The sequence below is a fragment of the Ranitomeya variabilis genome, chromosome 2 (genome assembly GCF_051348905.1).
Source record: "Ranitomeya variabilis isolate aRanVar5 chromosome 2, aRanVar5.hap1, whole genome shotgun sequence".
In the NCBI taxonomy this organism is placed as follows: domain Eukaryota; kingdom Metazoa; phylum Chordata; class Amphibia; order Anura; family Dendrobatidae; genus Ranitomeya; species Ranitomeya variabilis.
Window position 1 is genome coordinate 468978915 of NC_135233.1, and position 72089 is coordinate 469051003.

The following is a 72089-nucleotide window of genomic DNA, read 5'->3' on the forward strand; positions in this document are numbered from 1 at the left end:
TGTGTCCAGCATTCAGCCCCCAGTGTGTCCAGCATTCAGCCCCCAGTGTGTCCAGCATTCAGCCCCCAGTGTGTCCAGCATTCAGCCCCCAGTGTGTCCAGCATTCAGCCCCCAGTGTGTCCAGCATTCAGCCCCCAGTGTGTCCAGCATTCAGCCCCCAGTGTGTCCAGCATTCAGCCCCCAGTGTGTCCAGCATTCAGCCCCCAGTGTGTCCAGCATTCAGCCCCCAGTGTTTCCAGCATTCAGCCCCCAGTGTCTCCAGCATTCAGCCCCCAGTGTTTCCAGCATTCAGCCCCCAGTGTCTCCAGCATTCAGTCCCCAGTGTGTCCAGCATCTCTGCCCCCAATGTGTCCAGCATCTCTGCCCCCAGTGTGTCCAGCATCTCTGCCCCCAGTGTGTCCAGCATCTCTGCCCCCAGTGTGTCCAGCATCTCTGCCCCCAGTGTGTCCAGCATTCAGCCCCCAGTGTGTCCAGCATTCAGCCCCCAGTGTGTCCAGCATTCAGCCCCCAGTGTGTCCAGCATTCAGCCCCCAGTGTGTCCAGCATTCAGCCCCCAGTGTGTCCAGCATTCAGCCCCCAGTGTGTCCAGCATTCAGCCCCCAGTGTGTCCAGCATTCAGCCCCCAGTGTGTCCAGCATTCAGCCCCCAGTGTGTCCAGCATTCAGCCCCCAGTGTGTCCAGCATTCAGCCCCCAGTGTGTCCAGCATTCAGCCCCCAGTGTGTCCAGCATTCAGCCCCCAGTGTGTCCAGCATTCAGCCCCCAGTGTGTCCAGCATTCAGCCCCCAGTGTGTCCAGCATTCAGCCCCCAGTGTGTCCAGCATTCAGCCCCCAGTGTGTCCAGCATTCAGCCCCCAGTGTGTCCAGCATTCAGCCCCCAGTGTGTCCAGCATATTGCCCCCAGTGTGTCCAGCATATTGCCCCCAGTGTGTCCAGCATATTGCCCCCAGTGTGTCCAGCATTCAGCCCCCAGTGTGTCCAGCATTCAGCCCCCAGTGTGTCCAGCATTCAGCCCCCAGTGTGTCCAGCATTCAGCCCCCAGTGTGTCCAGCATTCAGCCCCCAGTGTTTCCAGCATTCAGCCCCCAGTGTCTCCAGCATTCAGTCCCCAGTGTTTCCAGCATTCAGCCCCCAGTGTTTCCAGCATTCAGCCCCCAGTGTCTCCAGCATTCAGCCCCCAGTGTATCCAGCATATTGCCCCCAGTGTGTCCAGCATATTGCCCCCTAGAGTGTCCAGCATATTGCCCCCAGTGTGTCCAGCATCTCTGCCCCCAATGTGTCCAGCATCTCTGCCCCCAGTGTGTCCAGCATCTCTGCCCCCAGTGTGTCCAGCATCTCTGCCCCCAGTGTGTCCAGCATTCAGCCCCCAGTGTGTCCAGCATTCAGCCCCCAGTGTGTCCAGCATTCAGCCCCCAGTGTGTCCAGCATTCAGCCCCCAGTGTGTCCAGCATTCAGCCCCCAGTGTGTCCAGCATTCAGCCCCCAGTGTGTCCAGCATTCAGCCCCCAGTGTGTCCAGCATTCAGCCCCCAGTGTGTCCAGCATTCAGCCCCCAGTATGTCCAGCATTCAGCCCCCAGTGTCTCCAGCATTCAGCCCCCAGTGTGTCCAGCATATTGCCCCCAGTGTGTCCAGCATATAGCAACCAGTGTGTCCAGCATTCAGCCCCCAGTGTGTCCAGCATTCAGCCCCCAGTGTGTCCAGCATTCAGCCCCCAGTGTGTCCAGCATTCAGCCCCCAGTGTGTCCAGCATTCAGCCCCCAGTGTTTCCAGCATTCAGCCCCCAGTGTTTCCAGCATTCAGCCCCCAGTGTCTCCAGCATTCAGTCCCCAGTGTTTCCAGCATTCAGCCCCCAGTGTTTCCAGCATTCAGCCCCCAGTGTCTCCAGCATTCAGCCCCCAGTGTGTCCAGCATATTGCCCCCAGTGTGTCCAGCATATTGCCCCCTAGAGTGTCCAGCATATTGCCCCCAGTGTGTCCAGCATCTCTGCCCCCAATGTGTCCAGCATCTCTGCCCCCAGTGTGTCCAGCATCTCTGCCCCCAGTGTGTCCAGCATTCAGCAACCAGTGTGTCCAGCATTCAGCCTCCAGTGTGTCCAGCATTCAGCCCCCAGTGTGTCCAGCATTCAGCCCCCAGTGTGTCCAGCATTCAGCCCCCAGTGTGTCCAGCATTCAGCCCCCAGTGTGTCCAGCATTCAGCCCCCAGTGTGTCCAGCATTCAGCCCCCAGTGTGTCCAGCATTCAGCCCCCAGTGTGTCCAGCATTCAGCCCCCAGTGTGTCCAGCATATTGCCCCCTGTGTCTCCAGCATTCAGCCCCCAGTGTCTCCAGCATTCAGCCCCCAGTGTCTCCAGCATTCAGCCCCCAGTGTCTCCAGCATTCAGCCCCCAGTGTGTCCAGCATATTACCCCCAGTGTGTCCAGCATCTCTGCCCCAGTGTGTCCAGCATTCAGGCCCGGGCCCCCCGGATTGCCGTTCGCAATTTTAAAAAAAAACAAAAAAAACCCTAGTTCTCCTTGCCTGTCCGCGCTCCTTCGGCGATGCTCCCTCCAGCAGTGCGCACTCGCCGGCGACTGACAATGACATCAGATGCCGGCGACGTGCGTGCTCCGGCTGACTTCAGCTGCCAGCCTCCAATTGGCTGGCAGCTGTTAACTATTGACGTGCAGGCACGCGCCCGTACATCAATAGCGTTAAACTACCGCAGCGCCGGTAGGGGACCGGTGAACAGATGAGACGGGGCCTGATGCGGGCCCCCTCTGCCCACCGGGCCCATACGCCAGTCAGGGTAGTAATGCCCTTATGGCGACACCACTGGGCCCTGGGCTACCGCCCAGATTGACCTCATTATAATCCGCCACTGGATGGAGGCGGGGAAGGTCTACTACATTTTTGACGCTGAAACATGAGGCGACAAAGTCTGATAGACAGGGATGTGGTGATAGTGCACTATGTCCCGGAAGTATTTCGCTGTGTTTCGGGACATAGTGCGCAGTAATGCTTTTCGGCTTTGCTGGCAGTTGGGCAAAGCATACTGCGCGTGCGCGAGTGAAGATTGCATTGTGCACGTGCGAACTATGGAGGACAAGTACTCTAATTCTTGAACATATTGTGGACAACAGGGACGGATGGGGTGGAGAAATGAAGATGAAACGCCGCCTATCGGGCCGGAAAAAAAGACATTTACATATCCCGCCATTTGAGGTGACAGGTTCCCTTTAAAGTGGAATAGTGTGTCTGTTCCTGAGTGTGTGATATATACTGTGTGTGTGTGTATGTGTGTGTGTAATATATATATATATATATATATTAGATAGAATAAAAGCTGGCAATTCAGCAGCCACGTAGTGTAAAATCACAGAAGCAGCTGACAGCATAGAATAGATGGACTACATACAGTAAATACACATAGAATAGCTAGATACCCAGATGTATTAAAGGAGTTGGTGTTATTCTTTCAATTAAAGGACTTTTTCTGGGTGTCTATGTTTTTATACAATGTAACAGTGGGGTTAGTAATGGGGGCGTCTTATTGACGCCTCTCCATTACTAACCTCGGGGCTTGATGTCACCTGACAATACAAAGGTGGCATCAACTCCCCCAACTATTACCCCACTTGCCACCGCCACAGGGCAAGTAGGAAGAGTGAGGCTAAGTTCGAGAATTTAATTCATAATCGGATTGCATTCGTCCGATTTCATAGCAAGTGGGAATGAGCCCTAATTCTGAGCTACTCCAACCCTTTCCACAGGACACTGACTCACTTTCCTATTTGTGATGCTCCGTTCGTACACCTATCCAGTATTAGGCAGTTTTTTTTGTTCATTTTGCAATGCCACCAGTTTTCTCCAGATAAACCAAAACTCTAATAAAAGTAAGTTTCTCTTGTTTTGATTCAATTATTATCCAAGCACTTAACAAACAAATGCTGAACTTATAGAAACAACTCACAGCCGACAATTGTCCTGGGGATGATCAATGCTTCCTTTCATTGGTTGCCAAAATGTGGTGGGAAGAGACATGAGTGAATAGGCCCATCTGTTAACCCAGCAATGAACAAGAGCACAACCCGTGCCCAGTATTATTAACGATCGAAATAGTCATTGTCTGCAATCCTAATCAAGTCTTGTAAAGCGGTTTTATCTGGTCAGGCACTATATCATGGACCCTTCATCACTGCCTTTTTCATAGACTTAAGCAGCACAAGGTTCTGTGTGTCCAAATAAAAGGGTTTTCTCTTTTCTAGTACATAAGCTACAGTTATAGCAGAGGTGAATTCATTCATTTAAATAGGTTGTCTGGGATTTTAACTTTGGCTTATCCTTAGGATAGGTCATCAATGTCTAATCGATGGAGGTGCGACACTCACACCCATGTATCAGTTGTTCCCGATGTCGGCACAATTGCAGAGTGGCCAAGTCCGAGTACTGCACATCCGTGCCCTATTCAAATCAATAGAGGGTGGATGTGTAGTATTCGGCTGCAGCCACTATTCTGTAGATGTTGCTGTGCTGCTCAACAACTGATCAGTTGTGGGCCGATACCAGGAGCAGCTGATCAATCGGGTGCTAGGTGTCACACCCAAATGGGTCATACATTTATGTCCTATTCTAGAAATCGGCCATCAATGTTAAAATCCTTAACAATCACTTTAATAGGAAATGCTTTTTTTTAGAGGAGTTTTTCTTTTCCTTAGGGTTCATTCATATGTCCATTTTTTTTCATGTACAAGAAAAATGTAGTCTTTATACAGCTTCTCCGATCAGTCCATGAAAATGGATGGCATCTCGATGCTAAAAAAAAAATCCCTAAAAAAAAGATGCTTCAGGGAAAAAACGGCGTTTTTGGAAGCGTCTTACTTTTCAAAAGATTCAACGGGGTCGTCCTCCTGGAAAAGATGTCGTATGCAAATAACCTAACTCAACACTGACCTTGAACTCCGTACAATTTATTAACGTCACAGCATTTATTTGTTCAATTAATTAATTTACAATATATGTAGGAGTTGTGGAGCTGATGGTCTGCTCCCTGACACTCTAAAGGGTAAAATGAATTTGATATTCATCTATGTTATAAAAAGATAACATTCACTGGGGCTCAGTTAGCTTAGGCAGGGCTAGCTGTAATGGCTGGCCTAGTTTGGGAGGGGGAACTGAGAGTGTCAGGATCACGAAGAGTGAGGCAGCTGAGGGACAGTAGTGTGAAGTGGCAGCAGAAATCTCATGAATTGGGCTGCTAGGGACAACGTAGGCTGCTAGTGACACCATGGGCCTAATACTCTGGATTGCCAAGAATGCCCTTCCGTGTGATTCAGTCTACCGGCTTGGGGAACCTCGAGATGGACGTCTGGGCCTTTAGGCGCATTCAGCTTGTGAAGCTACAGGGAAAGATGGACTCCGACTACATGGGGTGGAAGGTATTGCAATCTGGGTGCACTGCTAATGATGGAAAAGACTTCCTAGTGCTAGTGAAGATAGAAAGAGGGAAACTCTACCCATACCGAAAACTAGGGCGAAATTTGCTTCCGGTATCTGTGGGAAAGATGACAATCCATTGGGCCTTATCCTGTAAGCTTGTTTGTAAAGTCTGCCATTCATTAAGTAAAAGTTGGTCTGTTTATACAAATCTGGTGTCCCCTGAATTGATTGCTGCTGAAGTTCCAGAAGAGGAAAACTTGAAGCCAATGGACGCCTGTAGGCCCAAAGTAAGTGTGATGCACCCCCCACATAGCAGCCCACCGGGACAAAGACAAGTGTTATTTGTAGAGTGCCTGAGCGAGTGGAAGCAGCAACTCGCCCACAACTACCTTGCATGGGCACTTTACATATTCACACAGTGATTCCCTGTGCAACTTAATTCTATACTCGTTGGCAATGAGTAAAACACTATATAAACCCTTTTAATTAACCCTTTCAATGGCTGATAATCGGCACAATCTGACTACTTCATACAGTGTTTAGAGGTAATGTTGATGACAAGGTGACTAGTACTATGTACACTTTTGAAACAAAATAAAGGGAACACATACAAAACTCAGTTGTCACCCGTTCTGTCTGTATCTGGTTTTCGGCATGACAATACATGTCTTCGCTTTAACCCTTTGCTCCTTTCCTCCTAATTTGAGCTGGGATACTGTTGGCTGTTACCTGTATGGAGCCTTCTCAGTTCCCTGCTCTGCTGCGTAGCTGTACATGGGTGGTTAGGTCTTTGCCCTGCTGCATGACCATCCGCATGTGCGGTCAACGGTTGCCGCTGTGGAAGCTGTCCGCCGGTTGCGAGGTCATTTGCAGCTGGTGCATGACTTTCCACATGTGTCAGTGCGAGCAGTCACAGCCTGGTGCCCTGAGCCTCAGTTCCTGCACTGATTGTGCTGTAATGGTTTCTGTTTGTGCTAAGGGCATGCGCGGCCACACCTCCCCTGCTTTTATCAGGGTTACGGTGTGTACTTGAAATGCTGTTCCAAGCCAATTGCTGAGGGGCAGCTCCTATATAAAGTTCCCCTGTCCTATGGGCGGGGCCTGAGCTACTCACAAAGCTCCTGAACTTTGCTATGTGTGTTTGTGTTCCTGCACCTCTCCTGTCTATTTTTTGGTACCAAAGTCCTTGCCTTGATTCCTGTTTTGTCCTGTTCTGGCGCCTGTCCTGGAGGCGGTATATCCAGGCCCGAATCCTTGATCCTGTACCTGTCCTGTACCTGAACCTGTCTGAACTGTGTCTGCTATGATTATGTTCCTGGCATCCCTCTGCATCTGGAGCCTCACGCCCAGTGACTTTGATTCTCTTGTAACCAGTGTTTCTGCTGAGCATCTACTACTCTGTGCTCTGACTACCTTGCAGTGTTAACCCCGTCTGGCCCACATACAGAACGGCGGTGCTTGCACCATCATGCTTGAGTTCCTTTCTAGGTTCGATGCCCGGAGCCTAACGACCGTAGTCTGGAACCTGATGACTGCTGTCTGGAGGGTGGAGCCTGATGACTACTGCAGTGGTGCTTGTAGGTCGTGTCGGATGTCCGGAACCGAACGACTCCTGTCTGATGTCTGCCCGTGACCCTGGGTCCAGATGTCCTGATGTCCTGTCTGTACCCTGATGTCCTGCCTGTGTCCTGATGACCTCATGGACCCTGAAGTCCTGACGTCCTCGTGTGTCCTGATATCTTACCTGCATCCTGATGACCTCATGTTCCCTGATGTCCTTCCTGTGTCCGATGTCCTGATGTAACTGATGACCTGGGATGCCATGCCAGTGTCCCAGCTGATGACCTGGGCTGCCACGCCAGTGTCCCAGATGTCTATCCGGTATTCCTGTGTCCTGATGCCCTGCTTGTGTCCTGATGTCCTGAGGTCCTTCCTGTGTCCAGATGTACTGTCTGTATCCTGATGTCTTGCCTGTGTCCTAATGTCCTCGTGTACCCTGATGTCCTGCCTGTGTCCTGATGTCCCGCCTATGTGCCTCGGTGATCCGTTGGTGCCTTGGGGTCCACTGGGTGGTACCCTTCTGGAGGTTTGGAATCGGGAGCCTGACATCGTCATGTTTTGTTTATGTACTGTGTGACTTTACTTTAGTAAACTTTACTTTCTCTATACTTGAAGTTGGGCGGTGTAATCAAGTCCAACGTGTCTCATTGTCCACATGCTCAGCTGCCACAGAACCCCGGTTTCTGCCCTCCCCTAGTTCGGGTAGGCCTGGATCCCCCTCTGCGGTATAAAGGGTCCGTATTGCGTCCCCGGGGGACACGCGCCCCACGCCTTCCGAGGTCGGTCGGCTTGGGGGCGTTTATGGGCTGGGCCGCATCAGCGGCTGCAGCTGACCATGACATCAGTGTAACTCCAAGTCCATCCCACTTCTCTGAAATCAACCTGTCCAGTTATGAAGCAACACCGATTGTGAATCAATTTCTCCTGCTGTTGTGCAAATGGAACAGACAACAGGTAGAAATGGTAGGCAAATAGCAAGACAACCCCTTTAAATGAGTGGTTCTGCAGGGGATGACCACAGATCATTTATCTGTTCTCATCCTTTTAGACTGTTTTAGTCACTTTTAGATTTTGCCATTGCTCTCACCCCTATAGGTACAGTACAGTAGCATGAGGCGGTGTCTACAACCCACAGAAATTGTTTAAGGTAGGGCAACTCTTCCAGGATGCCACATCAAAGCGAGCTGTGGCAAGAAGGGTATCTGTCAGCACAGTGTACAGAGCATGGAGCATATACCAGGAGACAAGCCAGTACACTTGGAGACATGGAGGGGACTTAGGAGGGCAACAACACAGCAGCAGGAACCGCTACCTCCTCCTTTGTGCAAGGAGGAGCAGGAGGAGAAGTGCCAGAGCCCTGCAAAATGACCTCCAGCAGGCCACTAGCATCCATGTGTCTACTCAAACTGTCAGAAACAGACTCCATGACAGTGGCACGAGGACCCATATCCACAAGTGGTTGTTGTGTTTATAGCCCAACACCATGCAGGGCAATTAGCATTTGCAGAGAACACCAAGATTGAGAGATTCGACTTTGGCACCTTGTGCTCTTCATGGATGAGAGCAGGTTCACACTGAGCATATGTGACAGAATCTGGAGATGTCATGGAGAATGTTCTGCTGCAAACCTTCAGCATGACCGGTTTGGCAGTGGTTCAGTAATGGTATGGGAAGGCATTTATTTGGAGGACCAAACAGCCCTCCATATGCTAGCCAGAGGTAGCCTTACTGCTGTTAGGTACCGAAATGAGATCCTCAGAATTATTGTGAGACCATATGCAGGTGCAGTGGGCCCTGGGTTTCTTCTGAGCATGACAATGCTATGCCTCATGTGGCTGAAGTGTGTCAGCAGTTCCTGCAAGATGAGGGGATTGATGCTATGGACTGGCCCGCCCATTCCCCAGACCTGAATAAAATCGAGCACATCTGGGACTTTATGTGTTGTTCCATCCACCAACACCTCATTGCGCCACAGACTGTCCTGGAGTTGACTGATGCTTTAATCAAGGTCTGGAAGGAGATCCCTCTTGAGAACATTTGCAACCTCATCAGGAGAATGCCCAGCTGTTGTAGGAAGGTCATACATGCACGTGGAGGCAACACACACTACTGAGCATCATTTCCTTGTGTTGAGGCATTTCCACTGAAATAGGATCAACCTATAATATGATTTTTCACTTTTATTTTGAGTATGATTCCAAATTCAAACCTCCATGGGTTAATAATTTTGATTTACATTAATAATTTTTATGTTTTATTGTTCTCAACACATTTCACTATGTAAGGAATAAACATCTGCAACTGGAAGATTTCATTCAGTGATATCTAGGATGTGGTATTTTAGTGTTCCCTTTATTTTTTGAGCAGTGTATATTCCAGAGTTGCAGATGACATGAGGTGAGTATGAAGGATTTATTCAATTCTGAGTATAATAATTTCTGCACATGATGAAACGTTAACCCTCACAAACCATAAAACTGGATACCTCCTACACGCGCACATTTGGCACTAATGTCTTTCTAATGACATACAGATGCTTCCTTTTTGTCAACAGGCCAATGAGGTCTCTGACTTAACTCTTTGTTCATTGGGTCTAAAATTTGCCATTTCATAGTGTTCTGGGACATTTTGTTACAATAAGAGGAGGAAAGATATTCTTTGAATGATACAATGAATGGAACAAAGGACATTATTGCAACTAGTTTAAACTGCATGAAGATAATTCATGGTGATGTAGATCAATGATGAGGAGACAGGGAGGGGTTAATCAAAAGGAACAAAAGGTATAAATACTTATAAATGTTAATAGAGACACAACATAAACATCTACAACGTGCAAGGAAAAGAAAGACCAGAAAGACTGAAAGATCTCCAAGGCTAGAAGTCAAAGTAGATCTCGTTGGAGTCCTCTTGCCCGTAGAGGAGTCGTCGAAGGAAGGACCAACCATTCACCATATAAGTGTGACAAGATCTGCATGGCATCCACATGGCTTTCAATGATGTCCTTGAGTCCTTAGGTGGAGTTGGCTGTTTTCAGATACTGCACACCATCCTGTTATTAATACCAGTGGCTATGTTATCATGCCACAATCTTCTTCAGAACTTCACGGGTGCAGTGCCTGAACATTACTGCAAGCTTCCATCTACGAACGTCCTAAATAATAAAAATAAAACACATTTAATTAAACAATTTACTTCTTTGGATCAAGATCAACAACCCTGGAGATGTGTCCAGTTCCAAAAGGCCAAAGATCTGTTATTGACTTCAACTAGCAAAGCAATGGAAGGAAAGAATATAGAATATTGCAAAGAAGGGTGGACATATGACCAAAGTATCTTCTCCTCAACCATTGTAACCGAGGTATGTCTCCTAAATACTCATGGTTACACTTTAACATTATTTATAGTCACAACTCGAGTTTGCCTAATTTAATCCATTTTATTCAAGGCATATGTTTTCTCCAGTAGGTTTATGCAGGGCATCCAATACAATCCTTTTTATTCCATGCTCGGTCTTTTAATGACAAATCAGCTGGTTATAAAAATGACTACACCAGTCATAGATAACAAAATATATGTATTTATAAGTTTAATAAAAATTATAGATATATTATTTATTAGATTTTTTTACCTGTTCTTCACAGCGGTTGGAAGGACACATATACAGTAATTACCAACATAAAAATATCATTATTATATTTACGGTATTTTAATTTTACATTAGACATATTTAGCACAGGTTAAGTGTTATAGAAGGGAAGATTAACTACATTCATAAGATTCATGAGCAAAGAAGCAGAAGCCGCGACTGTCCAAGAACTTGATCCTAGAACTTTAAGTAGTTGAAATTGGCATGACGTTGGTAGAGCTGATACATTTGTCCATCATGAGTTAATCCTTGGGTATAAAAAACCCTATCCTTGGGATAAGCTTTGGATCACTTATTAAAAATGTCCAGAATGTGACCTATATAATAAAAGAAAGTCAGTGCTAGACAAGAACTGGATACCGCAGCTCATTGTGGTTTTAGGACATGTTCCTGTAGCTGTGTAATTCTATGCTCTGCTCCCATATCCTAAAAAAATGGCCAGAACTGAATCTATCATTAGCGTTAAAGACCATATTAACAATAATAAAAATGTTGTAAATTTTAACCTCTAGAACTGCATAGTAATGATTTATTCCCTTTACTTTGCAGTGGAATTTAGTTTGTAACCAAATTCCTTTGAGACAAGTAGCCCGTTCCATCTACATGACCGGTGTACTTTTAGGAGCACTCGTCTTCGGTACTCTTGCCGATAAGTAAGTTCATATTCTCTTCTTCAGACTATGGTCTGTTCATCTAGTTTCTGGTTACCCAATTACAGTGGTGTGGTTTTTTAAGTATCTTTGTAGAACACATTAGCCCTATGTTAATGGACAGTAACATGTGAAGACATCTGAGGCTGTGCAATGCAGCGGAATTTGATTGCTCTTCAAAGTAATATTACTGTTACAAAACTGTGAATCCATAGAACGCTTATGGTCAATTACAGATACATGTGAAGAAAGGGCAGCTGCGACCAATAGGGGGTGATATTCTTTTTTCCATACTTTATTAATACCATATCTCATGAACACATTGGTTATACATACGCATAGATTTTTACATAACTATTGAAGCAGGACGGGTGCGCGTCCATTTTTATCCCATCATATTCTGTTTTTATCATTGCATACATGTTACAAACACACACGTTAGAAACAAATTAGGCTGCTTTCACACTAGCATCGGTATGGGCCCGTCGCAGTGCGTCGGCACGACGTACCGACGCATACTGTGCAAAAAATGCCCGACGTGAGCAGCGGAAGCAGTCGTACGATGCATCCGCTGCCCCATTGTAAGGTCCGGGGAGGAGGGGGCGGAGAAAATGGCGGTCTCGACGCACTAAAAAAGTTACATGTAACTTTTTTTGTGGCGGCGGTCCGCCAAAACACGACGCAACCGTCGCACGACGGTTGCGACGTGTGGCACTGCGTCGCAATGCGTCGCTAATAAAAGTCTATGGAAAAAAAACGCATCCTGCGGGCAACTTTGCAGGATGCTTTTTTCTCCACAATGACGCATTGCGACGTGCAGTGCCTGACGCTAGTGTGAAAGTAGCCTTACACATACTTTACGCACACATTAAATGCATACATTACACACACATTACAAACACACACACATATGTCATGATCTCAATGGCAAGAGAACATAGCATCAGCATATATAGGAACTAGCTCTTGGAAGATGGGAACTGAGCTGACCATGAACTAAACCTAACACACAACTAGCAGTGGCCGGGTAGCATGCCTACGTTGATTCTAGATGCCCAGCACCAGCCGGAGGACTAAATAATGCTAGCAGAGGAAAATATTAGTCCTAGCTCACCTCTAGAGAAATACCCCGAAAGGAGACAGAGGCCCCCCACATGTATTGGCGGTGAATTAAGATGAAATAACAAAACGTAGTATGAAAATAGGTTTAGCAAATTTGAGGTCCACTTACTACATAGCAGAAGACAGAAAGAACACTTTCATGGTCAGCTAAAAACCCTATCAAAACACCATCCAGAAATTACTTTAAAACTCTGGCATTAACTCATAACACCAGAGTGGCAATTCCTGTTCACAAGAGCTTTCCAGACACAGTAACGAAACTACAGCTGTGAACTGGAACAAAAATGCAAAAACAAACATGGACAAGAGTCCAACTTATCTAGTAGTTGTCTAGGAGCAGGAACAAGCACAGAGAGGCTTCTGATAACATTGTTGACCGGCAAGCAACTAACAAAGCAGCAAGGTTATATAGCGACTCCCACATCTTGATGGGAACAGGTGAACAGAGAAGATGAAGACACCAGTTCAATTCCACCAGTAGCCACCGGGGGAGCCCAGAATCCAAATTCACAACAGTACCCCCCCTCAAGGAGGGGGCACCGAACCCTCACCAGAACCACCAGGGCGATCAGGATGGGCCCTATGAAAGGCACGAACCAGATCAGAGGCATGAACATCAGATGCATTCACCCAAGAATTATCCTCCTGGCCGTATCCCTTCCACTTGACCAGATACTGGAGTGTCCGTCTGGAAACACGAGAGTCTAAGATTTTCTCCACAACGTACTCCAACTCACCCTCAACCAACACCGGAGCAGGAGGCTCAACGGAAGGCACAACCGGTACCTCATACCTGCGCAATAATGACCGATGAAAAACGTTATGAATAGAAAAGGATGCAGGGAGGTCCAAACGGAAGGAAACAGGGTTAAGAATCTCCAATATCTTATACGGGCCGATGAACCGAGGCTTAAACTTAGGAGAAGAGACCCTCATAGGGACAAAACGAGAAGACAACCACACCAAATCCCCAACACAAAGCCGAGGACCAACACGACGGTGGCGGTTGGCAAAAAGCTGAGTCTTCTCCTGGGACAACCTCAAATTGTCCACCACCTGCCCCCAGATCTGATGCAATCTCTCCACCACAGCATCCACTCCAGGACAATCCGAAGATTCCACCTGACCAGAGGAAAATCGAGGATGAAACCCCGAATTACAGAAAAACGGGGACACCAAAGTGGCAGAGCTGGCCCGATTATTGAGAGCGAACTCCGCCAATGGCAAAAAAGCAACCCAATCATCCTGGTCAGCAGACACAAAACACCTCAGATATGTCTCCAGGGTCTGATTAATCCGCTCGGTCTGGCCATTCGTCTGAGGATGGAAAGCGGACGAAAAAGATAAATCTATGCCCATCCTAGCACAGAATGCCCGCCAAAATCTAGACACGAATTGAGTCCCTCTGTCAGAAACGATATTCTCAGGAATACCATGCAAACGAACAACATTTTGAAAAAACAGAGGAACCAACTCGGAAGAAGAAGGCAACTTGGGCAGAGGAACCAAATGGACCATCTTAGAGAAACGGTCACACACCACCCAGATGACAGACATCTTCTGAGAAACAGGCAGATCTGAAATAAAATCCATCGAGATGTGCGTCCAAGGCCTCTTAGGAATAGGCAAGGGCAACAATAATCCACTAGCCCGAGAACAACAAGGCTTGGCCCGAGCACAAACGTCACAAGACTGCACAAAGCCTCGCACATCTCGTGACAGGGAAGGCCACCAGAAGGACCTTGCCACCAAATCCCTGGTACCAAAAATGCCAGGATGACCTGCCAACGCAGAAGAATGAACCTCAGAGATTACTCTACTGGTCCAATCATCAGGAACAAACAGTTTATCAGGTGGGCAACGATCAGGTCTATCCGCCTGAAACTCCTGCAAGGCCCGCCGCAGGTCTGGAGAAACGGCTGACAATACCACTCCATCCTTAAGGATACCTGTGGGCTCAGAGTTACCAGGCGAGTCAGGCTCAAAACTCCTAGAAAGGGCATCCGCCTTAACATTCTTAGAACCCGGTAGGTATGACACCACAAAATTAAACCGAGAGAAAAATAATGACCAGCGCGCCTGTCTAGGATTCAGGCGCCTGGCGGTCTCAAGATAAATCAAATTTTTGTGGTCCGTCAATACCACCACCTGATGTCTGGCCCCCTCAAGCCAATGGCGCCACTCCTCAAAAGCCCACTTCATGGCCAAAAGCTCCCGATTCCCAACATCATAATTCCGCTCAGCGGGCGAAAATTTACGGGAAAAGAAGGCACAAGGCCTCATCACGGAGCAGTCAGAACTTTTCTGCGACAACACTGCCCCAGCTCCGATCTCAGAAGCGTCGACCTCAACCTGAAAAGGTAGAGCAACATCAGGCTGACGCAACACAGGGGCAGAGGAAAAACGGCGCTTAAGCTCCCGAAAGGCCTCCACAGCATCAGGGGACCAATCAGCAACATCAGCACCCTTCTTAGTCAAATCGGTCAATGGCTTAGCAATATCCGAAAAACCAGCAACAAATCGACGATAAAAGTTAGCAAAGCCCAAAAATTTCTGAAGACTCTTAAGAGAAGAGGGCTGCGTCCAATCACAAATAGCTTGAACCTTGACAGGATCCATTTCAATGGAAGAGGGGGAAAAAATATATCCCAAAAAGGAAATCCTCTGTACCCCAAAAACACACTTAGAACCCTTCACACACAAAGAATTAGACCGCAAAACCTGAAAAACCCTCCTGACTTGCTGGACATGAGAGTCCCAGTCATCCGAAAAAATCAGAATATCATCCAGATACACAATCATAAATTTATCCAAATAATCGCGAAAAATATCATGCATAAAGGACTGGAAAACTGACGGAGCATTTGAAAGACCAAAAGGCATCACTAAATACTCAAAGTGGCCCTCGGGCGTATTAAATGCGGTTTTCCACTCATCCCCCTGCCTGATTCGCACCAAATTATACGCCCCACGAAGGTCAATCTTAGAGAACCACTTGGCCCCCTTTATGCGAGCAAACAAATCAGTCAGCAACGGCAATGGGTATTGATATTTAACAGTGATTTTATTCAAAAGCCGATAATCAATACATGGTCTCAAAGAGCCGTCTTTTTTTGACACAAAGAAAAAACCGGCTCCTAAGGGAGATGACGATGGACGAATATGTCCCTTTTCCAAGGACTCCTTTATATATTCTCGCATAGCAGCATGTTCAGGCACAGACAGATTAAATAAACGACCCTTTGGGTATTTACTACCCGGGATTAAATCTATGGCACAATCGCACTCTCGGTGCGGAGGTAACGAACCAAGCTTGGATTCTTCAAAGACGTCACGATAGTCAGACAGGAACTCAGGAATTTCAGAGGGAATAGATGATGAAATGGAAACCACAGGTACATCCCCATGAGCCCCCTGACATCCCCAGCTCAACACAGACATAGCTCTCCAGTCGAGGACTGGGTTGTGAGATTGCAGCCAAGGCAATCCTAGCACCAAATCATCATGTAGATTATACAGCACCAGAAAGCGAATAATCTCCTGGTGATCCGGATTAATACGCATAGTTACTTGTGTCCAGTATTGTGGTTTATTATTAGCCAATGGGGTGGAGTCAATCCCCTTCAGAGGAATAGGAGTCTCCAAAGGCTCTAAATCATACCCACAGCGTTTGGCAAAGGACCAATCCATAAGACTCAAAGCGGCGCCAGAGTCGACATAGGCGTCCGTGGTAATAGATGACAAAGAGCAAATCAGGGTCACAGATAGAATAAACTTAGACGGTGAGGTGCAAATGGAAACAGATTTACCAAGCTTTTTAGTGCGTTTAGAGCATGCTGATATAACATGAGTAGAATCACCACAATAGAAACACAACCCATTTTTCCGTCTAAAATTCTGCCGCTCGTTTCGGGACAGAATTCTATCACACTGCATACTCTCTGGCGACTTCTCAGTGGACACCGCCAGATGGTGCACTGGTTTGCGCTCCCGCAAACGCCTATCGATCTGAATAGCCATTGTCATGGACTCATTCAGACCCGCAGGCACAGGGAACCCCACCATAACATCCTTAATGGCATCAGAGAGACCCTCTCTGAAAGTCGCCGCCAGGGCGCACTCATTCCACTGAGTAAGCACAGACCATTTACGGAATCTTTGGCAGTAACTTTCCGCTTCATCTTGCCCCTGAGATAGGGACATCAAAGTTTTTTCTGCCTGAAGCTCCAAATGAGGTTCGTCATAAAGCAACCCCAAGGCCAGAAAAAACGCATCCACATTGAGCAACGCAGGATCCCCTGGTGTCAATGAAAAAGCCCAGTCTTGAGGGTCGCCCCGGAGCAAGGAAATCACAATCCTGACCTGCTGTGCAGGGTCTCCGGCAGAGCGAGATTTCAGGGACAAAAATAATTTGCAATTATTTCGAAAATTCTGAAACCCAGATCTATTCCCCGAGAAAAATTCCGGCAAAGGAATTCTCGGCTCAGATACAGGTGCATGACAAACAAAATCTTGCAAATTTTGTACCTTCGTGGCGAGATTATTCAAACCTGCAGTTACACTCTGAAGATCCATTACAAACAGGTGGACACAGAGCCATTCAAGGGTTAAGAGGAGGTAAGAAGCAGCTAGACAGCAATCAAGGGCTAGACAGCAAAACTCTGAAGGGAAAAAAAAAAAAAAAAAATTTCCCTTAAACACTTCTCTATCTCCTGCTTCAGCCCAAACAATTAACACTTTGTGGGCCGGTCAAACTGTCATGATCTCAATGGCAAGAGAACATAGCATCAGCATATATAAGAACTAGCTCTTGGAAGATGGGAACTGAGCTGACCATGAACTAAACCTAACACACAACTAGCAGTGGCCGGGTAGCATGCCTACGTTGATTCTAGATGCCCAGCACCAGCCGGAGGACTAAATAATGCTAGCAGAGGAAAATAAGTCCTAGCTCACCTCTAGAGAAATACCCCGAAAGGAGACAGAGGCCCCCCACATGTATTGGCGGTGAATTAAGATGAAATAACAAAACGTAGTATGAAAATAGGTTTAGCAAATTTGAGGTCCACTTACTACATAGCAGAAGACAGAAAGAACACTTTCATGGTCAGCTAAAAACCCTATCAAAACACCATCCAGAAATTACTTTAAAACTCTGGCATTAACTCATAACACCAGAGTGGCAATTCCTGTTCACAAGAGCTTTCCAGACACAGTAACGAAACTACAGCTGTGAACTGGAACAAAAATGCAAAAACAAACATGGACAAGAGTCCAACTTATCTAGTAGTTGTCTAGGAGCAGGAACAAGCACAGAGAGGCTTCTGATAACATTGTTGACCGGCAAGCAACTAACAAAGCAGCAAGGTTATATAGCGACTCCCACATCTTGATGGGAACAGGTGAACAGAGAAGATGAAGACACCAGTTCAATTCCACCAGTAGCCACCGGGGGAGCCCAGAATCCAAATTCACAACACACATACCACACATTACACACTAATTACATATTAATCCTCAAATGGAAGGTGGAGGAGCACAAGGTCTCTAACATCCACCAGCTCTGTGATGTCGTCATGGAGGAGTGGACGAGGATTCCAGTGGCCACCTGTGAAGCTCTAGTGACCTCCATGCCCAAGAGAGTTATTTTTATTATTATACATTTTTACAGCGCCATTTATTCCATGGCGATTACATGAGAAAGGGGCAAATATAGACAAGTACAATAAACATGAGCAAAACAAGGCACACACAAGTACAGAAGAAGAGAAAACCCTTCCTGCGAGGGCTCACAGTATACAGGGGATGGGTAAGGATACACAAGGAGAGAGTAGAGCTGGTCGTGCGTTGGTTCAGTAGACTGAGGATCACTGCAGGTTGTAGGCTTGTCGGAAGAGGTGGGTCTTCAGGTTCTTGTTAAAGGCATCCATGGTAGGCAAGAGTCTAATTTGTTGGGGTAGAGAGTTCCAGAGTATGGGGGAAGCACGGGAGAAGTCTTGTACGCAGTTATGGGAAGAAGAAATAAGAGGGGAGTAGAGAAGGAGATCTTGAGATGATCGAAGGTTGCGTGTAGGTACGGTAAGTACCGGGAGACCATGTCACAGATGTATGGAGGAGGCAGGTTGTCGATGGCTTTGTATGTCATAATTTGGATTTTGAACTGGAGTCTCTGGATGACAGGAAGCCATTGAAGGGCTTGGCATAGAGGAGAGGCTGGGGAATAACGGGGAGACAGGCGGATAAGTCGGGCAACAGAGTGTAGGATGGATTGGAGTGGTGCCAGAGTGCTAGAGGGGAGGCCAGAGAGTAGGAGATTGCAGTAGTTGAGGTGGGAGATGATGAGGGCGTGCACTAGTGTTTTTGTGGTTTCATGGTCAAGGAATGTACGGATCCGGGAAATATTTTTGAGTTTGAGTCGGCACGAGGAGGCAAAGGCTTGAATATGTGGCTTGAAAGAGAGGGCAGAGTCGAGGATCACTCCGAGGCACCGAGCATGCAGGACTGGGGAAAGTGAGCAGCCATTGACATTGATGGATAGGTCTGGTGGAGGGGTAGAGTGAGATGGGGGAAAGATGATGAATTCTATTTTGTCCATGTTCAGTTTTAGAAAGCGAGTAGAAAAGAAAGCTGATTGTTGGATTTTGGTCAGTAGGGAGGTGAGGTCAGGTCCAGATAGGTAGATCTGCATGTCATCGGTATAGAGATGATACTGCAAACCATCGGATTCTATGAGCTGTCCCAGGTCGAAGGTGTAGATGGAGAAGAGTAGAGGTCTGAGAACTGAGCCTTGGGGGACACTGACAGACAGGGAGCAAGGTGAGGAGGTGGTGTGGGTGAGGGAGACACTGAATGTTCGGTCTGTTAGATATGATGAGATCCAGGATAGGGCCAAGTCTGTGATGCCAAGAGATGAGAAAATCTGTAGAAGGAGGGAGTGGTCCACAATGTCGAAGGCAGAAGACAGGTCTAGGAGAAGGAGGACAGAGTGCTCTTGGCAGTTAGTAGGTCGTTGGTGACTTTAGTTAGGGCAGTTTCAGGTGAGTGATGCGGTTGGAAGTCAGATTGTAACTGGTCAAAGTGGGAGCAGGAGGAGAGGTGGGCAGACAGTTCAAGATGAACATGCTGTTCCAGTAGTTTTGAGGCACAAGGAAGAAGAGATATCAGCTGACAGCTAGACACAGAGTATGGGTCAAGGGAGAGCTTTTTGAGGATGGGTGTGATTGAGGCATGTTTGAAGGATGAGGGGAAGACACCATTTGTAAGTGAAAGGTTGAAGAGGTGTGTTAGGGTTGGGATGAAGACTGTGGCGAGGTTAGGGATGAGGTGGGATGGAAGCGGGTCAAGTGTGCAAGTGGTGAGATGTGATCTTGACAGGAGGGTGGAGAGCTGATCTTCTGTGATGGTGAAGAAGCTGGTTGTGGAGGGACAGGGCTGAGCAGCTAAGAGGGGAATTGGGTGCTGCGGGCCGCAGCTTTCTCTGATCGTATCGATCTTTTGCTTAAAGAAAGTGGCAAAGTCTTCAGCAGAAATGAGAGGAGAGGGAGGAGGTGCTGGGGAACAGAGTAGAGAATTTAAAGTGTTGAAAAGCTGTTTAGGGTTGTGAGGCAGGGAGGATATGAGAGATGAGAAGTAAGTTTGTTTTGTGGCAGTGAGTGTGGACTTGAAGCTGGTGAGGGACTGTTTGTATGCGATAAAGTGCTCAGCAGAGCGGGATCTCTTCCAACTCCGCTCAGCAACCCTAGAAGCCCATCTCAGTTCTTTGGTCAGGCTGGTCAGCCAGGGCTGCCTGTTGATTGTACGAGTTTTGCTATGCATGAGCTGGGCGGCCGAATCAAGTGTTGCTGTTATTGTGGGGTTATAAAAAGTGTCAGCAGCATCTGTGTCATGAAGGGAGGCTATGTCTGTAAGAGGGAGAAGGGACTCAGAGAGAGATTGTAAATTGAGGTGTTTGAGATTTCTGTGAGAGTGGGTGAGTTTGTGGAGAGGGGGTTGCACACTAAAAGAGAAGAGGGAAGAGAATGTCAGTAGGCTGTGGTCAGACAGGTGGAGGGGTGAGTTAGTGAGATTAGTAAGGGAACAGAGGCGAGTGAAGATAAGGTCCAGTGTCTGACCATCTTTGTGAGTGGCCACGAAGGACCATTGAGTGAGGCCAACGGAGGCAGTGAGCGTTAAAAGTTTAGAGGCAGCTGGGGTGGAAGCATCAATGGGGATGTTGAAGTCACCGATGATGATAGTGGGGATGTCAGCAGAGAGGAAATGAAGTAGCCAGGTGGTGAAGTGGTTGAGAAAGGTGGAGATGGCTGGTTCTGGAGGGCGGTAGATGACAGCCAGCTGGAGGTTGGAGGGGGAATAGATGCAGTCAGAGTGCACCTCAAACGAGGGAAGAGTGGCAGAGGGTGGTAGTGGAATTGGGGTAAAGGAGCAGGTATCGGACAGGAGCAAGCCAACTCCTCCACCACGTTTGTTGCTGGGGCGAGGGGTGTGAGAGAGATGTAATCCGCTATAAGAAAGTGCAACTGGAGAGGCTGAGTCAGAGGGGGTGAGCCAGGTTTCAGTGATGCCAAGGCAGGAGAGTTTGTTGGTGATAAAGAGGTCATGGATAAACGACTGGGCTGGATGAATATGGGTTGAGGTTATCATCATTGCGAAAATGTGTAGAGGATCGTGGCAGGGGGTTAGAAATGAGTGTGGGGATGTGTTGAGGAGGGCCAGAATTTGGGGATTAAGGCAGTGCTTGAAAATAATGGAGGCCACACAAAATATCCACACTTTGGGCACAATTTGTCCATTTTCACTAAGGAATGTACTCACTTTTGTTGCCAGCGGTTTAGACATTAATGTCTCTGTGTTGAGTTATTTAAAGGACACACCGAATTTACACTGTTATACAAGCTGTATACTGACTACTTTACATTGTATCCAAGTGTCAGATCTTCAGTGTTGTTCCATGAAAAGATAAAATATTTACAAAAATGTGAGGGGTGTACAAACGTTTGTGACATACTGTACACACAAGATGTTATAGCTTTCATTTATGAATCAATCCAAAAATGATTTCCTAGTAGTAAGTGATTGGTTCTGAAGTCTGCTCCGATCAGGATTGTCTTTCTTTGGAGCGTCGTATAGTTTTGGAGCCTAGGCACATTGGAGGAAATTCTGGTGGGCTAACAAGCCACAATATTTATTCTATCTTAAATGAGGCCCTGGGGTGAACCACAGCAGGTGAATCTACAGAGTAACCGACGCCTTGGTTTTCATAGCACGTTTCATCATGGTGATTTGTCTTGGTGTCATAGACTGGGCAGAATGGAGATCCTCACATGGTCTTACCTTCAGATGGGAATAGCTGGAAGCTGTGCTGCCTTCTTACCTACATATGATGGCTATTGTGCTTTCCGCTTCCTTTGTGGTGTGGCATCATCGGCTATCTCTGTGAACAGCATCTCCTTAAGCAAGTATCCTATGATGACAGTTAAGGAGTTAATAATTAGCTATAGCATTTATATACACTTCTTTTTACTCATTTCACTTATTTTGCAGTCTTAGAGTGGATGCCCAAGCGTGGACGGACACTGGCTGGAAATTTTTTCGGCTTTTCCTACTCAGTGGGACAAATAGTTTTAGCTTCTATGGCGTACCTGATCCGAGACTGGCGATGGCTTCAGTTTGCAGTTTCTGCCCCTTTCTTAATCTTCTTCATTTATTCTTGGTAAGCTCTCAGTTAAAACTAGTCCCCATGAGAGGGTGGGAGATTAGGAAGTTGAAATAGTTAACTAATAATGATAAACGAACGTGCTCAGAGAACGTCTTATCCGACCATGCTAGGGTGTCCTCCGAGTATCTCGGACGTGCTCGTATGTTATGTTCCAGTCCCTGCTGCTGCATGATTTGTGGCTGTTAGACAGACACAACACATGTGGGGATTCCCTAACAAACAGGCAACAGCCACAAATCATGCAGCCGCAAGGACTCAAACATAATATCCGAGCACGCCCAAGATATTCGGGGAACACCCAAGCATGGTCAGATAAGACGTTCTCTGAGCACGTTCGCTCATCACTATTGACTAACTCATTTTTACACTTATTCATCTCTTCTATCTCTTGGTTCAGGTGGCTACCTGAATCTGCTCGATGGCTAATTCTTCGAGATGACCCTCATAAGGCTCTGAAGCATTTAAGACAGGCTGCTCGAATCAATGGAAAATGGATAGAAGGAGAGAAATTGACAGCAGAGGTAAAATATGCAATGTTTTGGCAGGGTATAGAATATAACTAGGACAGTCACACAATCTTTTATGCAAAATTGTATTGTAATGTTTCATGGGAAATAAGCATGAATAAGTTCAAGGACAATATCTTGTATATATTGTGGATATGATGTGGATTTTTTGCTGATTATCCCCAGCTACCTGCAGTAGTTCCACTGTAGTTCTTCATCAGAATCCTTGCGTGTTACATGTAGATTTTGTTGCGAATTGTGTTGGGAATTTCACATTATTCGATGCAAGATTAAAAACTGTAAAGCATTCTGCACAAATAATTGAAATGCGACACATCTTAAAATCCGTACGGCAGGTCAATCTATGAGCGGAAATTTTTTAAAATCTCATGAAATTAGCTGGTACTGTATGATGCTGCAGCTTTTCCGCACGCCAATGTGCATCCATCCTTTGTTTTTTTGGCCTTTTGGCTAAGATCAAGTGTGGTATCTTTCGAATAGACGGCTTTTAGCTCAGGCCACCCTAGTGGATTGATACGGTGTGGTTGTTAGTATGCCGATTGGCTTTTATAGTCATCCGGTAGAAACCATGGCCCCCCATGATCGACACCATTAGGCCGGGTATGTTTGAAAGCCCCAGGAGTGGTGACCTTGCGGTGCCATAATTCAGTGAGATTGGGAGCCCTACTTGAATTTTGGCACATTTGCACAGTACTTCAAATTTTTACACTTAGTTAAGCACACACCCTTGCTTTTTGGCAAGGATGGGAGAATTTTTTAATTCCTGGTTGGGGGTTCGTTCAGCTTTACACTGAAAACACTTTCCACTGTTTATTAAATTTATTTTTTTTTCATGGGTGTCCTGCATCAAGGACTTCTCGGGATATGGTTCCCTTATGGGTTCCCTCGTGAATGATGTAGAAGGGAGTGTGTGACCATCAGGTTCCACTTCTCCCTGCACAACCCCCAGCTGCCTTCCCTTGGGAGATTAGCCAGTCTAGATTGGCTCCTGGTTTCACTTGGGTGGCAACCGGGAACATTTTGGCTTTCCCTGAACTTCGGCAGAAGAGAACCATTTGTCCAGGTCCCTCGCCGTGACCTTCTGGCTCAGAGGGATAGGAAACGATTTATTGGGGGTCCTCCACCTTTCGCATTCAGCTGCGATAGACCACATCCTTGTAAATTGTTTTTTTATGTGGCACATTTTTCAGAGCACCTAGGTGAAAAAAGCACAATCTTGGGATTTTAATTAAAAAAAAAAATTGGGTACTGATATTTGCATAGGAACATGTAGTCTGGTGCTCTTTCCTATATTGATGAATAAGCAATATGCAGATGGACATTGGCCAGACTGAGCCCGAAAGGACATTCTTTTGGCATTTGTGTAGTGATTAGGATCTATGAAAATGGTAACAAGCTTATTACTGGTGTCGTCGCCACATAATGTGGGACGTTCTGAGATGTTGTATTTGCCTCAAATTAAATTTTAAAATTCAAATATGTGCACGGAGGAGCCACGCTGATACACTGAGCATCAAAGCAGATCTCTGCTTATTACATCATATATACATATAGACATTCCTTGGACTTTTATTGTAGCAATATAATTGGCTCAGCTTATCTCTAAATATCTGCTGGCATTAGCATACATACGTCTCATTGGCTGAAGGTAATACTGTGTACAGCCAGCTGAAGAGGTAGGTGTGTTTCTACTCTTTAGGTTTTGTTTCTCCTATTCTCCTATGTCTTCTCTGTCTGTTAAACAAAGACCTTCCTGAGGGACCTATTATCACAAAACTCACATACTGGCTCAAACTGCAACTTGGAAAGCAGGAGAGAATATAAATGTATAATATGCACAATAAAGATAAATATAAATCCTGCTCTCACCAATGCACAAACATTGATTGTAGTGCAGAAATACAATGTGCATTTAAATTTGCACACATTTTAGATCAGTTTTCTGAATTTCTTCAATATACAGTATTTTTGATCATTTCTTTAACCATCTTCCCTATTCTTCATGCTCCGTCCACAGATGCTTTGCTCTGAGATGCAGAAAGATATTTTTATCATCAGAACCTCACACTCGGTGTTTGACCTTGTCCGCACTCCGGCTATAAGGCGAATGTCCTTCTGTCTAGTTCTAGTTTGGTAAGTTGATGCTGATCGGGGGTAATTCATTTCTACAATCCAATGTGTTATGTGATCTTTGATGATGTTATTGGAAAGTATATCGTTCCGTTCTATGTACTGTATGGCAAAAGAGCAAGTGGAAAAATAATGTAGCCGATAGATAGAGCCACTACCATTACGTATGTGCTAAATATCCAAACTAAATTTATTACTATAGATAAATCCTTTTTTTTTAACAATAGGTTTTCAAGTAATTTTGCTTATTATGGGCTCAGCATGGACCTTAAGAATTTTGGACTGAACGTTTTTCTGGCCCAGGCGCTCTTTGGCGGTGTAGAAATGACGGCAAAAGTGATTGTGATGTTGGTGATGACGTTTGTGGGAAGACGAGTCATGCAGTTTGCGTCCTTGTTTCTAGCTGGAGTAATGGTGCTATCTTACAGCTTCACTCCTCAAGGTAGGGCTCGGTGCAGACCGCCGTGTATTCTCTCATCCGAGAGATTCCGGTCTATTGTGCAAATCACACACTGGTCAGAGATTGATCAGAGCATGATCCGATTCTCTTGGATGAGGAGAAGATGGAGAAAAAAAGTCACCATCTCCCCCATTCTGTTAATGAGCGGAAATCGGACTGCACTCAGATGTCATCCGATTGCAGTCTAATGTTTTCCACACAGTCATTAACTTGTGTGATTGACATGTGCACGGCCCTATAGAATAACATTGTTCTGCGTATGATCCGATGTTTTGTCGGATCGCACAAGGACCAAAAATATGGCCCTAAAAAAGATTGCTTGCCTGTTATTCCCCTCCAACAATAGTTAAAGGATTGTTGTCTTTTATATGTTACACTCTATTATTGGGTTGAATCCAAAAAGTTTGATATATTTTGCATCCCGTTGACTTAGGCTAGGTTCACATTTGCGTTGTTGGGCGCAGCGTCGGCGACGCGACGCAACCAACAACGCATGTACACAACGCAGCGTTTTGCGACGCATGCGTTGTCATAAGATCCTACAGATCGGGACTTTCGGCGCAGGGAAAACGCTACAAGTAGCGTCCTCTGCGCCCTGTCTTGTGCGTCTATATGACGCATGCGTCGTAAAACGCAGTACAACGCATACCGGCGCATGTCCATGCGCCCCCCATGCGTCGGTATGCGTCGACGATGCTGCGCCCAACAACGCAAATGTAAATGTAGCCTAAAAGTTACATTATATCTCCGCTGCCAAGTGTCTTGTTTCTACAACTACATAGACTACATGGTATACATAGCATTATATACAGTATACATACACTGTACATAGTATATACTGTTCTCTTGCAGAAATGCTGATGGTGTGCACAGTCCTGGCTGTGACTGGGAAGGCTTTTCTGGCTTGCTCTATCACGTGCATGTATCTGTACACCGGAGAACTCTACCCTACAGAGATCAGGTGGGTTTGCATTAAATTTTTCATTATTAATTATTCATTTTGATTTATAGCTTTGATTGCAGCACTGGTTGAACAAATCAGATATTATCTACTAAAGCTGTCATGGCTTATCTTGCATTTGTGCTTTTACATATCGGCCTACTACTGTCATCCATTCCTTTGATATTGATGACTTATCCTTAGGAAAGGTTATCAATATTAGGCCGGGGTCACACTAGGCATATGAAAATACGGTCCGTTTTTTACGGCCATAATACGCAGAAATGTCCCCAAAATAGTGATCCATATGTCATCCGTAGGCAGGGTGTGGCAGCGTATTTTGCGCATGGCATCCTCCGTATGTAATCCGTATGGCATCCGTACAGGGCATCCGTACAGCGAGATTTTCTCGCCGGCTTGCAAAACGGACAAACAATGGATCCATGGGCTAAAATATCATGAAAACATATATACAGTATATATATATATATATATATATATATATATATATATATATATATATATATATATATATGTATATATATGTCAGTGAGACACACATATATATATATATATATATATATATATATATATATATATATATATATATATTTATTTATATTTAATACAGCGCTAGATAGCTTAAAAGTCTGTAATTCAATTGCCGGCTTTTGCTTTCTCCTTCCCAAACCCGACAGGATATGAGACATGGTTTACATACAGTAAACCATCTCATATCCCTTATTTTTTTACATATTCCTCATTAATAAGACTAAAAACATCTGCCCCCAGCCACCCCAGAAAAGGCACATCTGGAAGATGCGCCTATTCTGGCACTTGGCCACTCTCTTCCCACTCCCGTGTAGCGGTGGGATATGGGGTAATGAAGGGTTAATGTCACCTTGCTATTGTAAGGTGACATTAAGCCAGGTTAATAATGGAGAGGCGTCAATTATGACACTTATCCATTATTAATCCAATATCCGGATGTGCCTTTTCTGGGGTGGCTGGGGGCAGATGTTTTTAGCCGGGGGGGGGGGGGCAATAACCATGGACCCTCTCTAGGCTATTAATATCTGCCCTCAGTCACTGGCTTTACCACTCTGGCGGAGAAAATTTTGCACACAGACACTTGGAACATTACTAATGAGAAATATATAAAACAAAAAGGGATATGAGATGGTTTTTCTGTATGTAAACCATGTCTCATATCCTGTCGGGTTTGGGAAGGAGAAATGAAAAGCTGGCAATTGAATTACCGGCTTTCCTGCTATCTAGCGCTGTATGAAATATAAATATATATATATATGTGTCTCACTGACATATATATATATATATATATATATATATATATATATATATATATATACCCCTATACTATGTGTAGACATTTATTCTACCTATTCTATTCTATTCTGTCAGTGTGGTTTTACTGTACACCGCACTGAATTACCGGCTTTTCTATAGAACACCGCTGCGTATTTCTTGCAGGTCACACTGATGGTCCGTGTGTAATCCGTATTTTTGTCGCCCCCATAGACTTTCATTGGCGGATTTTTTGCGCAATACGGTGACAAACGCAGCATGCTGCGATTTTCTACGGCCGTACAAGACCGTAAAATACTGATCCGTAAAATACGGCACATAGGAGCTGGGCCATAGAGAATCATTGTATCGTGTGCAATCCGTATTTTCTGCGCCTCTCATACGTCCGTAAAACTCGCTAGTGTGACGCCGGCCTTAGATGGATGTGGATCTGACACCCGGCGGCCCCATATGTCAGCTGTTACCAGCTCTGTATCACATCACAGCTCTGTACACCATCTAGTGGCTGCTCTTGGGTACTGCAGATTAGCTCCTATTCAGGTGAATAGCAGCTGATCTGCAGCCACTGTACAGAGTACGGAGTGGTGGTGTTTAGGCACTGTAAACAGTTTGTATCACAATCAAAATGGGGTAATGATAAATGATGTGGAACACACTTTGCATTCAAATAAACAAGAGCTCTGACAATATCACAAATGTGTAATTGTGTGTATGAAAATAATTGAGAAATCTAAACTACATTTTTTGAGAATTAAACAAAATATTAGGTTGACTCTCAAAGTGTTAGTTAAATAATATATATATTATATTTTATTTATCTATTATATATATTACATATTATATATTATTATAAGTATTATATATATATACTTATTACTATTATTATTATTTATTTATTTATTCTTTAGTTTATCACTTTTTCCACTGCAGCTGGTAACTGCTCACACTATTCTACATATTTTCCACAGCTGTCAGGTTCTGACATCAGCCGTTTCTTATTGATTTTTCACCTCCCGAATTTAAATCTGACAATGAAAATGTTCAGTTGTGTTTTGTTTCTATGATATCAAGGAGTTTTCATTTTGCTGCTATATATAATTAATACATAAAAGTTTCAGTACTTTGAAACATTATTATTTTTGCAGATATAAAGATGCAGAACATGTTGTATAATTATAATTGATAGATGCGTTGGGTGTCAGCTCACATATACAGGTGACCTAAGGATAGGCCATCAATGTCATAGTAGTGGATAACCCTTTAAAGCGGGGATTTCCGGATGTAGCATCTTGTAGGGAACCTATAGACGTGTTAATTAGAGCTACGATGGATTTTGTCCGGTTGGGCACATAGAGAGCTGAGTCACTAGAATTCGGATTCACCCGATGAGGTCACCTTGCCGCTGGTGGATGGCTTATACGCTTTTTGATCAAAATTGTTAACTAAGTTACTCAGGTTTTTATGTTTAGACCAAAAGTGCAATTCATTAATCACAGTAGAGTATATGTATATATGTATGTGTTTATAGAGAAAATGCCTTGTTGTACATGTTGTCCCACCTGTAGATATTAGTTTTTAGAGCAGGAGGAGCTCTGCAGATTCAATAGAACTTTGGTTGTATTTTTTACTTAAATTTCAGCTCTTTTTATGCTTAGGAGTCCAGTGGGCGGTGCTATTTAGTGATGGACAGTGATGTCAGTATGCACAACCATATATGGAAAACTGACAATCATTGAATAGGACCGCCCTCTGGACTTCTAAGCCTGAAAAAAAATGCAGATAAAATACTGAAGCTCTGTATTTGCTCAGCTCCTCCTGCAGATCAGACACAATGGTTATTGTGGTCCCTTTAAGTACTAATGAATGTATTATTCCTCCTTGTCCCATGCAGGCAGACTGGGATGGGCTTCAGCGCTATGAATGCCCGCCTGGGCTCTGCAGTGGCATCTGTTTTGCACTTGACAGGGGATTTTTCAGCGACGATCCTTCCCATGCTTTTTGGCATCACTCCCATAATTGCGGGCTTCTTCTCCTGCTTTCTGCTGGAGACCAAGGACTCTTCATTACCAGATACCATTAATGAGGTTGAATACAGGTAACATCTTCTGCTTTTATTTCCTTAATCTGCAGATTGCGTCATCCTTTCTTTTTCTAATTAGTCTAAAGGTTGAGTACGATATTAGGAAAATGGGTCTGTTGTGTAATGGCTGCATCTGGTATTGCTGCCCCGATTCAATGAGACCATCGTTTTGCAGGACTGTTATGATGAAAAGTGCATTAGGTTAAGAGGCACCAAATTCGTGGTTGGACTAAAAGGCACGTGTGAGCTAGTCTGGCAGTGATAATCTCCTGCTGATAAAACACTCATTGTATTGAAACAACAGCCCACAGCCTAATAAATGACACATCATTGGGATCAGTGTCCCTATCCCTACCTCATATTACATAGCAAAAAACTGCTGGCAGATTCTCTTTAAGAGGACTATGGCTCCTCATGACTTTGTCGCTTCTTCCAGCTGGCCAGAAATGTCACTCCAATACATTTCTGCCATAATTCATGTCACTATTGTGGAGTAAATTATGGTGAATCTGCTGGCAGGGCTCGCCTGTGTCCTTGCTTCACTTTTTAAAAAAGTTTGTGCATCAGGAAGTCGCAACATTTTTGCTTAAAAAATTTGCAAAATTTGAAATCGCTTTGGTGAAAATTGTTTGATGGATTTGATCCTTTTTTGATGATATAATATGGCTTCCAAGTTGATTACAGCGGCCCTCTTAGAGGCATCCCCAGCCCCCTCATGTCATAATTTAGACAGCATTAGCCCTTTTTCATGCATAAATCCACAGGACAATACAGACAATTTGAGAACATTCCTCCTTCCTACCAGGATATGGCAATGAGATCCTACAAATAAAATATTAGCGTACGTTCAAGCAGCCGTGCACTTAGAATATGAAATCCAGCTACATGTAAAAAAAGATAAAAAAAACAATCAGTGGGAAAAAATCTGCAGCAAAAAACGAGTTAAAAATATGCATTTTTCACGCTGCGTTTTTCCTACCAAGATTTGCAGAAATTGTACAGAAATTTTCGCACGAAACACTCAATGTCTGCATATACCCTAAAAGTCAGGAGCAACTCAGAATTATGAGGGATCGCTCCTATTTCTTGAAAACTGTTCTGCTTGTCTGTAATTAGACATGGATTAGTCTTGACAACAGTCAGTAAGCTCAGAAAGGAGATACCTAGTCTCCATAACGTTATAGCAAATTTTCACACACACAAAAAAATCCAAACATTTTTGGTAATGAAAGAACATTGGCATTGGCAATCAAATAAAACTTTTTTTTTTTTTAAATGACAGGGACCATTTACCTTCGATTATAGAGTATCTTATGTTGATGGAAAAGCTATTTTTAATTTTTATTCCATAAATCAATAGCACACGTGAAAATATTCAACTTTGTAATATATCTTATCAGAGAAATGTGCTTCTTTCTCCACATTGATTTATCTTTCACTTTCAATTCATGGTAAAATCTGTCTTCAGTGAAGACAGATTTTCCAATTACTGAGATAGGAGATGACAGTTGGTGCCTTTACAATGTAATGGAGAAAGGAGCAAGTTCTCCTGAAACAACACTTAAGGTACCTTCACACGAAACGACGCTGCAGCGATAGCGACAACGATGCCGATCGCTGCAGCGTCGCTGTTTGGTCGCTGGAGAGCTGTCACACAGACCGCTCTCCAGCGACCAACGATGCCGAGGTCCCCGGGTAACCAGGGTAAACATCGGGTTGCTAAGCGCAGGGCCGCGCTTAGTAACCCGATGTTTACCCTGGTTACCAGCGTAAAATGTAAAAAAAACAAACAGTACATACTTACATTCGCGTCCCCCGGCGTCCGCTTCCTGCACTGACTGACTGACTGAGCGCCGGCAGTAGCAGGGTACAGCGGTGACGTCACCGCTGTGCTGTGCTTTCACTTTCACTTTGCGGCGCTCAGTCAGTGTGGGAAGCAGACGGCGGGGGATGCGAATGTAAGTATGTACTGTTTTTTTTACATTTTACACTGGTAACCAGGGTAAACATCGGGTTACTAAGCGCGGCCCTGCGCTTAGTAACCCGATATTTACCCTGGTTACCAGTGTAAAATATCGCTGGTATCGTTGCTTTTGCTGTCAAACACAACGATACACGGCGATCGGACGACCAAATAAAGTTCTGGACTTTCAGCAACGACCAGCGATATCACAGCAGGATCCTGATCGCTGCTGCGTGTCAAACACAACGATATCGCTATCCAGGACGCTGCAACGTCACGGATCGCTAGCGATATCGTTACAAAGTCGTTTCGTGTGAAGGTACCTTTAGAATTCCTTATAAAACTTTATGATCAACAACTCCCATCTCTTATCTCAGTAATGGGAAAATCTGTCTACACTCGAGACAGATTTTATCCATTGGTAATTTTGAGAATGAATGGTCAGTCCAGGAGGAAAAAGAAGCAGAATTCTCTGATAAGATCTATTACAAAGTTGCTTATTTTCATGTCTACTCTTGATTCATGAAATAAAAAATAAATAAAATTAAATAAAAAAATAAAATAAAAAAATAAATAGAAAATAAAATGACGCTTATGGAGCGCCCCCACACCGCCGCAGGGCCGAGGGGTACCCGGAGCCGGGCCTCTGGGATCTCAGTCCTGGGGTTGTCACGGTGGCTAGACCCGGTCCGTGGCCCTGTCTGTCAGTGGGGGACGTCCGGTGCAATAAGTGGTGTTGTAACGGTGCAGCTGTGAAGTGCAGGTCGCGATAAATAATGAGGACACCAGGTTGCAGTCTCTTTACCTCTTTACTGAAGATCTCTGGGTCCTCAATCCAGAATACGGCTCACCAGGCTGTGCAAGTCCGGCCGGTCCAATGACACTTCCAGAGTTCTCTTCACAGGAGGAAATCTGTGCCTTCCCCCTAGCGCTATGTGTTGTAGTCCTTCCCTGCTGTGCTTACGGAAAGTACCCCACAACTGTTGTGTCTGTTTCTGATGTTCCCTCACAACTCGACTAGATGATGTTCTGCTAATCCTCCGTCCCTCCCTGAGGTTCGGGTAGGAACGGCACCCGTTTGACGGGTAGGCCTGGAGTTCTTCCGGGACCCTAGAGACGCCCCTCTCCCACAATTGCCTCCCAAGACTTCATAGGTGATTTTGAGTTAGACAGCCCGCCTGAGACTGACTGTCCTGCCGCTGTTTGGAGTATTGCTTGAAGCTGAATGTTGTTCTACTCCCTCGGCGTTCCGGCCACCGGTATTGCGCCTCAGTAGGATGTTGCTTCGGTCTTACAGCACGACTCCTACTGGTATTTCTCCTTTGCGTGATCCCGTTTCTCACTCAGCACAATCTATCTCTCTTCTAATCCTTTCTTGGGCACCGCCGCTACCCGGAGCAGGCACGGTCCCGTTACGTTCGTTCTCGTTGCCAAGCCTCTGTCAGGATCCCACCCCTGACAGAGACCCTACTGTATCTTCCCCTACAACACCCTCTGCCACAAGGTGTTGCCTGGTTCCAACCCAGTCAGCTTTCTGATCTAACTTCCTGCCTGACCCCCAGTTTACCCACTATGGTGGGGAGTGGCCTAATGAATAGCACCCTTAGCTCCCCCCGGAGGCCCGGCTGTGAAATGTATTGGTGTCTGTGATACCTGATCAGATGAACTCCTTCAGTGCCATCGGACGCACCATAGCTCCCCATAGTGGCGGAGCCACAGTACTGCAACGACCAGGACTCTGGGGCGCTGCACTCCCCCCTGGTTAAACACAGTACTCCGGGACTGAGAAGAAAACAACAATACAAGTTTAGCAAAAAGACATACAATTTTTGTTGAGTGCAAATAACAATACGTATACTTGAACAAGCTTCCCTTTATGGGAGGTGAGAATACTTGAACGTTACAAAACATGGTTAAACATTAAACATTATAAATTACAGGCTATAAATAACTCCTGTTACCCAACCGGGTATTCTACTAAGTGCAAAAATTGCTGAACAATACTTTAACATTGCCTTTAAGGACATACACTCTGTATCCACCAAAGACCTTCCTATAATCACATTATAAGGTAAATTAACTTTTTTCATTCTCCTTCTTTGAATCTGCAGGACCGCCTGTCCTATCGGCACCAGACCTACTGCCTCTCCTTTCTGTTACAGGACCGCCCCGTTCAGCCAGGGCCTACTGCCTTTTCAACTACTATACACAGTATAGAACATAACATTACTTTCAGTTTAAGAGCACTGAGCCATCTCTACATGACTCCTATGAGGACTCAGGGTTTACCTTCTATCCTAACTATCTATCAACATTATCAAGCATTTTCTTCTGAACATTAAGCCTTCTCATTATCTTTCTTTCTATCATGCATGCTGGACTCCACGTCTATCCCTACGGGTCCACTGCATCCTTCTTCTACCTTTCACCTTTTTACTTCTCAGAGCACATCATCAGTATTTCTTCACATTTAACTAATTAAACACATATAACTTTCTCGTACAACATTATCATCACTTTTCTCTCATCAACATTATTGCTACTTGTCTTAAGCAATATTTCTATCGAAATGCGGCAAATGAACATCCCCTTTAAGAGAGGACCAAGTCTCTGTGAGGTAGCGTATTTTCTCAAGCTACCAGTCCATACTCAGCAAAGGTTCCAGTGCGGTATCTTCGCAAAGAGTCATTCTTTAAGTAAAACCAGTAGGGAGCGCCTTTAAGAAGGTGCAAACTATATACAGGAAAAAGTTTGTATCATGCACGGTCCATGATTACTGCAGTTCTTTCAATCTTTGTGCAAACTTGAAGAAAAGTAAACAAATAACAGGGATCCCGGGTCAACAAAGGGATCCATAAGGAATTAACCCTGGACGGGTTTAGCAAACAGTAAACAAACAGTTAAACAAAGAGAGAACTATTTACATTTTTAAAGCAATCATGCTTACTCTTTCTGCGCAGCAGGTGGTTTCCTTCCGGGCCTCACCAGGCCAACGGGCCGCGCTGCCTCACCAGGAAGTGGCTCTGGTCCTAGCAACGACAAGATCCCCCGCCGTGATGTTCTTCTCACCGAGGATCCTGCTCGCCCCCACGGCACATGGTGGGTCCGGGTTCTCTGCTGCTCTGCCGGGTCAGGTTCTTTGGCCTTTTCGGCGGGAGGTTCATCATCAGCTGTTTCAGCGGCGGCCTGGAGCGCAACGCATCGCTGGACGCCCCGTGCCATCCAGCCAGCTTCGCCTGTTGCTCTCCTCCACCGGGTGTAAGTCACGGCATCACCGGGCTCCAGGTCGCGAGCAAACCTTCCTCCGCAGTGCTCGACCTCCTTCCGGTCCACGTGGACTTGTAGCGGCTCCCCGATCTCCTGGATAACCCCTCTTCCATATCGGGGGTTGAAGGAGACCACTACACCCCAGTGGGACGAGGGGATCTCCGCGACGGTGGTTAAATCGATCTGGGCTGCCGGTTGCGGTCGGTTCCGCCATGCAGCCATCAAGCGCCGCAGGTGCTCGGCCTCTGGCATAATCTTCAGGCCTTGTGTTTGCAGCTCACCTTCAGCCGCGGCCGGGTCAGGAGGAGCAGGGGACACCGGAGTTAAACGGACCTCCGTGGGTTGGCCCAGCCGAGCAAGCACGCGGGCCTCGGCCTCCACGCGGCGCGCTAGCTGGCGGGCCTCGGCTGCAGCTACACACTCCGCCGACGGCGGCAAGGGGGATCGGCCCATCGGTAGCTCCGTAAGGGTCAGCTCCCGCAACGCTGGCGCATCTGGGGCTGTGTCGGGCGGTGCAGCCTCAGGCTGGATCGGGGCAGTCCCACGCGGTGCTCTCGGTGTCGCCATCTTTTCTCCTCCTTCGGTGTCCTCTTCCCGCGGTCTCTTTCGTGGGCGGCCCCGTCTCCATGGTCTCCACCCTCCAAACAGGATCAGGAGGTGGACCTCGGCCGTTGACGGACACGTCCTCAGGACCAGGAAATGTTTAGACTGGGCGGCCATTGCCCTTCGCGCTCTCTAGCTTGTCTACGCCCACTCCATGCCCCTCTTCTTCTCCTGCGCCTCTCCTCAGCGCTGCAATGGCGGCGGTTTTGGCGGCAAGTGGCGCAGCACACAGTCTTTGCAATAAAGTACAGTCCAAGCACAACAAATCACAGTTCCAAGGCACACATGACCTGATTCTTCAGGCTTAAGTAGATCCTGTTCGTGACGCCAAGTTGGAGCGCCCCCACACCGCCGCAGGGCCGAGGGGTACCCGGAGCCGGGCCTCTGGGATCTCAGTCCTGGGGTTGTCACGGTGGCTAGACCCGGTCCGTGGCCCTGTCTGTCAGTGGGGGACGTCCGGTGCAATAAGTGGTGTTGTAACGGTGCAGTTGTGGAGTGCAGGTCGCGATAAATAATGAGGACACCAGGTTGCAGTCTCTTTACCTCTTTACTGAAGATCTCTGGGTCCTCAATCCAGAATACGGCTCACCAGGCTGCGCAAGTCCGGCCGGTCTAATGACACTTCCAGAGTTCTCTTCACAGGAGGAAATCTGTGCCTTCCCCCTAGCGCTATGTGTTGTAGTCCTTCCCTGCTGTGCTTACGGAAAGTACCCCACAACTGTTGTGTCTGTTTCTGATGTTCCCTCACAACTCGACTAGATGATGTTCTGCTAATCCTCCGTCCCTCCCTGAGGTTCGGGTAGGAACGGCACCCGTTTGACGGGTAGGCCTGGAGTTCTTCCGGGACCCTAGAGACGCCCCTCTCCCACAATTGCCTCCCAAGACTTCATAGGTGATTTTGAGTTAGACAGCCCGCCTGAGACTGACTGTCCTGCCGCTGTTTGGAGTATTGCTTGAAGCTGAATGTTGTTCTACTCCCTCGGCGTTCCGGCCACCGGTATTGCGCCTCAGTAGCATGTTGCTTCGGTCTTACAGCATGACTCCTACTGGTATTTCTCCTTTGCGTGATCCCGTTTCTCAGTCAGCACAATCTATCTCTCTTCTAATCCTTTCTTGGGCACCGCCGCTACCCGGAGCAGGCACGGTCCCGTTACGTTCGTTCTCGTTGCCAAGCCTCTGTCAGGATCCCACCCCTGACAGAGACCCTACTGTATCTTCCCCTACAACACCCTCTGCCACAAGGTGTTGCCTGGTTCCAACCCAGTCAGCTTTCTGATCTAACTTCCTGCCTGACCCCCAGTTTACCCACTATGGTGGGGAGTGGCCTAATGAATAGCACCCTTAGCTCCCCCCGGAGGCCCGGCTGTGAAATGTATTGGTGTCTGTGATACCTGATCAGATGAACTCCTTCAGTGCCATCGGACGCACCATAGCTCCCCATAGTGGCGGAGCCACAGTACTGCAACGACCAGGACTCTGGGGCGCTGCACTTATTCTTTACAGTTAGCAAATATACACATAGCAATTAAACTAGGATAAAAGTCTGGTCCAGGGATCCAGGGATGAGGTTGGAACATCAGACATTCGATTATATGAAATGCTACTTAATTAGTTCTGAAGAACACGTAATAACTTAATCTGTTCCATCCTCAGGCACAGAGATATTTCATTCGAGGAAGAAGAAATAGAGAATGAAAAATGGATTAATAAGATCTACTTAAAGGAAATCTCCTTGTAATTGACCAGTGTTGTGAACCCGAAGAGGAAGAACTTTGGCTTCATGGAATGATTGGACTATCCATGGTGGAAATGGCAGACTTTCAGTCGAGCATGGACGAAGTATCTACGGTTATCCAGTATTATATATATTATATACGGTAGCTGCTGCTAGGGAGTAATATAAATTACGTTGTATATTGTATGTATTTATTCAAAGAATATTTGTTCAATTGAAATTAGCACTTTTTTTATTTTGTTTTTAATTTTTTTATTAAATATTTTAATAATGTAAAGTGGCATGGAATAAATGGCGCTAGAATAATAAATAATAATAATAAGGACAAATTAAAAAATAAATTGTGTCTTTATTAATGAGGAGAAAATAGAAGGGCAGGAGGGATAGTCTGCCATTCTTCGGCCATGACTTGCTTTATTACCCTTCTTTCCTCCTAACTTAAATTCTTATATTTTGTAGCTAAACATCTTTTTTGCAATGGGTTTCATTAAGTATGTCAAGTTTGAAACATTTTACACAAGTTCATCAATACCATAACATACAGTGCAGCTCACAAAATTAGAATATCATCAAAATGTTAATTTATTTCAGTTCTTCAATGCAAAAAGTGAAACTTATATATTATATAGAGTCATTACATACAGAGTGATCTATTTCAAGTGTTTATTTCTGTTAATGTTGATGATTATGTCTTACAGCCAATGAAAACCCAAAAGTCATTATCTCAGTAAATTAGAATACTTTATAACACCAGCTTGAAAAATGATTTTAACATCCGAAGTGTTGGCCTACTGAAATGTATGATTAGTAAATCCACTCAATACTTGGTCAGGACTCCTTTTGCATCAATTACTGCATCAATGTGGTGTGGCATGGAGGCGATCAGCCTGTGGCACTGCTGAGGGGTTATGGAAGCCCAGGTTGCTTTGATAGCGGCCTTCAGCTCTGCATTGTTGGGTCTGGTGTCTCTCATCTTCCTCTTGACAATACTCTATAGATTCTCTATGGGGTTAAGGTCAGGTGAGTTTGCTGCCAATCAAGCACAGTGATACTGTTGTTTGTAAACCAGGTATTGGTACTTTTGGCAGTGTGGACAGGTGCCAAGTCCTGCTGGAGAATGAAATTAAGCAAAAGTTAAAAAAAATGTTTTTAAAAGTAAATAAAATATATATATATAAAAGTTCAAATCACCCCCCTTTCGCCCCATTCAAAATAAAACAATAAAAAAAATCAAACATACACATATTTGGTATCACCGCATTCAGAATCGCCCAATCTATCAATAAAACAAAGGATTAACCCGATCGCTAAACGGCATAGTGATAAAAAAAAGTAAAAACGCCAGAATTACTTTTTTTTGGTCACTGCGACATTACATTAAAATGTAATAACGGGCGATCAAAAGATCATATGTGCACCAAAATGGTATAATTAAAAACATCAGCTCAGCACGCAAAAAATAAGTCCTCATCCAACCCGAGATCACGAAAAATGGAGATGCTACTGGTATCGGAAAATGGCGCAATTTTTTTTTTAATAATGTTTGGAATTTTTTGTTTGGTGTCTATGAGCTCGTAATGACCCGGAGAATCACAATCGCAGGTCAGTTTTAGCATTTAGTGAACCTGGCAAAAAGCCAAACAAAAAACAAGTGTGGGATTGCACTTTTTTTGCAATTTTACCGCATCTGGAATTTTTCTCCCGTTTTCTAGTTCGCGACATGCTAAAACCAATGATGTAAAAAAAAAAAAAAACAAGCCCTCGCATGGCCATATTGACCAAATACAAAAAAGTTATGGCTCTGGAAAGAAGGGGAGCAAAAAATGAAACTGCAAAACCAAAAATACCTCTGGTCGTTAGGGGGTTAACCACTTCCTGACATGCGCCATACTAGTACTGCTCTGCGGGAACTGCGTTCTCGCAAACCTCAGTATTAGTATGGCGGCACGATCGTGCGGTCTCACGGTGAGCACTACGGCGATCGCGTGCGGGTGTCAGCTGTATGTGACAGCTGACACCCCGCAGCAATGCCCACGATCGGTGCTAGTACCGATCGTGGGCATTTAACCTCACTGGGCATTTAACCTCTCTGATGCCGCTGTCAGTAGTGACAGCGGCACAAAGAACTCAGAGGGGGCTCAATGCGCTCTCCCTCCGGAACAGCGCGATGCGATCGCGTTGTTCCAGTGGTCTCGTGGAGATCTCGGATCCAAAATGGCTGCGGGGGTCCTTCCGGCTCCTTCATTGAGGTAGCTTGCCGGAGCCTGCTGCAAGCCTCCTGCACTGCCTGTCAGATAGCTGATCTGACACAGTGCTATACAAAGTGTCAGATCAGCGATCTGACTTTATATACTAATGTCCCAACCTGGGACAATGTTATAAAGTAAAAAAAAAATAGAATGTATAAAAAAAAAAGTCTCTGAATAAAGAAAAAAATGAATAAATATTTTCCAATAAATCCATTTATTTATGTAAATAAAAAAAAACAATAAAAGTACACATATTTGGTAACGCCGCATCCGTAACGACCCGCTCTTTAACCCCCTTCACCCCCGGAGCTTTTTCCGTTTTTTCATTTTCGTTTTTCGCTCCCCTCCTTCCCGGAGCCATAACTTTTTTATTTTTCCGTCAATATGGCCATATGAGGGCTTATTTTTTGCGGGACGAGATGTACTTTTGAACGATACCATTGGTTTTACCATGCCGTGTAACGGAAAACAGGAAAAAAATTCCAAGTGTGATGAAATTGCAAAAAAAGTGCAATCTCACACTTGTTTTTTGTTTGGCTTTTTTGCTAGGTTCACTAAATGCTAAAACTAACCTGCCATTATGATTCTCCAGGTCATTACGAGTTCATAGACACCTAACATGTCTAGGTTATTTTTTATCTAAGTGGTGAAAAAAAATTCCAAAGTTTGCTAAAAAAAAATAAAATAAAAAAAAAAATTGTGCGATTTTCCGATACTCGTAGCGTCTCCAATTTTCGTGATCTGGGGTCAGGTGAGGGCTTATTTTTTGCGTGCCAAGCTGGCGTATTTATTGATACCATTTTGGTGTAGATACGTTCTTTTGATCGCCCGTTATTGCATTTTAATGCAATGTCGCGGCGACCAAAAAACGTAATTTTGGCGTTTTGATTTTTTTTCTCGCTACGCCATTTAGCGGTCAGGTTAATCCTTTGTTTTTATTGATAGATTGGGTGATTCTCAACGCGGCGATACCAAATATGTGTAGGTTTGATTTTTTTTTTATTGTTTTATTTTGATTGGGGCGAAAGGGGGATGATTTGAACTTTTATATATTTTTTATTTTTTTATATTTTTAAACACTTTTTAAAATTTTTTTTTGCATGCTTCAATAGCCTCCATAGGAGGCTAGAAGCATGCACAACTCGATCGGCTCTGCTACATAGAGGTGAGCACAGATCACCTCTATGTAGCAGAAATCCAGGTGTACTTTGAGCGTCGACCACAGGGTGGCGCTCAAAGCAATCGGCCATCAACAACCATAGAGGTCTCAAGGAGACCTCTGGTTGTTATGGCAATGCACCGCTGACCCCCGATCATGTGACGGGGGTCAGCGGTGCGAGCATCTCCGGCCGCGCGGCCGGGAGTGCTAGTTAAATGCCGCTGTCAGCGCTTGACGGCGCATTTAACTAGTTAATGGGCGCGGGCGGATCGCGATTCCGCTCGCGCTCATTGCGCGCACATGTCAGCTGTACAAAACAGCTGACATGTCGCGGCTTTGAGGTGGGTTCACCGCCGGAGCCCACCTCAAAGCAGGGGATCTGCCAGCTGACGTACTATTCCGTCAGCTGGCAGAAAGGGATTAAAACTATCCCACTAGTTAACCTCTTCAGTGAACACCGTAAAAAAAAAAACGAGGCAAAAAACAATGCTTTATCATCATACCACCGAACAATAAGTGCAATAATACGCGATCAAAAAAACATATATAAATAACCATGGTACCGCTGAAAACGTCATCTTGTCCCGCAAAAAAAGCCACCATACAGCTCCATCAGCAGAAAAATAAAAAAGTTATAGCTCTCAGAATAAAGCGATGCAAAAACAATTATTTTTTATATAAAATAGTTTTTATTGTGCAAAAGCGCCAAAACATAAAAAAAATATAAATGAGGTATCTCAGTAATCATAGTGACCTAAAGAATAAAACTGCTTTATCAATTTTGCCACACGCGGGACGTTATAAACGCCCCCCCCCCCCAGTAAAAGAAATTCAGGAATTGCTGTTTTTTGTTCACTCTGCCTCCCAAAAATCGGAATAAAAAGCTATCAAAAAATGTCATGTTCCCGAAAATAATACCAATAAAAACGTCAACTTGTCCTGCAAAAACAAGACCCTCCATGACTCTGTGGGCCAAAATATGGGTAAACTATAGCTCTCAAAATGTGGTGATGCAAAACTATTTTTTGCAATAAAAAGCGTCTTTTAGCATGTGACAGCTGCCAAACATAAAAACCCGCTATAAAAACCCGCTATAAATAGTAAATCAAACCCCTCTATCATCCCCTTAGTTAGGGAAAAAGAATAAAATAAAAAAAATGTATTTATTTCAATCTTCCCGTTAGGGTTAGGGTTGGGGCTAAAGTTAGGGTTAGAGTTGGGGCTAAAGTTGGAGTTCGGGTTTGGATTATGTTTACGGTTGGGGTTAGGGTTAGGATTAGGGGTGTGTCAGGTTTAGGGGTGTGGTTAGGGTTATGGTTAGGGTTGGGATTAGGGTTAGGAGTGTGTTGGGGTTAGGGGTGTGGTCAGGGTTATAGTTAGAGTTGGGATTAGAGTTACGGGTGTGTTCGGGTTAGGGGTGTGGTTAGGGTTATGGTTGGGATTAGGGTTATTGGTGTGTTGGGGTTAGGGTTGGAGTTAGAATTGGGGATTTCCACTGTTTAGGCACATCAGGTGCTCTCCAAGCGCGACATGGCATCCGATCTCAATTACAGCCAATTCTGCATTGAAAAAGTAAAACAGTGCTCCTTCCCTTCTGAGCTCTGTCATGCGCCCAAACAGTGGTTTACCCCCACATATGGGGTATCAGTGTACTCAGGACAAATTGCACAACAACTTTTTGGGACCAATTTCTCCTGTTATTCTTGGGAAAATAAAAAAATTTGGGGCAAAAAGATAATTTGTGAAAAAAATATGATTTTGTTATGGCTCTACATTATAAACTTCTGTGAAGCACTAGGGGGTTCAAAGTGCTCACCACACATCTAGATTGGTTCCTTAGGGGGTCTACTTTCCAAAATGGTGTCACTTGTGGGGGGTTTCCACTGTTTAGGCACATCAGGGACTCTCCAAACGCGACATGGTGTCAGATCTCAATTCCAGCAAATTTTGCATTGAAAAGTCAAACGGCGCTCCTTCCCTTCCGAGCTCTGCCATGCGCCCAAACAGTGGTTTACCCCCACATATGGGGAATCAGCGTAATCAGGATAAATTGCACAACAACTTTTGTGGTCCAATTTCTCCTGTTACCCTTGGGAAAATAAAAAATTTGGGGAGAAAAGATCATTTTTGTGAAAAAAATATGATTTTTTTTACGGCTCTACATTATAAACTTGTAATAATTATAGGGGATAACTCAGGAGACTCTTTGCGTGGAACAAGACAACTACAGGACACAGTTTTATAAGTGGTAAAGTCTATATTATCACACGGTGATTCAAACAGGTGCAGAGAAAAACTCAAGTCCACAACACTTGGTGCAAATAATAAACGCAGCTTAGCAGTCAATAGGAAACTTCAGAGGAAAATGCAATCAAGCAGAAAGTCTATGAAGCACAGTTATTCTTGAAGATACTTGACACGAATACATCTTTGTCTTAGTCCAGGCACAGATAGATATGCTTATTAGGCAGTTCAAATCATATCTTAGCTCAACTAGGGAGGCCTGGTTAATAGTCTCAGGTTATTGCAAAGCAGCAACAGCTTACATGACCAGCAAATGCAGATGGAAGTAAACACGAACAGCAGATGAAGGAGGATTACTGGAAACTTGTGTATGCAGCAGGAACTCAGAGCAGAGTAGCAGGATCACCACACAGGTTCACAGGAGCAGGTGTATAGCCAGGGAGTAATCAGATGTCAGGAGCTGGATGCAAGGCAGAATACTCTAGCACAGACTGAAGGCTGGGGTGGAGTTTTATAGCAGGAGACACAGTGCACATGAGACCAAAGAAGCCATCTTGGAAAAGGGCAGTAATGCACAAAAGGTAAAAAATATTCAGAGTCCTGACAAAACTTCTGTGAAGCACTTGGGGGTTCTAAGTGCTGACCACACATCTAGATTAGTTCCTTAGGGGGTCAACTTTCCAAAATGGTGTCATTGTGTAGGGTTTCCACTGTTTAGGCACATCAGAGGCTCTCCAAACGCGACATGGCTGATCTCAATTCCAGCCAATTTTGCATTGGTCTGCCATGCGCCCAAACAGTGGTTTACCCCCACTGTTGGGGTATCGGCGTACTCAGGACAAATTGTACAACGAGTTTTGGGGTCCAATTTCTCCTGTTACCCTTGGTAAAATAAAACTAATTGGATCTGAAGTAAAATTTTTGTAAAAAAAAGGTAAATGTTCAATTTTTTTTAAAACATTCCAAAAATTCCTGTGAAGCACCTGAATGGTTATTAAACTTTTTGAATGTGGTTTTCAGTACCTTGAGGGGCGCGATTTTTAGAATGGTGTCACTTTTGGGCATTTTCTGTCTCATAGGCCCCTCAAAGTCACTTCAAGTGTGAGGTGGTCCCTAAAAAAAATGGTTTTGCAAATTTTGTTGTAAAAATTAGAAATCGCTGGTCAACTTTTATCCCTTATAACTTCGTAACAAAAACAAATTATGTTTCCAAAATTGTTCTAATGACATGTGGGTAATGTTATTTATTAACTATCTTGTATGATACGGACTCTCTAATTTAAGGGCATAAAAACTAAAAATTTGAAAATTGTTAAATTTTTTTTTTTTTTGCCAAATTTCTGTTTTTTTCACAAATAAATGCAAGTCATATCGAAGAGATTTACCACTATCATAAAGTACAATATGTCACGAGAAAACAATGTCAGAATCACCAGGATCCGTTGAAGCGTTTCAGAGTTATGACCTCATAAAATGACAGTGGTCAGAATTGTAAAAATTGCCTGGTTAGGAAGTTGAAAACAGGCTTCGGGGTGAAGGGGTTAATATTGATGGCCTATCCTTGGGATAGGTTGTCAGTGTCTGATCGGTGGGGGTACGATACCCAGCACCCCCTGACGATCAGTTATGTCATCGGCCAGAACTATTTCATTCCGGAGCTGCACAACTCCATAGACAGATCACTTGCTGCCGCCAGGTTATGCAAATCCACTCCCTGTTGATTTGAATAGGGTGATGATGTCCATTACCTAAGCATAGGTCATCAATGTTAACCCCTTCATGACCTTGGGATTTTCCATTTTTCCGTGTTTGTTTTTTCACTCCCCTCCTTCCCAGAGCCATAACTTTTTTATTTTTCCATCAATATGGCCATGTGAGGGCTTATTTTTTGTGAAACAAGTTTTACTTTTGAACGACATCATTGGTTTTAGCATGTCGTGTACTAGAAAACGGGAAAAAAATTCCAAGTGCGGTGAAATTGCAAAAAAAGTGCAATTCTACACTTATTTTTTGTTTGGCTTTTTTGCTAGGTTCACTAAATGCTAAAACTGACCTGCCATTATGATTCTCCAGGTCATTACGAGTTCACAGACACCTAACATGTCTAGGTTATTTTTTATCTAAGTGGTGAAAAAAAATTCCAAACTTTGCAAAAAAAAAAAAAAAATTGTGCCATTTTCCGATACTCATAGCGTCTCCATTTTTCATGACCTGGGTTCAGGTGAGGGCTTATTTTTTGCGTGCCGAGCTGGCGTTTTTAATGATACCATTTTGGTGCAGATACGTTTTTTTGATCGGCCGTTATTGTATTTTAATGCAATGTAGCGGCGACCAAAAAAAGTAATTCTGGCGTTTCTAATTTGTTTCTCGCTACGCTGTTTAGCGATCAGGTTAATGCTTATTTTTATTGATAGATCGGGCGATTCTGAACGCGGCGATACCAAATATGTGTAGGTTTGATTTTTTTATTGATTTATTTTGAATGGAGCGAAAGGGGGGTGATTTAAACTTTTATATTTTTTTTATTTTTTTTAACTTTTTTTTTTTTTTAAACTTTTGCCATGCTTCAGTAGCCTCCATGGGAGGCTAGAAGCTGGCACAACTCGATCACCTCTGCTACATAGCAGCGATCATCAGATCGCTGCTATGCAGCAGAAATGCAGGTGTGCTATGAGCGCCGACCACAGGGTGGCGCTCACAGCTAGCCAGGATCAGTAACCATAGAGGTCTCAAGGACCTCTATGGTTACTATGCAGAAGCATCGCTGACCCCCGATCATGTGACGGGGGTCAGCGATGCGCTCATTTCTGGCCGGATGGCCGGAAGCGCTGGTTAAATGCCGCTGTCTGTGTTTGACAGCGGCATTTAACTAGTTAATAGCGGCGGGTGAATCGCGATTTCACCCGCCGCTATTGCAGGCACATGTCAGCTGTTCAAAACACCACCGGAGCCCACATCGAAGCAGGAGATCTGACCTCGGATGTTCTATCCTGTCCGAGATCAGAAAGGGGTTAAAGTCTAGGACAAACCCTCTCATCAGAAAATGATCTATTGTTTAAATCAGGTTTTTGTGCTAAAAGTATTTTTTTAGCAATATTTTTTCCCATATCACAAACTGTATTAAAAATAAAAAATAGATTACTTGCAATTTTCACACCAGCCATTTTTTTTTTAATATTTAAATATTTTTTTAGACTTTATCTTCCTGCTGTTTCAGGAAATGGAGCGCCCCCACTGCCGCAGGGCCGAGGGGTACCCGGCACCGGGCCTCAGAGTCTCTGTTCTGGGGGGTTGTCACGGCGGCTAAGCCCGGTCCGTGGCCCTGCCTGTCAGGGGGACGTCCGGTAAAAGAGTGGTGAATGATGGTGAAGTTGTGAAGTGCCAGTCGCAATAAATAACGAGGACACCAGGTTGCAGTCTCTTTACCTCTTTACTGAAGGTTTTAGAATCCTCAGTCCAGAGTGCTGTCAACAGGGCTGTTTGAGACTGGCCGGTCCAAAGGCACTTCAGGAGTTCTCTTTACAGGTGGGAATCAGTGTCTACCTTCTAGCGCTGTGTGTTGTAGTCCTTCCCTGCTGAGCTCCCGGGATAGTCCTCACAACTGATTCTGTCTGTCTCTGATGTTTGTTCTCTCCGTCCCCCAGGTGATATGGTAGGACGCACCCGTATGACGGGGTAGGCCTGGAGTTCTTCCGGGACCCTAGAGTCGCCCCTCTCCCACAGCTGCCTCCGTTGTCTGCTTAGGTGATTTGTGTGGGACAGCCAACCTATAACTGGCTGTCCGGCCGTGGTTTGCAGTAGTACTTAGAGTCTCTTACTTGCTCGGCGTTCCGGCCACCGACTGTTTGCGCCTCAGAAGGATGTTGCCTCGGTCTAACAGCACGACTCCTTCTGGTCCTAATGCCTCTTTTCTGTATTCCCGTTGTTCACTGGTTAGTTCTGCTCTTAGGAGTCTGCCAGGATCCCATCCCTGACAGGTCCTCTCACTAGCTCTTCCCAGTTACTTCTCTCTCTGTCTTCCTGTCCAACCCCCAGTTTTACCAGAGTGTGAGGAGTGGCCTACTAGATAGAACCACCCCCCCTGGTGGCCGGAGTGTGAAGTGTAGTGTGAGTGTTACCTGGTCAGGTGAACTCCTTTAGTGCACTCAGACGTAACATCACTCCCCTTAGTGGCAGAGCGACATCACTGCAATGACCAGGACTCTGGGGCGCTGCAGAAACAACACATGTACATTACCCACAATGAACAGACTATGACCCCATCTTTTGTATTGCGGAATCTATTGAGCGTGTGCAAAGGTCATTGTGTAGGGAGAGGAGGAGGAGCAGGGAAAGCTGTGACATTGTCTATTGTGACTGGTGGATCCTGAGTTATCAGCTGTGTATAGAAGTGTGACCTATCATTTGAATCCTGCCCCTGATAAGGAGACTGCTGAAAACTCTTCCTGACAGGACAAGAAGTATAAGTTTATAAAAGCCTCAGTTGGCAGTGTGAAAATTGCAATAGTTTGATTTTTAATAAAGATTGCGACATGAAACAAAAAAATTGCCAAATTTAAATTAAAAAATAGGTATTAGTCCTACCGGTAATTATGTTTCCAGGAATCCATACTGACAGCACCCTGGAGGACGTCCTTCTCCTCCTTGCAGGGACAGGAAACACACGAGAGTTCAAATATCTGGTTCCACCCTCCAATCCTCAGTGTTGTAACAAGAAACAATCATGGAATAATGCAAATAAAATATTTTAATGACAGAATCATAATACAAAATAGTATATAGGCACAAATCTGAATATACCTGAGAATATTACGTACATGGGGGGGACCTACCTGTGCTGTCAGTATGGACTTCTGGAAACATAATTACCGGTAGGACTAATACCTATTTCCCAGGACGTCCCTCCTGACAGCACCCTGGAGAGTACCAAAGCACCTCCTCAGGGTGGGATTACCGCTTGGAGGACCTTCCTCCCAAAGGCCGTGTGCTGACCGGATGTAACATCAAGTTTATAGTGTTTACAAAATGTGTCAGCCCTGGCCCATGTTGCGGCCTTACAGATCTGTTCTATGGAAGCTCCTGCACGCTCCGCCCAGGAGGCGGACACCCCACGGGTAGAGTGGGCTTTTAAGCATAAAGGAGCGGACATACCTTCTGACTGATAAGCATCTGTGATCACCTCTGTGATCCAACGTGAAATTGAAGCCTTAGAGGCCTTCTTCCCCTTATTCTTTCTCCCGAACAGAATAAAAAGGTTTGGATCAGTACGCCAAGAGTCTGTGGCCTTTAGGTAATCCAAAACCCCTTGTCTAACATTTAGTGAGTGGAGGACCCTCTCTTTCTCATTAGCAGGGTTATTACAAAATGAAGGGAGGATTACTTCCTGATTCCTGTTTTTAATAGAGGCTACTTTCGGGATAAAGGCTGGATCTAATCTCAGAATTAGACTGTCATCCCTGATCTGCAGATAAGGATCTCTGATACATAGAGCCTGAATTTCTCCAACCCTCTTGGCCGTAGTTATCGCCACTAAAAAAGCCGTTTTACGAGTGAGAATAGAAATAGGCATATTATCCCCCGAAGAATAAACTCCTTTACATAGTGCCCTAAGAACCAAGTTAAGGTCCCAGGATGGTGACAGCTGCCTAATAGTGGAAAGCATTCTCTGAGTGGCCCAAATAAACCTTATTATCCATGGGTGAGATGCCAAAGGATAGTCCAGGAATGAGCTTAGCGCAGACACCTGGACTTTTAGTGAGCTGGGTCGAAGACCCAAGTTAAACCCTTTTTGTAAAAAGTCTAAGATACCAGGGATGTCCAGAGAACCTGATACAACATTGGACCTGCCACCTTCTAGACAAAAACGCTTCCAGATTTTTTGGTAAATGGCTGAGGTCACGGGTTTTCTACTGCCTTGGATAGTAGATATGACCTGGTCTGACAAGCCCTTTGACTTCAGGATGTCCCTTTCAGGATCCAGGCTGAAAGACGGAGTTTGCTTGGGTCTGGGTGATACACTGGACCTTGGTGGATGACTCTCCCCCTGATGGGTAATTCAACTGGATTGCCGACTGCTAATGTCCCCAACACCGGGAACCAGCTTCGTCTCGGCCAATACGGGACGATCAGGATGACCGTTGCCTGATCTTCCCTGATCTTTCGAAGTACAGCTGGAATTAATGCCAGGGGTGGGAATGCATATGACAGCGGTTGGTCCCATTGCTGACTCAGGGCATCTACCCCTTCTGGCAGATCCGAGGGGTTCAGGGAGAAGAATCTTGGGGTCTTCGCGTTCCTCCTGCTCGCGAATAGGTCTATGTTGGGGGTTCCCCATTTGCGACATAATTTTTGGAAGATGCTCTGTTCCAATTCCCACTCTGTTGGACACAGATTCCGTCTGCTTAAGTAATCCGCTATCACATTCTGGGATCCTTCTAGATGGATAGCTGTAATGGATAGCACAGTGTCCTCTGCCCACCTGAAGATCATCTCTGCTAGATCCTGCAGTGGTTGATAACTTGGTCCTCCCTGATGGTTCAGGAATGAGACTGTTACATTGTCGGAAAAGATTCTTACGTGGCGATCTGAGAGTATGAGCTGATTGTGCTTCAATGCTTGCCATACGGCGTAGAGCTCTCTGAAGTTGGATGATCTGCTTCTTATGCTTTCTGGCCACTTGCCTTGCAAGATTCTGCCTTGCAGATGAGCTCCCCAGCCCCATGCGCTGGCGTCCGTAGTGATAACTACGTAAGGGGAGGTGACCCACAGAACTCCCACCTTTACGTTCTCCGATCGTGTCCACCAGAAGAGAGATCTTCTTGTTAGACCATTCAGCCTCAATGGAGCCTCTAGGGAAGACTGACGGCGATCCCAAACTGACAAGATCTGCTTCTGTAGATGTCTTGAGTGTGACTGCGCCCACCTGACGGATGGTATGCAGGCTGTCATTAGGCCTAGAACCTTCATAGCCATTCTTATGGTAACTCGATGTTCCAATAGATACCAGACCTGAGTCTGAATTACCCTTCTCTTGACTCCGGGTAGTAAAGATATTCTGCATCTGGAATCCAGGTGCACCCCCAGGAAGGTCTTCCTTTGTTCTTGTAGAAGATCGGATTTCTGCCAGTTTAGTACCCAGCCGAGATGCTCCATCAGCGCGATAGTCCGCTCTCTGTGATCTTCCAGGAGCTTTACGGAATCTGCCACAAGAAGGAAATCGTCCAGGTACGGAATTATTATGATGCCCTGTTTCCTCAGGAAGGCCACCATCTCTGATACAAGTTTGGTAAAAATACGAGGAGCGGAAGCCAGACCGAAGGGGAGGCCCTGAAACTGATAGTGGCAGGTCCGGGTTGGCAGGGCTACAGCAAATCTCAGCAGGTTCTGAGACAAGGGATGTACTGGGACCTGGTAGTAGGCCCTTTTTAGGTCGATAGTACACATGACCGCATTTTGGTTTATAAGCGGAATTGCTGACCGAATGGATTCCATGCGGAACCTTCTGTATCTCACCCATGCATTCAAAGGCTTTAGATTTATTATTGTGCGGGTGTCGCCCGATGGCCGTGTGATCGTGAACAGGGAAGAGTAGTGACCTTTCCCCAGCTCTGACTGAGGGACAGGAATTATTACCTCTGTCCTGAGCATGTCCTGTAGGTCTTTTAGTATAGCCGAATCTTGTTTGACTATCGTAGGTGTAATGTATCTTTCTGAGGGAGGTGAGTAAAGTTCTATGCTGTAACCTTCGGAAACAGTACTGGGAACCCACTGATTTTGAGTAATCTGGGCCCAATTTTCTGCGAACCTACGGAGCCTCCCCCAATGTGAGTGGCGTCATAGAGATTTATTTTTATAGGATGGGCTAAAGAAAGATCCCCTTTTCCTATTACTCTGTCCACGGGAGCCTCTGTAGGATCCTCTGCTGGACCGACCCTGACCTTTAGGATCGAACTGCTTTCTGGAGAAGAAACCTCTCCGAAAGGGCTGGGAACGTTTAGGTTTGTCCTCCGGAAAACCTTTCTTTTTATCGGAAGCTGACTCAAGGATAGAGTCCAAAGCCGGTCCAAACACCCTCTGTCCTGAAAACGGAATAGAGCAGAGTTTGGATTTGGAAGCATTGTCACCAGACCATGACCTTAGCCACACCGTCCTCCTAGCTGCATTGGATAGTGAGCTATTACGGGCTGAAAATCTGACTGATTCAGCTGTCATATCAGATAAGAAGGCCATTGCAGACTTCATTATGGGAAAGGAGTGCAAAATATCTGATCTGGGGGTCTTATTGGATAATTGCTCTTCCAACTGCCACATCCATAAGTACATAGATCTGGCCACCGAAGTGGCCGCTATGTTTGTTCTAATCAAAGCTGCAGAAGCCTCCCAAGCCCTTTTAAGGAGGATGTCAGCCTTCCTATCCATAGGGTCACGAAGACTGGAGGAGTCTTCGAAGGGTATCGCAGTCTTTTTTGTGACCTTTGCTACGGGAACTTCAATTTTAGGGATCTCCTCCCATAGCTTGACTTCCTCCGGATCGAACGGCAGGCGACTTTTGAAGTCACGGGATAGCACTAATCAGCGCTCAGCCTCCTTCCATTCCTCTAGGACCATAGCTTTGATATGATCACTAATGGGAAACAGTCAGGTTTTGTGCCACAACTCCCCCGAACATCAAGTCCTGTCTGGACTGTGGTTTAGAAGTATCTTCGATTTGCATCATATTTCTAACATCCTGGACAAGTTCATCTGTCTCCTCGGACTGGAAGAGATACTTCCTGGCTCTGTCCTGGTTTTCTACGGGAATTTCTCCTTCCTCTTCTGATAGTGAATCCCTGAACTCGGAACCTTCATCAGAAGAATACTCTGGCTCCCCCTGGACTTCCTCCTTCCTGGCACACTTGCGACCAGCTATGGGACTGGCAGGCCGAGAATGCGAAAGGCTGGATATAGAAGCCTGCACCTCTTCCCGTATAAGGGATCTCATCTCGGAAAACATTGATGACTGCTCGTCCTTCATAACCTTAGACGTACAGGTGGCACAGAGGGTCTTGCCATGGGAGTCTGGGAGTTTAGTATGGCATACAGGACATCTGATGCTCTTCATTGTGGCCTTCCCAGATTTTTTGGCTGTGGCCGGGGGAGCAGCGGGGTTTCCCTTATCCTAAACAATATAAGATAGGGAGTAATAGGCTAGAGGGAGCGAGGAGTTTAGAGAATACAAAGGGTGTACTGCCCAGGGCAGGCTTACCCCTTCCTCGTCGTTTCTGTCTTCCATAGCCGGTTCCTGAGGCAGACGATACCACTCCTGATGCAGGTGCTGGACGCTAACACAGAAGCGACCGCTCTGACAGCGTTCTCCTGTTGGAGCGTCTGCTTTCCCCGCTCATAGAACGCCACCGGAAGTTACGTTTCGCCGGCTCCTCTGAGACCGGAAGTGACGCGGCTCCCCAGACCCGGAAGTGCCGACTGGCTGTAGTGTCTCCTGACTGTGCGCTCTGCCGGATGGAGGCCTGCCTGGATCGTCGCTGCATCCTGAACCGAGAGCCCCCCAACGGGGGGAGCGGTTCAATCCCGGAGCATCGTCCCACTCCGGGCCTCTGGGGTAGAGGGACTCCCCTCCGGGGAGTTTCGACCCTGAGCCGCTTGACAGGGGGAAGGATTGGAAGACTGCTCAATTCCCCTGAGCTCGGTAAGCTGCTGCTTCTCTACGTGTGTCCCTCCATGCAGGGACAGGAAAAACACTGAGGATTGGAGGGTGGAACCGGATATTTGAACTCTTGTGTGTTTCCTGTCCCTGCAAGGAGGAGAAGGACGTCCTCCAGGGTGCTGTCAGGAGGGACGTCCTGGAAAATACGTTATAACCAAACCTGATTTAAAGGGAACCTGACAGGCTCCCCATGCCCTCCAAACCACCAGGATTACTGTATTCCTTTAACACCTTGTCTATTAAGGACTTTATAGTGTTCAACATATTAACAGATCTTGAAAAAACAGTATTTCTAAAGTCTGTTTTTAATATGCAAATTAATCTTTGGACTAGGGGGTCTGATAACATGCAAAGATGGATGACTAGTCTGGGGAAACTAATGCCCCATCGACTAGGCAAAAGGTCAATTTGCATATTAAAAATGGACTGTAAAAATCCTTTTTTTTTTTTTTAAAGATCTGTTAATGTGTCTAACAGTATGAAGGGACTGTTAGGCAGGGTGTTTATACAAATGCTGGTGGGATGGGGGTGATCTGTCAGGTTCCCTTTAAACGATAGGTCATTTTCTGACAATAGCATCCCTTTAAGGCCAAGACCGACTATGTGAGAGGTAATCGTGCATGAGGATAGTTACAAATTAATTGATACTTGGGACCTAAAATAATAAGTTATCCTTGGTGGCCATATCTGCCAAACTTTGATATGCTAATCATTGAGCAAATTGGAAATGTGTTAATTTACCATGATCCACATTGTTATTACTTTCGAATAATAGGGGTTTGAAACCTTCCAGGACCCACAAAAAAAAAGAATTCAGGGAGTGAGTCTGATCCACTTTCACGATGCATTTATTAACCATTTGCGCCATGCACTTTATTTTCAGCTGCATGGAAAAGTGTTAGTTACCCTTTGTCCAGGGTTTAGACACATCTCTTTTGTAAAAGTTGCACAACTAGGCACAAACATATTTACTTTTTTACTTTGCACAAAAGAAAACCTGGACTCCAACAATTTGCAGGTTCTTTCTACTTTTGCAGGCGTTTTGTTCAAAACTTATTGATTAGGACATGCCAAGCTCGCTAAATTTCCCCCCCAAAATGCCCAGAAATCTGAGCGGTCCCCAAATGTACACACTTTTTTTTACATACTTGTTTGTTGGCTGATTTTATCCTTTTACCATTCACTTCAGTTTTCCAAATAAACGGACTAAAATCGGTCACAAAGAAAATATCGTGATGGCTTGCAGTACAAGGAAACGGCTTAAAATGTAAAAATAAGAGCTTTATTTAAAATACATTGCACTGAGGAAGTAATGTTCACCTTCTGATATTGTACAGATACATAGATACTATACATAGCTTGTACAAAGGCGGATTATGATGAGACACGTTAAATATCATTGTGATTGTTCCTTTAAATAGGTCGATTTTCCACTAGATCATTTTTCGATGAGGCTTCCCGTTGATAGAGAACATGTTTTATAATGTAGCCATTCTACTATTTAAAGGGACTTTTATCATTGCTCATCCTGCCCCTCCTGGTTCATGCATGAAATTCCAAAACTATAACAGCTTGGTGGGATGAAAGTCACAGCAAAGAAAATACATGTTCTGCACTGGGTCTGGTGGAAACTGAGTGACAACCCCTATCATTGCAAACAATACAGGCTTGATCCACATAAAGTCTGTAATAATTGTATATACTGCATATCAGTAGAATATCCTAGTAGCAGGGGCGGACATACCATTGGTGCAACCTGTGCAGCCGCACAGGGGCCCAAGAGGTTTGGGGGCCACTACTGCCTCCAAAATAGGTGGAATTGTGCATTATGATGAGTTGTTGGACTGGAAAGTGTCCATATATTGTTCTTGCACAGGGGCCTCACCTGTCTGTGTCCGTCATTGCCTAGTAGTATAAAACAAGGCAACAGTCTATATTGGTGACATGGCGTATACATTCTATATGAGATATATGTAGACTCCCCTTCTTTGAGGTTATTCCGTTGTTCGGGCTCATCGTGGGAGTTGAGCACTTTGAATCCATCTTAATGTAAGAATTGGTGCTTGAGGTTTTCCCGACTCCTCGTGGTATAAGACGTACTGGCGACGGAATCTATGGACTTTCGAAAGTTGTCATATTGCCTCTTTGAAGGTGTCCATCTTTAGGGGTAGTAATGCAATCTCCAATTTCTGTGTATCCTCTTTCATCCAATTCTTTTTTAGCCTCCTGAAGACAGAAGGAACATCATAAATAAGTGATGAACTTTTCTAATGCACAGCAATGTGTCAATGTTATTTTACATTACTTGGGGGTACACAGCCTCGAAACAGATAACGTGGCCAAAGATGGCTGCATGCCGCTGCTATAACACAGCATAAGGCTAGAGAACGGGGTCACATAGCGACCTGAAAAGGTATCATGACCACGGCAAAGAAATTGCTAAATATTGGAACTAGTTGGATTTTTGGAGACTTGCTGGTGGTACATTGCATGTTGCAGTGTGACTTTATTCACTTGCATTATGTTGCGATGCATGTAGCGATGTTTGACCGTGTAACCTGTGTCACAGCCAAAGTCACTGGGTAGTCCCAATCTTACTGGCTTCTGTCCTTCCCCTTCAAGTATTTGTAATAAAGAGTTGGAATGTCTTGGACATTCCTCCAAGACTAGACAAAACGTGGTCTTGTTCTTGGGAACCCTCCACTCATAGACTCAGAAGTAAATGGCCCCTTATAGGTGTTGCATGTATTTCCACGGAGTCAGATAGTCTACGAATAGCCGTCATGTAATATTATTTAATATTTATGCCCAGCAGTTTCATAAACCGGACCAATGATGATCAGCTTATTGCTCAGGAGACTTTCTAACGATAAGAGATTGTCCCACATTACGAGCACTGGCCATTCCATATAAAGGCCACCCCATAAAGAGGACTCCCCATAAATAGGGCGCCCCATAAAGAGGCTGCCCCATAAAGAGGCCATCCCATAAAGAGGCCGCCCCATAACGAAGCCATCCCATAAATAGGCCTCCCCATAATTTGGCCATCCCATAAAGAGGCCATCCCATAGCCAGGCCTCCTTTTAAAGAGACCACCCCATAAAGAGGCCATCCCATAAAAAGGACTTCCCATAAAGAGGCCATTCCATTAAGAGGCCACCCCATAAGGAGGCCATTCCATAGAGAGGCCGCCCCATAAAAAGGCCATCCTATAAAAGGCCACCCCATAGACCACTCACCTGTCTTCAACTTCTTGGATGGTGTCATTCAGAGGCTGATTGCGGGTCTCGGTCAGCAGACAAATAGCAGCAATTCCAGATAAAATAGGAGTGATGCCAAAGATAACAGCTGGCAGAATTGGGATGTGATCACCAATTAAATGTATCACTGATGCAACTACTGACCCAACTCTAGCATTCATGTTGGAGAATCCCATACCTGTTTGTCTGGAACAAAGAAGGAACATAATTAAAACATCTGATGATTGTAGAAATTTGGCAGCATGTCTCCCTAAATACTCATGGCCAGTCATAGGTTTGAAGGCTATGTGAAGTTTCATGGAACTACGTTATATTGTTTACTTAATGCCTAAAGAAAAGTTAAGTAACTTTTTAAAATCATTTTCAATAAAAAATGTGAACTTTTTGCCGTCCATTATTTAGCTGAGTGATTTTCCAAATCCATTGGAGCTTCCTTTCCTGCTTCGGATGGCTCTCTGCTCCCCCCGCACCTTCCGTGAGTATTAGGGCTCATGCACACAACAGATTTTCTCATCCATGTGTTTTCTGTGGTTTTCCTACCGATGATGTTCTATGGCGCTGTGCACATGTCCAATTTTTTCCTTGGGCCGAGTGGCCTGCAGAAAAAAAATCTGAGACCAATTTTGATCCAAGTATCGGATCAATATCGGCAATGCAAGACTATGGGTCCATGAAAAAAAAAATCAGACCGCACTCGAATAACATCGGATTGCAGTCCAATGTTCATGGATTGACAAAATGAAGAAGGTTGTAAGCATAATACCCAAGCCCATTTCCCTCAAGGAATGGGCAACACTTCACATAACATTAGAACATATCAATACCACAGTAAAATAAACTGAGTATTTAAAGAAGTGTAACACCAATATATAAACACAAAAAACCCAAAAGATAGTCAGCTCACCTGAATATCGGCTATTCCACACCTGTTCCTGCACGGAAAAGTTGAGTACTCAGTCCACAGAAAAATCGATGAATCCAGCATGAATGCAGTAAAATCAGTATATTTATTTCTTCATTTTAAAAAAAGGAAAGGGTTGTATCCTATGGTACACCACTTGTAAATAAGTTATAATTTCTAACAGCATTATGCACACATGGCAGCGTTCTTTCGACGCGTTTCGACTAACGTCTTAATCATGGTCAATATATAAAACTAAAAATCTTTATTACAAATAATTAAAATACATATATGCACACAAACATTAAGTACGGTGCCTCAAACAAACCAACAGATACAGATAAGGTCAGCTAGAACAGGACACATTATAATTTGATCAGGGTTATAACCATACAAATAATAGGCAGGAAACGCTATTCAGGGATGCACATAATTTAGTGCGCTCCTTAAAGTGCAAAGGCAAAGCTCAGCCAAGAACCTAAGCCATGGATCAATCAGACCTCAATATACTCCATGGTTCACGCTAAATGCTGTATCAAACATTAAAATGATAGCATATCCCACGCCCCATACATATTACCTGCTCTGTGTCTGTTTCAATGTACTCGGCCGAGTGGCACGCTGAACCTTACAGCCCGACGCGCGTTTCGTATGTGCTTCTTGCTGGGGGTGTGTCTATACGATGGGCATCATATTCATAGGTCTTACACAGTGCCATGGCCAATAAGGTTAAAGGAGGAGGAGTTGTGGCGTGGCCAATGAAATTAACAGAGGAGGAGTTATACCGCATGTATAATGAAATAAGATAAACATATTTACAATCTACTGATAACGCAGCCGACTGACACTAAAAAACCAACATGCGTTCATCCAAGTAGAGTCGCAGCCATAAGTACAGAGCGCGGGACAGCTCAATAAAACAAAACAAACGTTACCCACTAACCACCGAATTCGATGGAGGAGGAGCCTCAGCGCATATGTCACAAGGTGGACGTCCACTGAGTTTAAAGCCCGTAATTATTTGGACAAACTAAGATACAGTGCAATGGCCAATAAAATTGGAGGAGGAGTTATAAACTGGCCAATAAAGTTGCAGAAGGAGGAGTTGTGCCATATTTCATACGGAATCCACTGGTAATGCAGCAATCTACCACACTAAAACACCGCATGCACTCATCCAAGTAAAGTCACATCCGTAAACATACAACGCGGAACGACTCAAAATGAATCAAGCGCCGCTGACCAATCTCCAGGATTCAATGGAGGAGGAGCTTCACCAACACAAAGTGGACGCCCACACCAACTGGAACCCGTAGGTGATTGGGCAAACATAGAACTCAATAAATGCCCATTAGACTCGGAGCCCGTTGGTAACTAGGAAATATGGAAAGCCGGATACCATTTTCCCATGTGAAGAAGGTAAAATATATTGCACACAACTGCATCAGCCACAAATATCTTAGCGGACTACACAAGCCCTATCCGCCCGTACATAAGAGCTCATCCACTACGGACTAACTAAAATGCTAAACACACCAATCAAACAACAATCTTAAATAGTAACACAACCTATTACATAAGTGATAGCATTAATAGTGCTATAGGATTAGATAACCGTGTCACTAAATATAAATGCCGAAAAAGGGGAATAAATTAATAACCATTCCCATAAATGAACATAAAAGTGAAACAATAATAATTAAATAAAGTGAATGAATAAGGCAATAAAAAATTTAATATACATAAGCGTGATAATAATGGTGATAAACATACTTGTAGTCACCGTAAACGGCTGAGACCATGATATACCATGATATACATAAGCGTCATAATAATGGTGGTGATAACAATACTTACGCTAATTTTCGAGCAGGCAACTTGCATTACAGTCTGTGGAGTCGCAACGTGAGTCATTGACATACGGTTGCATCACTGAACAGGGTGCAGCCGCACGCAATTCAAGTGTATGGAGCGAGGCCGTGCCCACTTGACGGATTCTGCCCTGGAATATCTATAACGCATACATCATCGTCGTTCCAGGGGCAGCGCACAGTGCCCGCACGGGGGGGGGGATTCATAAGTCTGCAGTCACACAGAGTCACTGCAGACTTATCATTGTAGACGGGACAACCCCTTTAAGTGCTATACTATATATACTATATTCTCCATGTGCATATGGGCACAAATGGGAAAACCCAACATTGTGCTATATATAGATAAAGGAAAGTTAAGATTGGAAACTGATTCTTATATTTAACTCACCTATTGGCACAATAATCATTGCACCAGCAAGAATGAGGAAAGCACCCTGCGTCACCCGTCTCCCTACAAATTTCATTGTCAAAGCTGCCACAAACTTGGCCGGGATATCTATGGCACCGAAACAAAACTGCACGAGGTAGACACTAATTCCAAATTTTTGCAAGTCCATATCGAGTCCATAGTAAGCAAAACTTGTTGAAAACCTAATGTCACGGGGAGACTAGGTGGGCAAGAGCTAATAACCCGGGCCCCTGCAATTTCCCTCAGACTAGGGAAATCCTGACGGACCCTCTACCTAGAGTTTACACTGATGGTGTGCATGTCTAGGCCTCGACCCTCGCCCTGTCTCCTGTTTCAACCCTAGGCTGAAACCACAGCCCACCACCCAGTGAAAAGATACTACACCAATACCCACAGTAAGAACAGACAAGGATAACGGAAAATATACACCACGCCGCAGTCACTCAGGAATACACTATAAATGCGCAGGGCAAAATAAATACAATTATAGGAAGGAGTAAATAAGACAAAGGGAATATACCACCAGCAACGATACTCCCAACTACTAGCTCACCACTCCAGACCGAGATAACAACGCACAAGACAGAAGCTATAATCGGCGACGACCACTGTTCAGGAGAACTATATAAAGGCAATGGGCATGGCCCAGCTTCCAATCCGAGCATCAGATAAATTAACCCCGGACCGGCTAGATAAAATCTAGCCGAGGCCAATGAGCACATAGTGGTCAAAAGCGGAATTACCGCTGTCTGTCGAACGACCTGGTCTGAATAGCATCCGACATGACAGTACCCCGCCTTCTACGAGGGACCCCAGGGCCCTCACGGCTTATAGGACCCGGCTTGTCTGGATGGCGGCGGTGAAAAAACCTGACCAGCCGATCCGCATGAACGTCCGAGGCTGGTACCCAGGACCTCTCCTCAGGCCCATAACCACGCCAGTGTACCAAGTACTGTAAAGTGCGGCGCACTACACGAGAGTCAACCACCTTGGAGACTTCAAATTCCAAATTACCATCCACCAAGACTGGAGGTGGCATAGGCGCTGCGTCCACGGAACCCACCACCTTCTTTAAAAGAGACCTGTGGAACACGTTGTGTATCTTATACACCGTAGGAAGCTCCAACCGGTACGCTACTGGGTTAACGACGGCGGTGACCCTAAATGGACCAATAAACCGTGGACCCAATTTAAGGGATGGTATCTTGAGTCTTATGTTTTTTGTGGATAACCACACCCAGTCATCCACACTCAGGTCCGGACCTGGCACACGCCTACTGTCAGCCACACGTTTGTACCTAGCACCCACACTCAACAGGCACTGTCTAACTCTCCTCCAGACTGATGACAATTGTGCTCCTAACTGGTCTTCCTCCGGAACGCTGGAAAAGCCCCTCTGACTCAAAGTACAAAATTGAGGATGTAGCCCGTAAACACAAAAAAACGGAGACTCCCCAGACGACTCCTGGCGGTAATTATTGATGGCAAACTCAGCCAAAGGAAGAAAGGTAGACCACTCCTCCTGGTTATCAGAGACAAAGCAGCGTAAGTACTGTTCCAAATTTTGGTTCATACGCTCGGTCTGACCATTTGACTGAGGATGAAACGCCGAAGAATGAGACAACTTGGTCCCCAGCCGTGAGCAAAATGCTTTCCAAAATTTTGCCACAAACTGAGTACCCCTATTAGACACGATGTCAGACGGAACCCCATGAAGTCTGACCACCTCCTGCACAAATACCTGAGCCAGAGTCTTAGCGTTAGGCAACAAAGGCAAAGACACAAAGTGTGACATTTTTGAAAACCGATCAACAATCACCAAGATGACCGTGTTCCCAGCTGAGGAGGGCAAGTCAGTGATGAAATCCATGGAGATTTCCGTCCATGGCTTACTAGGTACCTCAAGAGGAAGTAGTGTGCCAACAGGACGGGAGCGGGGCGTCTTAGCCCTAGCGCACGTGGTACAAGCTGACACGTATGAGACCACGTCCTGTCGGATCTTGGGCCACCAAAACCGACGTGACACCAACTCCAAGGTACCTCTAACCCCTGGGTGGCCAGCCAGGACAGCATCATGATGCTCCGCCAAAACCTTTAAGCGGAGATGAAGCGGTACAAAAGATTTGTTGATGGGAAGCTCAGATGGTACCTCCTCCTGAGCCTCGGCAATCTCAGCCTCAACCTCGGTAGTGAGAGCCGAAACCACAACACCCTTTTGGAGGATGGGTACTGGATCCTCCTGAGGTTCTCCCCCCGGAAAACACCTGGACATAGCATCCGCCTTAGTGTTTTTAGACCCCAGTCTGTAAGTGACAACAAAATTGAACCGCGTGAAAAACAATGCGCAGCGAGCCTGCCTGGGGGACAGACGCTTGGCTGACTCCAAATACAGCAGATTCTTATGATCGGTAATAACAGTAACCTGATATACCGACCCCTCCAAGAAGTGTCACCATTCCTCAAAGGCCAACTTGATTGCCAACAACTCCCTGTTGCCGATATCGTAGTTACGTTCGGCGGACGACAGTTTCTTGGAGAAATAGGCGCAAGGACGCAAATCGCTCAAGGATGAGCATTGTGACAGCACTGCCCCCACACCAACCTCAGACGCATCGACTCCCACAACAAAAGGTTTTGATACGTCTGGCTGCACAAGAATGGGGGCTGAAACAAAACTGTTCTTAAGAAATTCAAATGCGCGCACAGCAGCCTCAGGCCAAACGGAGAAATTGGTACCCTTTTAAGTCATGCCAGTTAGCGGTTTAGCAATGATGGAAAAATCCTTGATAAATTTCCTATAGTAGTTAGAAAACCCAAGGAACCGCTGAAGTGCTTTCAGGTTATCAGGCCGTTTCCAATGCAGCACCGCTTGCACCTTAGCGGCGTCCATTTTAAAACCAGAAGCAGACACAATATAACCCAAGAAAGGCAACTCTTGAACAGAAAATACACATTTCTCAAGTTTAGCATACAGCTTATTCTCTCTGAGAAGCTGTAACACCTGCCTGACATGATCTAAATCAGTATCACGGTAGCAAGAATATATGAGAATGTCATCTAGGTACACGATAACGAATTTCCCCAAAACATGCGAAAACACATCATTAATGAAATGTTGGAACACTGCAGGTGCGTTAGTCAACCCAAATGGCATCACCAAATTTTCAAAATGACCCTCAGGGGTATTAAAAGCCGTCTTCCACTCATCACCTTGACGGACTCTTAGGAGGTTGTACGCCCCCCTGAGGTCAAGCTTGGTAAACCACTTAGCACCTGCCACCTGGTTGAACAAATCTGGTATCAGTGGCATAGGGTATGGATCACGAACCGTAATCTGGTTCAATTCCCTGAAATCCAAACACGGGCGTAATCCGCCATCTTTCTTCTTCACGAAGAAGAACCCTGCTGCCACAGGCGAGGATGAAGGCCTGATGTGCCCTTTGCTCAAACTTTCAGCAATGTAACCCTTTAATGCTTGTCTCTCCGGACCGGAGATGTTAAACATCCTTGCTTTAGGCAATTTGGCCCCTGGTTTAAATCTGATAGTACAGTCATAGGGGCGATGTGGCGGCAACTCTGAACAACCCTTCTCAGAGAACACATCCACAAAATCCAGAAGTGACTCCGGAACGCTTGAAGTCACAGCAGACACACATGTGGCCAGGCAATTCTCCTGGCAGAATTCGCTCCACTGAATTATGTCCTGAGTTTTCCAGTCAATTACCGGGTTGTGCATAGACAACCATGGAAAACCCAAAACCACCTGAGCAGGAAGATTCCTGAGCACCTTACATGTAACCTGCTCGGAATGTAGAACCCCAATGTGGAGTTTCACCTCGGCCACAAACTCAGTAATCTCCCCCTGTGAGAGAGGAGCAGCATTGATGGTGACCACGCGGATAGGATGAGGCAGTTTTTCAATCCTAAAACCTGCTGTGCGCGCAAACTCCTCATCAATGAGATTTGTGGCTGAACCACTATCCACAAACACAGTAATTCCCAGCTCACTGCCAGCGATCATAACCTTAGCAGGGAGCATGCATTGAGAAACCACCATGGAGGATATACATAAGCTCAGATTGGTCTCCTCCACACCCTCTGAGCTTAGAAGTTTTCCGCCGTTGCGTTTTTCTTAGACAGTAGAGGACAGATGTTAATAAAATGACAAGTCTTACCGCAGTAAAAACAGGCTCCCTGCTTCCTGAGCTCAGGGGCTCGACGCTTCACATGTGACACCCCTGCGACTTGCATAGGCTCCGTGGGCTCACCTGCAGCAACCACACGTGAACCTAAACCCTCTCCCATAGGCGGTGTCTCATGCTCCCCCTGACGCAAACGGCGATCAATGCGGACAACCAGACTCATAGCGGAATCTAGAGAAGTAGGAGTCTCGTACATCAGAAGGGCTTTTTTAACCTTTCCAGAAACACCAGCAGCAGAATCAGATGGCAAAGAAAACGCCGATGCTTGGGGATCTCCGCTTAACAATGATAACACCAGGCCCACACGCTGAGCCTCATTACCTGAGGAGATCGGGCGCATACGGAAATATAGTTTGCAAGCTTCACGAAAAGAAACAAATTTACTGCGTTGCCCAGCAAATTTTTCAGGCAAAGGAAACTTAGGCTCAGCAACTCTACCTGTCGCTCCAGCTTGCACATTAGATACTGCTAGTTCCTGTTGCTGCACTGCCCCCCTCAACTCAGTGACCTGTAGGGACAGCGCCTCCAACTGGCGGGTTATGGAAGTCATTGGATCCATGACAAAACAAAAAAAAGGAAACCCCTTTTTTTTTTTTTTTTTTCCTTTGTCTTAAAGGCCGATTATAATGTCACGGGGAGACTAGGTGGGCAAGAGCTAATAACCCAAACCCCTGCAATTTCCCTCAGACTAGGGAAATCATGACTGACCCTCTACCTAGAGTTTACACTGATGGTGTGCATGTATAGGCCTCGACCCTCGCCCTGTCTCCTGTTTCAACCCTAGGCTGAAACCATCGCCCACCACCCAGTGAAAAGATACTACACCAATACCCACAGTAAGAACAGACAAGGATAACGGAAAATATACACCACGCCGCAGTCACTCAGGAATACACTATAAATGCGCAGGGCAAAATAAATACAAATATAGGAAGGAGTAAATAAGACAAAGGGAAATACACCACCAGCAACGATACTCCAACTACTAGCTCACCACTCCAGACCGAGATAACAACGCACAAGACAGAAGCTATAATCGGCGACGCCCAATGTTCAGGAGAACTATATAAAGGCAATGGGCATGGCCCAGCTTCCAATCCGAGCATCAGATAAATTAACCCCGGACCAGCTAGATAAAATCTAGCCGACGCCAATGAGCACATAGTGGTCAAAAGCGGAATTACCGCTGTCTGTCGAACGACCTGGTCTGAACAGCGTCCGACATGACACCTAAATGTAATAATAATAACAAAAGGAAACAAGTAAAAACAAATTATTAGAGAATAAAAGGGATGATTGTAATGAATAGATAGGTTATTTGGGAAATTACATTGTGATTCCCATTGGGGGATTGGAGCGGATATAAATGGTGACAAACTCAGGGCTGCAGAATATGTTTCTGGAGATCACACTGCATCGAATGGACAGACACCAAGAACGGAAGGAAGGAGCCTGATATAGACATTATTAACTAGGTGGTGAAACTTTATGGTTCTTGACTCACCAGACCATCATCAAGCATCCCTTGATGCTTCTCATCCCTGGTGTTCGGATAAGGTCCAGTATGGTGTGAGAGGATTTTCTGTTGGAAATTTCTGTTTGCATTTCCGTGATGATCCCCTGTAGGTAGAAAAGCAAATCTGCTTAAAATGAACCAATGTTGCTGGCTGACTAGGACCAGATGTTTCATAATTCAAGTAGGGAGACTACCAGTTCAAAATAAACTTTTTACTTAACATTAGTTTGGGTTGTGTTATATACAGCAGATAGAGGGCAGATGTCTGTCGTCATTCTCACAACTAAGGTGAGATAATACAGGATCAGCTTATTGCCTGCCAGTATCTAATGGACAATTGTATTTATTGAAATATTCATATTTCTTTTTTCTTTACCTCTTTAGACATTTTCAGACCTTCGCCGACGTTGCCGTTCATTCTTGCCACATGACGCAGATTAGTTAGAGCTCAGTTCGTCTTTTTATTTAAAATAAGCCAGCGGCCAGACTCCTGTAAGAATCTGTGACCACAGACAAAGTCTATTAGACTAATCTTTGCTTCCATCATTATTCCCTATGCACAGGAATATTACTTATTCCACTATATTGTGAGGTGGAAACATCTATGCTTTTACGTTTAAGGAGAATAAATTCATTCTCACTAATAAGTATGTTTTATATTAACCATTTAGTAAAAAAACAATGGGATGCAGGCTTGGACTGGCCCTTTGGAGAGCAAGTGAATTCCCTGGTGGGCCCCCCCATTCATCCTATACGAGTAATATTTGGCACAATACACTTCATTCTCTATATATAGACAAAGTCAGCATCTCATCATTCATTTAACAAACTGCCCAGCTTATTATTATATAAACTAGATGGTGGCCTGATTCTAACGCATCGGGTATTCTAGAATATGTATAGTAGTATATAGCACAGCCCACGCAGTATATAACACAGCCCACGTAGTATATAACACAGCCCACGTAGTATATAACACAGCCCATGCAGTATATACACAGCCCACGTAGTATATAGCAATGTGGGTACCATATCCCTGTTAAAAAAAGAATTAAAATAAAAAATAGTTATATACTCACCTTCCGGCGGCCCCCGGCTATTTGCAGACGTAGAAAAAGTGGTGCAGAATTTTCTGCACAAAATCCGCATCTCCTGGCAGAATCCGCAGCCGTGGATTTGCCGCGGATTTTATGCGGATTTTGTGCAGATTTGCCGTGGAATTGATGCAGATTTTGTGCGGATTTTCTGCAGTTTTTGCCACTGCGGATTTTTATCATGGAGGGGTGCAGAAACGCTGCAGATCCGCACAAAATAAGTGACATGCACTTCTTTTAAATCCACAGCAATTCCGCACTGATTTTTCCGCACCATTAGCACAGCTTTTTTTATTTTTTTACATTGATTTACATTGTACTGTAAATCACAGTGCGGATCTGCAGCGTTTCTGTGCGGAAAAATCCGCTGCGGATACGCACCAAATCCGCATCGTGTGCACATAGCCTAAAGGGAAGTAAGGCTATGTGCACACGTAGGAAATGTGGTGCAGAATTTTCTGCACTAAATCTGCATCTGCAGATTTGATGCAGTTTCTGTGCAGTTTCTATGCAGTTTCTGCGCAGATTCTATGCAGTTTCTGTGCAGTTTCTGTGCAGTTTCTATGCAGATTCTATGCAGATTCTATGCAGATTCTATGCAGTTTCTGCGCAGATTCTATGCAGTTTCTGTGCAGTTTCTGTGCAGTTTCTATGCAGTTTCTGTGCAGTTTCTGTGCAGTTTCTGTGCAGTACAATGTAAATCAATGGGAAAAAAAAAAAGCTGTGCACATGGTGCAGAAAAATCTGCAGCAGAAACGCTGCAGAACTGCACAAAAGAAGCGACGTGCACTTCTTTGAAATCTGCAGCGTTTCTGCGCAGATTTTTCTGCACCATGTGCACAGCTTTTTGTTTTTCCCATTGATTTACATTGTACTGTAAATCACAGTGCAGTTCTGCAGCGTTTCTGCAGCAGAAAAATCTGCTGCAGTTCTGCACCAATTCTGCACTAAATCTGCATCGTGTGCACATACCCTTAAGGCCATGTTCACACGATCCTTTTTTTGATCCTTTTTTTGATCCTTTTTTTTTCAGGTCCTGATTTGGAAAACCCGCAGTGCAAAACTGCACTGCTGATTTTCCTGCAGTTTCTTCTGCAGATTCCTCTGCGGGTTTTCAACAGCACTTTCCTATTGGTGCCTGTTGAAAACAGGAGCTGAATCCGCAGAAAGAAGTGGCATGGTACTTCTTTTTTTCTGCAGGCAAATCCTCGCGGATTTGCCTGAGAAAAAAAGGATAGTGGGCACAGCGGTTTTTGTTTTCCATAGAGTAACATTGGACTGTACCCTGCATGGAAAAAGGACCTGAAAAAAAAAGGATCAAAAAAAGGATCGTGTGAACATAGCCTAAAGCAGCTTATGTATAAAAACATAAATAATAATAAAAAAAACACAGTAAGCTTGCCATCAAATGCTAATGTGAAGACAACTCTGTTCACTAGTGATGAGCGAGTGTACTCGTTGCTCGGGTGACCTCCGAGTATTTGTTATTGCTCGGAGATATAGTTTTCATCACCTCAGTTGCATGATTTACGGCTTCCAGATAAGCTTAATACATGTGGGAATTCCATAACAAACAGGCATTTCTCACATGTTTTCAGCGTATCTGGAAGCCGTAAATCATGCAACTGAGGTGATGAAAACTATATCTCCGAGCAATAACAACCCGAGCGTACTCGGGAAAACCCGAGCAACGAGTATACTCGCTCATCACTACTGTTCACCTCTATTGTGCCGACCCCACACACCACCTGGCTGCAGGTATTGCATAGAAAAGAGGATGACATCATTTCCTCAATCACTTTGCCTTTCCTAATGTCAATAGATAAAAACTGCAGGCTTGGACTGGCCCACAGGAAAACAGGTCAATCCTCCGGTGGGCCATCACCCTCTTATATGAGCAGTACTTATCACTATGACCAAACAAAGAGGCATCGTATTAATTTAATAATCTACCCCATTCATGGTTATTTAAATTGTGAGTACTTACCATAAATATACAAAGAAGAGGTAGAAAGGGGCAGTAACAGAAAACTGCAGCCAGCGCCAATCACGAATTGCATATGCCAGTCCTGAAAGCACCATTTGGCCAGAAGTAAAGACGTAACCGATGAAAGTTCCTGCCAGCGTACGCCCTTTTACCGGCATCCATTCTAACACTGCCAAAACAAAAGTCCTTAAAATTAGCTCATGTGTATTTTTTTTGTTTTGTTCCGTATGGTCATTACATTTTTTTCTACTTACTTTATCTATTTGCTCTTCTTTGTGCTACATTTACAAATGTTTTATGATTTACCATATGTACAGGTATGGTGGACGGTTGACCATAAGAATCCTCTGGGCATTTTAATTGAATTCCTTTTCTTCTCTGTAACATTATAATCCATCATGATTGTGTAGGTATGGGATATTTGTGATAGGTGATAAGTAGAGATGAGCGAACCCAAAGTCAAAAATTCGAGGTTCATACCGGACAGTCATTGTCCGGTGCTAAACTCCAAACACGGACTTCTCCCGGAAGTCCATTGCAAAGTTCGGAGTTCAGGGGGGGAAGTGAGAGAAAATTTTTTTCCAGATCCAAAGTTTGGGTCTCCAATGTTTTCAGTGGGGTTTGGGTTCTTGATCAAGTTTGGGTTTTGGTACCCGAACCAAACTTTGGACTGAAGTTTGACTTGGGTACCAGAGCCCGAATTTCCACAGATCCACTTATCCCTAGTGATAAGTACTATAGATCAGTGATTTTCAACCTTTTTTGAGCCGCGGCACACTTTTTATACTTAAAAAATCCCGGGGCACACCACCAGCCAAAATGGCACAAAATGACACTAAAACAGTACATATTCTACATATAGTTAATAATATAGATTCTAAATGTATTTATACTCACTCAGTGTGAAACCTGGGCCTGTTTCGATAAACACAAAAGGGATATCCTGGCAGGAATGGTGGAAAGACACACACGAAGCTCTTCCTCAACAGTTCTCAGTCTCTCCCTGTTTTTAGTTTTTATCGCAGTCAAGCTTGAGAAGCCCAGCTCACATAGATAAGTGGTCGAAAATGGGAGCAATGTCAAAATAGCTTTGTTGGCCAGAATGGGGAACTCCTTGGAGTGGTACTGTGCAGTGTATATATACAGGAGTGGTACTGTGCAGTGTATATATACAGGAGGAGTGGTACTGTGCGGTGTATATATACAGGGCAGGAGGAGTGGTACTGTGCAGTGTATATATACAGGGCAGGAGGAGTGGTACTGTGCAGTGTATATATACAGGAGGAGTGGTACTGTGCGGTGTATATATACAGGGGAGAGGTACTGTGCGGTGTATATATACAGGGGAGAGGTACTGTGCAGTGTATATATACAGGGGAGAGGTACTTTGCGGTGTATATATACAGGAGGAGAGGTACTGTGCGGTATATATATACAGGGGAGAGGTACTGTGCAGTGTATATACTTCAACAGCCGCCCAGCCCAGGCCCCCAGCACCTGTCCTGTATATATATTATATACACTGTATCTATACAGGCTGTGCTGGGGGCCTGGGCTGGGCGGCTGCTGTAGTATATATATATATATGTCAGCTGCAGCCGCCCAGCCCATGGCCGCCCCAGGTCACCCAGAGTAGACTGTCAGAACATACAACGATAGCATGGCACTCACTCAGGTGCTGGTACGAGCTCCGGGAATCTGCCTGTGCCTGATAAGTTCAGCACTGCAGCAGCCAGGAGAGTAGAGCAGGAGAACTCTCCGCCCACAATGTCACGCTGGCTGTGTCCTTAACCCCTATGTGCCTGGCCCTGCACTGACTGAGATGCTTGTGCCAGGCAGCGCAAATTGAAAGGGTAGAAAGGGTTAAAGCATAGTTTGGGGAACTTTCCCCACGGCACACCCGACCATGTGTCCCGGCACACTAGTGTGCCGCGGAACACTGGTTGAAAATCACTGCTATAGATGATCTATGCTAATGGAAAATTATCTCTGATGGCAATATAGGATCTATAGTGGTGGTATAGAGAAGGCGTATGTTCTGTGTTACTGTACATGACCTATAGGAGTGATGGTACACAATCTGTAGGAATGGGGTACTATCTCCAGTGAGGGTATTTGATGGTATACAAGGTTTAGTAAAGTTGTATGATCTCTTTGGTGTTATATATAGTAATGATGTATGATCTGTGGTGGTAGTAAAGTAATTAGTGATGAGCGAGCATGCTCGGGTGCTAACCTATTGTCTTCGTGATGCTTGAAAACTATGTTCGAGTCCCCGTGGTTGCATGTCTCGCATGAATATTGATACTGTAACGGGGTCTACCAAGCTGGGGTACCTCTTTAGTACCACCCCATGTTTCAGGAGGTCCACTTTGTCTTTGGATGGAGTCTGAATGAAGGATGCTGGCTGGAATTCCTTGATAACATGAGAGCATATAAAAGCTGACTGCTTCTCCATGTATTTCCAGTCTCACAACACTTTATTCACAGAACACAGAATATATATCACAACAGATACAGAGGGCAGGCCCATTCAAAAGCGGCAGGCCAGACATACATTACAATAGCCGCAGGTGGCCGGAGCCTGCTGATATTTACTGTGGGAATTACAAAGGTGGAGGACAAGTGACAAGTGACCCTGCTACTGACATTTGCATACAGTGCCTACAAGTAGTATTCAACCCCCTGCAGATTTAGCAGGTTTAATAAGATGCAAATAAGTTAGAGCCTTCAAACTTCAAACAAGAGCAGGATTTATTAACAGATGCATAAATCTTACAAACCAAAAAGTTTTGTTGCTCAGTTAAATTTTTATAAATTTTAAACATAAAAGTGTGGGTCAATAATTATTCAACCCCTAGGTTTAATATTTTGTGGAATAACCTTTGTTTGCAATTACAGCTAATAATCGTCTTTTATAAGACCTGATCAGGCCGGCACAGGTCTCTGGAGTTATCTTGGCCCACTCCTCCATGCAGATCTTCTCCAAGTTATCTAGGTTCCTTGGGTGTCTCATGTGGACTTTAATCTTGAGCTCCTTCCACAAGTTTTCAATTGGGTTAAGGTCAGGAGACTGACTAGGCCACTGCAACACCTTGATTTTTTGCCTCTTGAACCAGGCCTTGGTTTTCTTGGCTGTGTGCTTTGGGTCGTTGTCTTGTTGGAAGATGAAATGACGACCCATCTTAAGATCCTTGATGGAGGAGCGGAGGTTCTTGGCCAAAATCTCCAGGTAGGCCGTGCTATCCATCTTCCCATGGATGCGGACCAGATGGCCAGGCCCCTTGGCTGAGAAACAGCCCCACAGCATGATGCTGCCACCACCATGCTTGACTGTAGGGATGGTATTCTTGGGGTCGTATGCAGTGCCATCCAGTCTCCAAACGTCACGTGTGTGGTTGGCACCAAAGATCTCGATCTTGGTCTCATCAGACCAGAGAACCTTGAACCAGTCAGTCTCAGAGTCCTCCAAGTGATCATGAGCAAACTGTAGACGAGCCTTGACATGACGCTTTGAAAGTAAAGGTACCTTACGGGCTCGTCTGGAAAGGAGACCATTGCGGTGGAGTACGTTACTTATGGTATTGACTGAAACCAATGTCCCCACTGCCATGAGATCTTCCCGGAGCTCCTTCCTTGTTGTCCTTGGGTTAGCCTTGACTCTTCGGACAAGCCTGGCCTCGGCACGGGAGGAAACTTTCAAAGGCTGTCCAGGCCGTGGAAGGCTAACAGTAGTTCCATAAGCCTTCCACTTCCGGATGATGCTCCCAACAGTGGAGACAGGTAGGCCCAACTCCTTGGAAAGGGTTTTGTACCCCTTGCCAGCCTTGTGACCCTCCACGATCTTGTCTCTGATGGCCTTGGAATGCTCCTTTGTCTTTCCCATGTTGACCATGTTTGAGTGCTGTTCACAAGTTTGGGGAGGGTCTTAAATAGTCAGAAAAGGCTGGAAAAAGAGATAATTAATCCAAACATGTGAAGCTCATTGTTCTTTGTGCCTGAACTACTTCTTAATACTTTAGGGGAACCAAACAGAATTCTGGTGGGTTGAGGGGTTGAATAATAAATGACCCTCTGAAAAAACTTTTCCCAATTTAAAAAAAAAATAAACAAAGAAATAACATTCTTTTTTGCTGCAGTGCATTTCACACTTCCAGGCTGATCTACAGTCCAAATGTCACAATGCCAAGTTAATTCCAAATGTGTAAACCTGCTAAATCTGAAGGGGGTTGAATACTACTTGTAGGCACTGTATATGACCAGATAAGGATTGTTCTTCCTCCAAACCTAAAAGCGAAAGAAAAACAACAAAAAAAGTGAAAACTGACTGCAAATAAGGTCAACTGGAACTATC

General features: G+C 45.0%; 1 protein-coding gene across 1 annotated transcript; it reads left to right on the forward strand.

The window, feature by feature from the left end:
* The first annotated feature begins 9801 nt into the window (after window positions 1-9801).
* LOC143809609 (solute carrier family 22 member 20-like) lies at window positions 9802-37508 on the forward strand. Its single transcript, XM_077292656.1, has 10 exons — window positions 9802-10331; window positions 11169-11272; window positions 21688-21842; window positions 21932-22100; window positions 22504-22627; window positions 24651-24766; window positions 24991-25205; window positions 26076-26184; window positions 29381-29584; window positions 37056-37508. Exons 1-10 carry the CDS (start codon window positions 9957-9959, stop codon window positions 37138-37140), a joined length of 1656 nt encoding a protein of 551 aa, XP_077148771.1. The 5' UTR covers window positions 9802-9956; the 3' UTR covers window positions 37141-37508.
* The last annotated feature ends 34581 nt before the right edge of the window (window positions 37509-72089 follow it).

Excerpts from the sequence above, each read along its gene's own strand:
- LOC143809609 (XM_077292656.1), top strand. The coding sequence starts at position 9,957 with ATGGCTTTCAATGATGTCCTTGAGTCCTTAGGTGGAGTTGGCTGTTTT. Across the intron at positions 22,101-22,503 it reads ATCTTCTTCATTTATTCTTG|GTGGCTACCTGAATCTGCTC; the intron begins GTAAGCTCTCAG and ends CTCTTGGTTCAG. Across the intron at positions 24,767-24,990 it reads TTCTGTCTAGTTCTAGTTTG|GTTTTCAAGTAATTTTGCTT; the intron begins GTAAGTTGATGC and ends TTTTAACAATAG.